The sequence below is a fragment of the Lactuca virosa genome, chromosome 1, assembly GCF_052849685.1.
Source record: "Lactuca virosa cultivar CGN04683 chromosome 1, Lactuca_virosa_CGN04683_v6, whole genome shotgun sequence".
Lineage (NCBI taxonomy): Eukaryota > Viridiplantae > Streptophyta > Magnoliopsida > Asterales > Asteraceae > Lactuca > Lactuca virosa.
This window is the reverse complement of record NC_136426.1, coordinates 106544269-106616357: the sequence shown is the minus strand read 5'-3', so window position 1 is coordinate 106616357 and position 72089 is coordinate 106544269. Positions and strand designations below refer to the sequence as shown.

The 72089-nt window shown below is 38.7% G+C and overlaps 1 protein-coding gene across 1 annotated transcript; it reads left to right on the top strand.

Annotated features, from left to right (window-relative positions):
* Positions 1 to 40569: 40569 nt before the first annotated feature.
* Positions 40570 to 42737, top strand: LOC145155436 (secoisolariciresinol dehydrogenase-like). The gene is made up of 2 exons (XM_079075598.1): positions 40570 to 40697; positions 41843 to 42737. Exons 1-2 carry the CDS (start codon positions 40672 to 40674, stop codon positions 42633 to 42635), a joined length of 819 nt encoding a protein of 272 aa, XP_078931724.1. The 5' UTR covers positions 40570 to 40671; the 3' UTR covers positions 42636 to 42737.
* Positions 42738 to 72089: the final 29352 nt, after the last annotated feature.

Below are 72089 nucleotides of genomic sequence, written 5' to 3'. Positions count from 1 at the left end.
AGTTACAGCGGCTGTAACTGCTGTCTGGAACATATCAAGATCGAACTGAGGAGGTGGTGGCATCAGATCTGTAGGGGGGTTGTTGTTCTTTTTGTTGGTTCTTTTCTTTAGAGGCAACTTGTTCTAAAAATAGTCAGGAAGAAGAGGATGGTAAGTCCCCTAGATTTTGGAATCAAGAGATACGACACAAGATATATCTCAGCTTGAAAGATAAAGTTTTCTACTAAGCAATAAACAAGAAAAGTTACCAATGCAAGTAACTATCGCTAGGAAGAGATAAGTAGCAACACTTGGAATGAATATATACACTGTATTCGGCTCTGTTCTATCGATATTTTGTTGTATATATCTTGGTAAGTTTTAGGCTTGCTGCAACACCACAGTCACTCTCAAACTCATGTTGGTCATGTCTCAAATAAATATAGTTGATCAGGCTATATTGACCCCATACATGATTTCATAACTATCCGGGTTTAACCGTAGTGTCCATCATCCAAATACTTTTGTTTTGTTCTACTTACGATACTATTTCTGGTACATATGTATACTTGCATATTTCTTATAAAATACTTATATATTTTAAAAAGTATACCTTTAGTTCAGAGCTCTTCGGCCCCTTAGTGTTTATAGTTGTATACCATGTAAGGTGCGGTATACTTAGTTCACTATAAACAATAGCTCTGATACCAATCTGTCACACCCCCAAACCGGAACGGCGGAAACGCTCGGGGTGGAGGACGTCATATGTAGTATCACAACAATTGTATCATAGTAATCAAAGTAAACACAACCATTACATTGATTAAGTAAACATTTACATCTGTTTGTTTCATATTTATATACATCAAAAGTATAACAAAAGTAAAAGACATGACTCTATACGCTCCATCTTCTCAAAATCTGTGTGAGATACCTGTCTACTGATTTCCTGAGAATACAAGCAGTTTTGAAAGAGTATCAGCATAAAGCTGGTGAGTTCATAAGCATGTTTTTGTAAGGAAAATATGTTAATGAATCAATGAAAGTGTTTGTATGTTTCCAAGAAAATCCATTATTTTATAACATGTGTATTTTGTTACTGAATCTCATCATGTATTAGTGTTGGGTTTTGAGCATTCTAACACTCCTAAGTGTACATGCAACCCTAAATACCTTGGATCTATGTTTTCTCTATTATACACGCAATTATGAACTTTCCAAGGTATTACCCTATCTAGCATACAATACTTGATACTTGGGTAATCAAATGGATAGAATACATACCTTTGTTTGATGTAGCTTGTCTCCATGAAGCTTGAGTGCCTAGTGCCCCAAGTGTGACACCTCAAATGGTTCACACAACACCAAATGCACATGGAATGACTTAAGAGAAATGAAACACTCCTTGAAATCGTCTAGCCCTCATATTCACACATTAGTGCACGATTTCTTGAGCCATGAGATTCTTTTATATGGTGGCTATTAGGGTTACACCATGTAACTCATAACTTTACCCATTCCTTATGCTCCATGGATTTTAACCTCCATGGAGTATCCATGGGTCACCCCATGGACTTAGTCCAACATAAGGAATCTTGGATCACAAGCCCACATATATAAGAATGAATGATTTACACAATCAACCCATATATTTAATTAGTCTCCTTTTGATCACTTAATTAATTCCAAATTAATTCTTGATCAATACTAATTAAATAACCTTATTAATATATTAGAACTTATAATATATTAACCAACCTTAAGTGTTATTTCTCTCATTATAGTCTATCCAAATGCATGATGCCATGCAACCCAAATGGACCATGCCGGGTCGGGTCAAGTCTTACCAATTATAGTTATGGACTTAGACATTAATCCAACAGTCTCCCACTTGGATAAGTCTAAAACTATTATTGCGTATAACTTCAGGAACCGATCAGCAATCGTAGCTCTCAAAAGCTTCTGTCGAACCCTGACCTTTGTCCATGACTTGACCATTAGATAAGGGATCATATATTCCTCCATTCTAGATATCATATGGACTGAGACATGGATTATAATCATTCTCTCTGTCCATTTGTTGTTTCCCGATTTTCGATTTATGATGACTGACTGATTGAACAAATCAAATCAGTCCTGGCTTGGCCAAGCACTCACATGTGTCATCGCTAAATCATCGAGGGGCCCACAGATATCGCTTTTATCCCGAAGGTAAAAGGAATGGATAAACTTCGACTCATATGGCTTGTTCTACTACTTGTTGAATCATACACAAAGGCACGTTTTATAACATCGAGTTATCAATGCGTTTTCATGCAATCAATGTATAACCAACTCATAGTAACAACTCATATCTCTAGGTTTGAAGAATATAAGATATTATCGTCTCATGATCACTCGTGATAAAATCCATGAAGTGATTCAAATGAGCGTGGGTTGAATCCAATACTCAGAACTTATGAGCACTCATGAGTGTTGTAGCACCACTTTGTCCAACATCTTAGACCTCTACAAGCCAACCCATGACAGTCTTGATTCATATCTACTTCCAACATATGACCGACTGTGGATAGTTTGAATAACTTAGTCATTCAGGAAGAATGACCTAATTTATTCTGGAAGTCAAAACATGCAAAATGAAACACAAGAATAAATAAATCAAATATGGTATCAAACCCTATGAATATAAATAGACCACTTTTATTTATCACCATACTGATTACTCATTATTTCATCGTTTCGGTTTTATCAACTTTATACCTGAATTAAAAACACTAGTTGTCCCATGCTCCAAGCATGTACACTATGTTTTTCTAAACAATAGCTTTGCCATACACCAAGTATGCACTCTATGTTTGTCTATGATCCTTACTTTGTGAAATAAACCAATTGAACATAATTTCAATGATTCTAATTTCACACTCCCAAATCCTTATCGAAAAATGTGAGAATTTCAAATTCCTATCATTTATCGAAATCTGTTTAGATTTTAAACTTATATGCACTGACCATCCTGTAATATGTATAAAGTCACAAAGACTTGTCAACAGTCATTATAAGGTATTCCAATGGAGATCAACTCCATGGAAAATAAGTCTCATATTCAAAGTACATTGCTTTGGACATGCTTCTTGCATTAAGTTTTCTAATCTTACACAGATAACTTCCACCTATGGAGACAACTCCATATTCTCATTTTGACTATCACTTCTGAATAAGAGATGCCTCTTTTCAGAATATGTCAATATGGTCCTTCCAAAATTAGCACTATACTTCCAACTGTCCCTGAGCAACCAATCTTTGGTAAACCTCAGATTGTCCTCGACAATTGCTTAATCATTTTAGTCATATCCAATTCTAGAGCTTTTCCCTTCTTAATGCCTCTGGGCATTTGGAAAAATTTAGAAATGACAAATATTATAGCACATGCAATCGATCCTGTACCCAAAGCAAATGGTACACGATTCATGATGTCTCACATAAAGACATGATTCTAGACCAGTCTTTTGCTACAATATTTTTATTTGCCATGTTTGCAAAATTTGACTATGAAGAGCGATGCCGTAATCATAATCGAATTTTGAGAACGCAATATATAGAATTTCCTTAAGTTGAATCAATCCAACATGAAATTCATATATATATTCTTGACTAAAGATGATTAAGGTCTCAATCTAAGCCTTTAGAACTGAAATGAAGTATATCCTCTCCCTTAATTATAGCAAAACAACTTTTTCAATCCCTGCAGCCTCACGAATTGAAACTTTTGTTTTCTATAATTAACATGCTAACTTGCAACACTAACAATAATTATCATGCTCCCACTAACATGATGATTATTAGCATAACACTTATGCTCCCACTAGCTTTGACATGTACTCAGAAATCAGCTGGACTTCTAGAAATCAATACTTTATTGACTTTCTTACCAAAGTTCAGATTTCTGATACGAGATGCTTTGATAAAACTTTATCAAAATCATACACCTTTCCTTAGATAACATGCATGTGTGTCTAAACAATTTCAGAACTATGAAAAGGGATGTCGTAATCATAGTCTCAATTGTTTAGACCTTTTGCCATCTGCTTCAAATCTACTTGGTGGAAGTGTTTCCTCACCATCATTTTCATGAATCGGAGAGAAACCTTATGACCCTTAGATTTTATGGTGTATGTGTTCTTATCCATGTGAATCGTCAAAACCATAGTCACAAGACAAGGATAATGACAAATCTAAACTCATATGGACTGAACTTATGCAATCTTAACTTCTTGCCACCTGACAGTACAGGGCCTGCCATTGCTTCCAAGTTGTTATGCAACAAATTGAGAACTTTCAGAACTCCTATGCAAAGCCAACTTTAACTGGAATGGGCACAAAATATGTCAACATGATAGGTTATAAACCTCAAGTCGTGTGCTAGTGAAGAACCTCAGGTTTTATTCTTGATTAGTTCTTGAAATTCTTTTTAGGATCTTTAAAACTCCCACTGTCCTCTTGACATATAAGACTATCTTGCCAAATATTCAAGAGATAGTGCGGATTCTTTATCAAGACAAACACTTCACACAATTGGCCTTAGTTGGTCTTTGTTTTATCCAAAACATCACAACTTACCAATTTCAAATGTACAAGAGTAGGACACTTTTACTCTTACATTTGACAAGTGTTATAAACCTTTCTTTAAGATATGTCACTCAACTTATAGTCTTGGAGTATGACTCTAAGACTTGTTTTGAAACGAAGTATGACTCATCTTCTTGATTTAACCATTTCAACAATTCATGACTCATCTTCTTAGTCATAAGAATGCACTAAGATGTCCTTAGAAGACCAATTGTGATGTGGTTCTTTAATCATTAAGATGATCAGAAAACATGATACTAAAGTACTCTCCCATCTTTTCAGATTTGAGAAACTTTTATCTGTCTGCCTAATTTGATTCTTCCCATTCGTTCTGCCATACATTGAGACTTTTCCAATGTTTCAGAATTATACTTAAACTTGTAAGTATAACCATATTTACTAAAATTTAGTAAATCATGACGAATAGTCTTAACGAGCTTTGTGGTGGATTTGACCAGTGCACAAGAATGTGTACTCGATCCCTTTAGTCCTTAACTTGACTCACACATCCATGTGAACAAGTCTTAATTTTCCAATGCTTGAAAGTTCTCATTCATCATACTATTCAACTTGCATGATTCCTAGTTTCTATCCAATTGAAGCCTTGGGAATGAGAATCTTTCCTTATTTGGTAAATTATGACACTACCACAAACGAAAGAATCAAGTCCATTTTTTTTTCAAATATTGCTATCAATGGAATCATATAAACAACCATTTTTCACAAATGCCACTTGTAAGGATATTTAAAATAAATATAAAATTAAAAACTTTTATTTTATTTCAAAACTTTGCGGAAACAACTTATCCTTATAGTGCAAATGCATACGGAAAAACTTGTTGTTATCTATTCCTAAGCAATATATCATAACTCCTAAGTAACAGCTTCAAAATTCTGATGCGATCGAAATCCACCTACGCGATCAGAATCAGCATATACTTCCTTTAAGCTTTCTCTCTATTCTTTGATTCTTAAAACATCAACATGTGACCCAGTCACATCATGTAATGAGGATCTCAGAATAGAACTTAACAGAGTTAGATAATGGGCTCTACCTGATGTAGAGTCAAACTTATTGACTTTAACATCCTTAGGTAAATTTGGCAGCTTTGCAATCAACGCCCCTTCCTTTGGCAAAATAAACATATGGACCCTTTGGTAATGGGACTATCTCAGACTTAGCCTTTCTCATTACCATTTGGTCAACTGGGTTGACTATGGCCAATCCCTTTCCATTGGGAAGAGAATGCTTTTTCTGGATTTCCAGTGTCACCATTGTCACTGTCCATAAAGTTTTTGCGAAGTTGATCTTCTAATCAAATTTGCTTTACTATCGTTCCAAATCATTGCTGATTCAGCAGCACCAAGCAAATAGATATGATCATTAAGGTTCATGTCATAGTCTGTTTCATAGTAGTCCCAAAGGAACTCACTATGTGACTTAGAAAGTGATTGAACATCCAACTTTCTCAAGACTTTGACACCTAACTCTCCCAACTTGTCAATATGTGACTTCATCTCTAAGATGTGATCACACATAGACCTTGCTTGCCATTAGGGCTTGAGTGACCTTGAACTTGTGGGTTAGGGAGAATTATTGGAGGAGGTGGAGGAAGTAAAGTTCCAAGAGATTTGGGAAGATCATAGATGTCTGAACTAGACATCTTTTGGGAGATATTCAAGATAGTTGATCTAAAGTCCTTAATATAACACCCAATATGAAATATTAAGGCTAGGATCCAACAACCTATTTATAACTGGAAGAGGGATGCCATAATCCGAGTTATAAAATAGTTGAAGGTAGGTAAATGACGATTTACCAATTTCCACCATGAAAAACGAAATAATGTAATTAGGTTTTTAATTGGATTTGAAACTCCTAGATCTTTTGAGATTCATTGAACTTTTCAATGGCATGTTTTAATCTCGAGTGTGCCCTTCAGGTTTTGTGACTGGGATGCCGAGGATCACAAAACAAGGTGTGAAGTAACCATGCAAATATACTTGGTACCCTTAATATTTACCCCTCAATCGATGTGCCGGTTAACCACACGAGCTCCACCGATACTATGATAAATATTAAGTTACCCTTTGCCTACTTTGTTAAATTCAAGTTAGTGTGCCGGTTAACCACACACGCTCCACTAACGGTTTAAACAAAGTGCAAAGTGTAATTTCATGGATTAGCACCTTATTCACATTTTCCTAAGTAACTAAGATTGGGAATTTATAAGTGTTTAGTTACTTAGTATTTATCATTAATACTTTTAATGAAGGGAGAATTATAGTCCTTGTCCTACCCGTTCGGCTAACGACCCTCCACCAGTCAAGGAAGCGGTGGGTGAGAGCGGACACCCATTAAACTGCCATTTTATAGGCAGTAACCTTATACCCTCCTTATAGACCGGCTTCGTGAATGAGGCCTACTAACGGTAAGACTGACTTGCTCTTATACATATATTTATTATTAACTTATAATACTATAAAGTATAAGGGTTGAATTTTAACTTTTAAAATTCTAAGGGCTAACTTGGAATTAAAGTATTCATGGGGAAAACTTTACAAATTCCAAAACTTGAGGGCAAGTTTTAAAAATATTCAAAACTAATTAATTCCATAACTTATGTGTTTAAAGTAGTTTTAATTAAAAAAAAACTCTTCAAGTTCCATAACTTGACTACAAGTTATGGAAGACTTTAAACTAATAAAAGAATGTAACTTTTCTTTATTTTTGTAACTTATGGAACTAATTAAGGTTACACATTTTATCATTTAATGAAGTGACTCTTGAACCTCCATAACTTGAGGACAAGTTATGGAGTCATAAAACCATTTAATGAGGACAAGACTCTTCATTTTTGTAACCATTGCCAACTTTTTATGAGTTTTATGAAACTTAAATGTGACTTTTCATATAACTTGAGGACAAGTTACAAAAACACATTTTAGAATCAACTCTTAGATTAAAATGGATTGAAAACACATAATCAATTAACTTTTCTATTAATCTAATAAACTCATATGAACAAAGATAATTCACATCAAATTTTTTTCAAGTAATTAGCATAACTTTTAAACTAATACAATTCGATTTTTCAGCTAATTTTGCAAGTATAACAAGAAAACAAGCCTTGGCTCTGATACCACTGTTGGGTTTTTGAGCATTCTAACACTCCTAAGTGTACATGCAACCCTAAATACCTTGGATCTATGTTTTCTCTATTATACATGCAATTATGAACTTTCCAAGGTATTACCCTATCTAGCATACAATACTTGATACTTGGGTAATCGGATGGATAGAATACATACCTTTGTTTGATGTAGCTTGTCTCCATGAAGCTTGAGTGCCTAGTGCCCCAAGTGTGACACCTCAAATGGTTCACACAACACCAAATGCACATGGAATGACTTGAGAGAAATGGAACACTCCTTGAAATCGTCTAGCCCTCATATTCACACATTAGTGCACGATTTCTTGAGCCATGAGATTCTTTTATATGGTGGCTATTAGGGTTACACCATGTAACTCATAACTTTACCCATTCCTTACGCTCCATGGATTTTAACCTCCATGGAGTATCCATGGGTCACCCCATGGACTTAGTCCAACATAAGGAATCTTGGATCACAAGCCCACATATATAAGAATGAATGATTTACACAATCAACCCATATATTTAATTAGTCTCCTTTTGATCACTTAATTAAATCTAAATTAATTCTTGATCAATACTAATTAAATAACCTTATTAATATATTAGAACTTATAATATATTAACCAACCTTAAGTGTTATTTCTCTCATTATAGTCTATCCAAATGCATGATGCCATGCACCCCAAATGGACCATGCCGGGTCGAGTCAAGTCTTACCAATTATAGTTATGGACTTAGACATTAATCCAACAATTAATTCATATGTCTAGTTACCATTGAATGTGTTGTGCACTGTTTGTTTTGAATGAGAAAACCCTTTTTACATGAAAAACCCTGGCTATCACCAGTATGTATAGTAAGTTCGGAAAGCTCCGAAAACTTTAATGTGTATAGTAGTTCTATTACTTTATAATAAAACCAATTGAAGTTGTTACCATTCATACATTAATCGTATATTCTTAGTACCAAATTTATGAGTTGTTATAACCATACTTGACCATTGAATTGCCTGAAAGACATTCTTCAGGCGTCGGAATCAAAATGACTTTGTCACCCAGGCCTGCCGGCCTAACTGCAACTAACAGTTATGGTGCGGGATTGTCAATCCCGTATAGATCTGTACACAAACTAATCTGCCAGGAGACTTTTGTTAGTACTCAACTAAGTACGCGAAGAATGCTCACTCATAAAATGCTACACTAACGATTACATGTAGAATAAAATGAATTCTTGAATTTAACTAGCTGGATATGTGTCTCATAAACCATACTATATATAGCTTATATGTTCGATCACCTTGAATCTTATGTTTGTACCTTGATAAAATAGTTATTCCCACAAACTGTACCTGTTATAGTTTATATGTTCGTTACTGTATTCATGTTGAACACTGAAAAAAACTTATGATTGTGTTGAAAACCTCCCTTATGCTCAGCAATATACAAAAAGGATGAAATATGTAAATATTTGATAAAAGTATGAAAACTGTATGGTTGTGTCAATTGTATCATTTCTAAGTGGATTGAAATCCTTTTTGTATATTTTCACAAGATCAATGATGTTTGGCTTGTATTCCCCCCCCCCCCCATGAAAACGTTAAAACAGTAAAGAAATAGGAGTATGAACTCACCTGTAATGAGTGATCTGGAAGGTGAGATAAATATAGGGTGCTTGAGTTCACAATTTAAGTTCTGAAGCACATTTGGATCCTATAAGGCATATATTCACATATATGTGTATTCAATTAGTGGTTATAACTACTAACAAGTATAGGAAACCACCTAAGATTGTAGGAAACACCCTAAATGAAGTGTTAGGCTCACAAATGGAAGCTTGGAAAGGGTTTACGGCCACCCATGGATGGGTTTGCGGCCTTAAGGAGTTCACGGCCTCATGAGGTGTTCACGACCCTTATGAATCTATGAAGGGTTCACGGCCCTAGTAGTCCTTCAAGTATGACAAGATTAAGGATGAAACACTTACGTTTTTTAGGTTTTAGAGTCTTCACGGTTGAAGCTTTTTGAGAGAGAATGGATGTGTTCACGGTTGGGAGGAGGAGAAATGAGAAGAAAATGAGGTCACTCTAATATATATAGGAGGTGGTTCACGGTCGTGAACATGTTTGCGGCCGTGAACACCTTGTGAGTGATTTTCTGGTTCGAACTTAACCTCCAGATCTCAAGCTACTAATCCCAGTATCCATTCATACATTACACTAGGCTCAGAAACTCTCAAACAGATCCTTAACAGTGCTAAAAGATAGCAGAAACTAATCTGACTTTTATTGAATGAATTTGATTTACAGATAAAGATTTCGGGTTTTCATAACGGGTCTCACCCAAACCATACTACGGAGCAGCCTTGTCCACAGGTCTCACCTATCTAGGGCTACACAGGTCTAACTCCACCTCGAATCCTGTCGAACTAGCCTTTCCTGATTCTTATCATGCTAACTAGGAGATACGGGCCTCGCCCACACTCCGTTGACTAGGAGATACGGGCCCCCGCCCACACTCCGCTAACTAGCTGCTAATGAATGTGGCGGCTAACCCACAGTCTTACAACATTTTTCCACGCGGTTTGGCTGCTAGTGAATGCTACGGCTATCATGTAGTCTTACAATACTTTCCTCGTCGATCATGTATACTAACTAACATTCTGACTGAACTCGCGTCCTGACGGGTATTTCCTCAACCTGGTTCCCAAAGTCAGCTATTGAACATCAAAAGACGCGAACCCTACCTTGGGAAGCTTCCCAACCTCCCAACTCACATACCCTTCATTCCAATCAGCCACTTAGGCTGCCTTCCTTCCTGATGAGAATGCAAACTCAACCTAAATCCACACTTCCTTCTGCTCCTGAACTCTTGGAGAACTCTCCCCCACTTTGGTTCAACTAACATCTTACAGCATACCTGGCTGGAAAGATTCCCAATCCTTCGTATCATCCTGTGATCAATCTTGATGGCAACCGACACTTACCACTGTTAGTATTCCCAACACTAACCAACACTAAAGCAGTAAGACCCTTGAAGACTGTCAGAACACTTCCCGGGTTCCATTCACACTTGCTACTACCCTAAGACCCATGGTATACAGATGGCATATAATCCGAACATAAGCAGGAAGTATAACTCCAAGATACTGTTGGATTAGGTGTCTAAGCCCATAACTATTTTGGTATGTACTTGACCTGATTATGAGCATGGTCCTTTTGGGTTGCCTTCACTCATGCAACTTGATAGGGTGACAAGAGGAGAGAGAGTAGAATTTATTATGTGGATAATAAATTCCTACTCAAAATGCTTTTTTTAATATATTACAAGATTAATATATTATTTGGAAATCATATTATTTAATTAGTATTGATCAGAAATTAATTTGGAATTAATTTAGTGGTCAAAAGAGACTGATTAAATAATTGGGGACTGTTACGCAAATCACTGATAGTTGCATAAATGGGCTGATGGACTCCTCAGAGTGGAGTGGACAAAATTTATGGGGAAGCCCATATGATTTCGTCCAAGGGCTCTAAGGAAGGAGTCCATGGGCTGCTTGTTTCCTAAGTTAGGTATTAGGGTTTCCACCTGAAAACCCTAGCAGCCACAGCTATATAAAGGATCCCATACAAGGGGATTTTCGTCCAAGCTTTATAAAACCCTAAGAGTGGCAAAAATCCTTCTCTCCTAAAGTCATCTTCTTGCATGAGTGTTTGTGACTCCATTAGAGGTGCAACACTTGGGGCACTAGGCTTTCAGAAGTCAAGATCACGAAGGTTTGTGATTGTTATTGCTACATAACAATCATGGTAATGTTTCTAACCCTAATCATATGTTATTTTCGAATTATATGCTAGTTCATAGGGTTTATTGCTTTGGTATTCAATGTTGTATGTTCAAATTAGAAAAACATAGATCATAGCAATTAGGGTTGCATGAACACCATAGGATTGATGTTATGCTCATAGTCCATCAGTGGTATCAGAGCCTAGGTCGTTTTTCTAGTTGAATAGTTGCAAAAGTGAACTGCCAAAGGATCAAAAAGTCGAATTTTTGATGTATGCGAAGCCGACTCGGCGAGTCCATCAGTGGACTCGACGAGTTGCATGAACTCGGCGAGTCCAGTGTGCTGTTGCCGGGATTTTCGATTTTTTGATGAGGATAATTACCAAAACTTGTTTTTCTTGCTTAAAATCGTTTTTTCATGTTTGGTATGGGTATCGTTATCAAAATTAATGGAGTTGGTTAAATATGGATAATATAGGATTATTATGATTCAAATATTTGACCTAGTAAGTTTGAAAATTTTCAATTTACACCCTTTAGGTTTTATAGTTTAAATTTGAACTTAAAAGTTTTAGTTTTTGAAATTTAAATAGTTAAACCCTAATATTTTGAAAAAGTTTCAAAATTTGTCCTCAAATTTTGGAATTTAAAATTTAATTAAAAGGTATTAATTTTGAAATATTAAATTCTAAAACCCTAGTATTTTGAAAAGTTCAAATTGCACCCTTATGGTTTTATTAAATTAATTAAGTGCTTAATTAAAAGAGAGAATTAATAAATCCATAACAATATGGTTTAAGATTAATCAAATTAAAAGTCTAATTTATTAATAGATTAAACCACCCAGTATTTTAAAAGTGTAAAATACACCATTTACTATATAAAATTAAAAGTTTAATATATTATATATGTATAAGTAAAGAGTCGGTCTTACCGTTAGTAGGCTTCATTCACGAAGTTGGTCTCTAAGGGGTGTTTAAGGAAATTGCCTATAAAATGGCGATTGAATGGGTATCCACTCTTACCCACCACACCCTTGACTAGTGGAGGGTCGTTAGCCGAACGGGTAGGATAGGACACAACCTTCCATTATAAGTATAATGAAATAAAAAGTAACTAAACACTTTTATAAATTCCCAAATCTTAGTTACTTTAGGAAAAATGTGGAGTTGGTGCTAATCCATGAAATTTCACATTGCACCTTGTTGGTTGTTAGTGGAGCGTGTGTGGTTAACCGACACACTAATATGGGACCAATGAAGGATGGCAATGGGTAGCTCGTAGATTATCATAGATCATAGGAGCGTGTGTGGTTAACCGGCACATTGATTAGGTGGTGGACATCTTCAAGAGTACCAAACTAATTTGCATGGTTATCCACACCTTGTTTGTGATCCTCGGCATCCTAGTCGCAAACATGAAGGGCATAATCGAGATTAAACATGCCATTGAAAAGTTCAATGAATCTCAAAAGATCTAGGAGTTTCAATTCATTTAAAACTTAAACTTCTTTTTCGTTTTTCATTGTGGAAATTGGTAAATCGTCATTTACCTAGCTTCAAATATTCTGCAACTAGATTACGGCATCCCTCTTCCGTTTTGTAGAATATTGTGTTGGATCCTAGCCTTGATATTTCATTTGGGTGTTATATCAAGGATTCTTATCAACTAACTTGAATTTCCCCCATTTTTTAGATGTCGAACTCTAACAACTATGGTCTTCCTGAACCTTTTGGAAAAAGCTTTCCAGAAGAAGATGATGTTCCACGATTGGATTGTGGAAATGGAAATCATGGTTCACTTCCTCCACCTCCTCCAATAATTCTCCCTGACCCACGTGATCGAAGACTTGAAAAGTTCAAGGTCACTCAAGCCCTATTGGCAAAAATACATGAGAATGGAAAGTCTGTGTGTGCACACGTCTTGGAGATGAAGTCACACATTGAAAAGTTGAGAATGTTGGGTGTCGATATCTCAAGGAAGTTGGCTGTTGACTGGGTTCTTCATTCACTTCCTGACTCATATAGTGAGTTCGTTAGAGAGTACTATATGATGGACCACGACGTGACCCTAATTGATCTTACTTATTTGCTTATTGCTGCTGAATCAGCAATGATTTGGCGCACTGGTCAAGCAAATTTGTCTGCTAGATCTACTTCTCAAACTTCCATGGACATAAGCAATGAGAACGATAGTCCAGAAAGGATTTCTTCTCCTTTGGGAAATAAATCTGCCACGGTCAAAATGATTGACCATAAGAGAAAGGCAAATTCTGAGATTGTCCCTTGTGTCGTTCCCAAAGAGTCCATTTGTTTCTATTGCTAAGAGAAGGGGCATTGGTTACAAAGCTGACCTAACTACCTGAGAGATCTAAGAGATGCGAGAGTCAAAATGTATGACTCTGCTTTAGGTAAAATCGGCTATCTAACTCTATTAAGTTCCTGTTTGCAGATTCTTAATACATAATGTGATAAGATTGCATTTTGATGTTTTGTAGGATCGAAGAAAAGAGAGGAAGCTTAAAGAAAGAAGTGAGTTGATTCTGATCACGAAGAAATGGATTTCGATTGCATGGTTCGAAGATCGGATTTTTGAGCTGCTACTTTAGAGTTAGGATAGATTGCTAAGGAATAATTACATAGTTTTCATTTGTAAATGCATTGTAAGGACAAGTTTTTCCACGTTTTTTTATGAATAAAACAAATTTTGATTTTTTTCTTATATATATATATATATATATATATATATATATATATATATATATATATATATATATATATATATATATATATATATATATATATCATTGCAATGATATTTGTGAAAATCGATGTTTGTATGTTCCTATTGTTAGCAATATTGAAAAATAGATGTGATTCTTAGTTGTGTTATTTGTGGTAGTGTTGAAAGTTTACCAAATAAGAAAAGTTTCTCATCACCCAAGTTTCAATTGGACAGAAACTTGAAATCGTGCAACTGATATTGTGTGATGGATGAGAACCTTTGTATTTGGCAAATTGAGACTAATTCTTTGACAAAGAGTCAACTGATTTATTTCACAAAATAAGGACCATAGGTAGACAAAGTGTGCATGCTTGGAGCATGGGACAACTAGTGTTTTAATTCAAGTAGTAAGTTGATTACTCGAAACATTATACAATGAATAATGTGTAATCAATATGATAATTAAATAATAAGTGTTTTATTTATACTCACAAGTTTGAGACCATATTGGATTCGATTATTCTTGTGTTTCACTTTGCATGTTTTAACTTCCAGAATAACTAGGTTATTCGAACATCTACAGTCGATCATACGTTGGAAGTAGGTATTGAGGCAAGACTGTCATGAATCCGTCTTTAGATTGTCTAAAGTGTTTAGACATAGCACAAGTCTGCTGCAGATTTCATGAGTACTTCTGTAATAAGATTAGAGTATTGGATTAAACCTATGCTCACGTGAATCACTTTATGGATTTTATCACGAGTGATTATGAGACGATAATATCTTATATTCTTTAAATGGAGAGATATGAGTTGCAGTTTACATGTCGATTGCGCATTGATAATACGTAAACGCACTAGTAACTTGGTGTTATAAAACGTATTGTTGTGTGTAATTTGAGGAGTAAATAGAACAAGCATATTTGTCGATGTCTATCCGTTCCTTTTACCAAAGTGGATAAAAGCGATATTTGTGGGGCCCTCGATGATTTTGTGATGACACCCTAAAGCGCTTGGCCAAGCCTGGACTAATTTGATGTGTTCAATTGTAGTCTGTTGTCAGTCGTCATAAATCGGAAATCGGGAAACAACAATGAACGGAGAGTATGATTTAAATCCATGTCTTAGTTCATACGATATCTATAATAAAGGAATATATGATCCCTTATCTAAAGGACGCGTTGTTGATAAGACCAGAGTTCGACAACGGCTTTTGAAAGCTATGATTGCTAATCAGGTTCTGAAGTTGTAGTTGCAAAATAGTTATTAGACTTATCCAAGTGGGAGACTGTTGGATTAGGTGTCTAAGCCCATAACTATTATGGTATGTACTTGACGCGATTATGAGCGTGGTCCTTTTGGGTTGCCTTCACTCATGCAACTTGATAGGATGACAAGAGGAGAGAGAGTAGAATTTATTATGTGGATAATAAATTCCTACTCAAAATGGTTTTATTAATATATTACAAGATTAATATATTATTTGGAAATCATATTATTTAATTAGTATTGATCATAAATTAGTTTGGAATTAATTTAGTGGTCAAAAGAGACTGATTAAATAATTGGGGACTGTTATGCAAATAATTGATAGTTGCATAAATGGGCTGATGGACTCCATAGAGTGGAGTGGAAGAAATTTATGGGGGAAGCCCATATAATTTCGTCCAAGGGCTCTAAGGAAGGAGTCCATGGGCTGCTTGTTGCCTAAGTTAGGTATTAGGGTTTCCACCTGAAAACCCTAGCAACCACAGCTATATAAAGGACCCCATACAAGGGGATTTTCGTCTAAGCTTTATGAAACCCTAAGAGTGGCGAAAATCCTTCTCTCCTAAAGTCATCTTATTGCATGAGTGTTTGTGACTCCATTAGAGGTGCAACACTTGGGGCACTAGGCTTTCAGAAGTCAAGATCAAGAAGGATTGTAAGTGTTATTGCTACATAACAATTATGGTAATCTTTCTAACCCTAATCATATGTTATTTTCGAATTATATGCTAGTTCATAGGGTTTATTGCTTTGGTATTCAATGTTGTGTTCAAATTAGAAAAACCTAGATCAAAGCAATTAGGGTTGCATGAACACCATAGGATTGATGTTATGCTCATAGTCCATCAGATACAACTACTCATATGGATGCGAGAAAATAGCAATAAAGTCATAAATAAAAATTAACAGATAGGCAAAAGTTACGCACCTGCAACATTGGAAACTGCTCGTGTCTCCTCTGTAGTCATCTGGAAAGCCCTATTCCTCGCTGCAAGTGCCTCTGCCCGGCCCTGACGGCCGTCAGTGATCCTCAATGTTGCAGGGGCAGGTGCTATCACCTGTCCTACTGTGGCCAAGCTCGGACATTGGGCCTTCTTGTGGCCAAGCTGACTGCAATGGAAACATATCAGGTCTGATCTCTGGGTGGTGGTAGCAGTACAATCCCTGCTATAATGACCGATCTGGCCGCACCTGAAGCAACCAGAATTACCATTAATACCACTCCTACACGCACCCTCGAGTGTCCTGCCGCACTTGCCACATCGGTCACTGTCCTGATGACCTCTCGATCTAAAATCTGATCTCTTGGGCCTCTTCCCGATCCCGTGGATGTATGAACCTCGTCTGGCTTCCTCTTAATATCTGCCTCCAAATGAATGTCTCTCTCTGGCTCGAGCAATCATATCCTCCAGCGTCTTGCAGCTGGACCAGCTCACAAACCGTCTGATTTCCCTCCTCAACATCTCGTGATATCGGGTCGTCTTCATCTCCTCGTCTACTACATACTGTGGAACAAGAAGGGCCCTCTCCCTGAACTTAGCGGTGATCTCAGCCACCGTCTCTGCAGTCTGCTGGAGATCCTGAAACTCCCGTGCTAACTGCTACACCTCAATCACTAGTTCAAACTCGGCCCTGAACCTAGCAGAGAAGTCACTCCATGTCATCGCGTCCAACGCGACATCATCCCCAATAGCATGTCCAACCTCCTCACACCAATCACGTGCTCTGTCCTTCAAAAGACAGGAGGCAAGTCGGACCTTGTCCCCCTCGGGACACTCGCTAGTACGAAAAGCATTGGCGACATCTGCCAACCACCGGCTGCTAGCAATGGGGTACTTAGCCCCATGATAGTCTGGAGCTCCGCAGGCTCTGAACTCCCTGAATGTCAACGTGCGCGCCCCTAACATGGCCGCAATCTCGGTGCGGAACGCACCCAACCTCTCATCCAAAATCTCCAGAATGCCCTCCTTGACCGTACCAAAGATCACAAGAGTCTGGTCCATAATATTGCGCGTAATCTCAGATGATATAAACTCTCTCATCTGCTCATCCAGTTGCCCGGCTCCAGAGCCTGATCCTGATCCATCTCCCGCGTCTGAACTGCCAAGTGGTCTGGTATGTAGCGTCATCATGTTGCAACATAACATAATAACCATCAAAATACTCATCATATATCGAGGGATTACACACACACTACAAGTTTCCTGGATTTATATCATCCCTCCTTGACTTGAGTACGGATCCTTTACTTTCAGTAGTACGGGCCCATACTACCTTCCACATCTATCCGTACTTTCCTCAAGAATTGCCTTGACTCCACCAAGTCCCTTTCACTACTACTATTGATCCCAACACTACTCTCATCCTAGGCTTGCCTTAGGGTAATTACCAACCCACTCTCTGCCATCAGCTACATAAGAAGTCCCTGCTATCTCCCCCTAACTAACTCGCTAATACCATTACATATCACTAAGACCAAATAATTCTTCGAATGAGAGGCCCTAGCCTACAACGGTTGGACTCAGACAAGACCTGCGAAATAGAGCTAAACCTAACCTTCTGAAATTATTTAGTCCTGGCAATATGTAACTTAACATATTCGTTTACTAGTTAGTTGAAGATAACTAGAACTCCTAGAAGCAAAAAGCAAGCAGCATTCGGGCATTGAGTAAACATAATCAAGCATATGCTAACCAGGCCATCGTATCACTTACTAATATGTACTAGCATGTAGTTCATAGAGCTGATACACATACAATAGGCACATAAGGCATCCTTCCTAGATCCTTAGCCCTAATCTAGCATGGAGTTCTCATAAGCATATCATAACTAAACAAACATGTATGGGTAATTTGGGAGAACTTACTTGAGCTCGGCTGATTGCATGCACCACACCCTTTTCTCTTTTCAAAGTTCTTTTCTCTTTTCAAAATTCTTTTTTTTCTCAAAGTTATTTTTATAAAAATGATTTTCTTTTGAAAATTTTCATACCAAGTCCTCAGTTTGAGTTCAGACACATCCGAGAGTGTGCCCGAATCCCTCAAACCAAGGCTCTGATACCAACTTGGAACATCCCAAAAATCATTACCAAAATTTTCCTTTTAAATCATTAAATAAAACCATAGTTATCAAATCATTTCATCAAACATAGTCAAAATATCTCAAAACATTAGTATCAGCGTATGAAAACATCAGAGTAAACATCCCAGGCTAAAACAGCTTGGTGTGTGCAATGCAGTCATCCCGAGCCCTTCTCTCTGCAACTGGAAATACCTGAAACCAAAACTGAAAACCGTAAGCACGAAGCTCAGTGTGTTCCCCATACTACCACATACCATACATATAATCGCATATACTGGGCCCCTGCCCCTACATCGGGCCCCACCCGGCATCGGACAGTGTCTGACATCAGGCCCCACCTGGCATCGAGCCCCGCTCGATATACAAATCTGTTTCTCTTAGGCCCCGCCTGTCTCTGGGCCCCGCCCGCTATACACATATAACAATAACATATAATCATACTAGCACATAAAGAAAGCATACTCTAAATGTATTCCTGTCCTAAGGCTTCGCCTATCTTAGGCCCCGCCCCTGTCCTGCTACTGATGAGTCATGGAACCCCGTCCACACTCCTGTTGATAGTGAGATACGGGCCCCCGCCCACACTCACTTCTCTCCTATCATGGGACTCGCCCCTACTCTGCTATGGATGAGATATGGAACCCCGTCCATACTCAGCTAGTGATGAGATACGGGACCTCACCCATACTCATCTCCCTACCAGGCACATACAAGTATCACACAGACAACAAGTATAATCTAACATGCAAACATTCCTCGGGTACCGCACGACATCGGACCTTGGTCCAGAATAACATACTATCATATAATGCCTAGGGCTAACCCCCGAGTCTTCCTACCATACATAAACTAAATGGGCCGGCATTGTGGTCGTAGACCCATGCAAATAGTGAGGAGACTCACCTCGCACTGCTGAAATCCTGCAGATAATCCTCTGGCTGCTAACTGGCAATTCCCCGAACTACTGCTCCTTCGGCTCCCCGAGCTATCAGTACCAAAATAACACTTAGTCCAGAAACCAATAATCCTCCTTAGGGTAAAATGATCATTTTACCCCTGATCTAATTTGGTCCATGCCTAAAGCCCAAAACTATATCATGGAAGGTCCAACACTAGATAAACTTCCCAAGCCCACTAGTGGCCCAAAAATGGCCCAATTTGCTAAATTGGGCCCAACCCTTATAATGGGCCTTACCCTAGACCCAAAATACGATATAGTCCATTAAGGCCCAAATTATGATCTACTAAGGCCCATATCAATAAATTTTAAGAAAATGGCCCAATCATAAAATCCCAAACCCCAAAACCCATTACAAGGCAAAAAGATCCGAAATCCCACTGATGCCCCAAACGCACGGCGTTCCCTGGTGAAGCGCTGGGCCTTCGTCACCGACTCAGGTCGCGAACTCAACTCTAAATGCAGGGCGTTCCTCAACCCTACGCGGCGCGTTTGGGTGCTGGCTCCAAAAAGGCTTATCAAGCACTTAATGCTTAAAGTCATGTTATCCAAACGTAGATCCAAGCCATTTAGGACCTCTAGAATAATAAAGTCATGGACTTGGTGACTTAACATGGTCCAAAAAGGACCCAAACATCCATTAAAACTTCCAATCCATAAACCAAGACCCAAAACCTTTGCCTAGTTGGTCCTTAGCCATCAAGTCACCATTTTTATGACTCTAACAACTCAGGAACGTGAGGATCTTCAATCCTAGGCTCTTGGAGCAGCTCAAACTCTCAAAGAGCATGCATATGCTTATAAGAAGAATAAAACAATCCATAATCTAGATCTTAAGCCATAAGGTGGCAAGTTAGAAACTTTATACCTTCTGAGGCTTGCAAATGGGCTGGAGAACCTGGATCCAAAAGCTCTTCCTTGATCAATAAGACTCCAAGGTGGTCACTCTTTTTCAAGAACTCCAAAATACACTCAAATATGGTCTTACAAGCTCACACACTCACAATTAGGGTTAGGTTTTCGAATAGAGGCTTAAGGTACAGTGGAGGCTAAGAGGATAAAGGTTGGAGGTGAGTTAAGGTGTTTAAATAGTGTTCAAGACCCGAAATTTAGGGTTTAGTCTGCCCAGACGAACACATCGTGTTCCCTTGGGGAACGTGGGGCATTCCCATATTCACCCGCATCCATTTTCCTTTTGAACGCCATGCGTACCCGGTTTTGGCCGAAAACCCTTCTAACTTCAAATGGCCATAACTTCTTCGTTATAACTCTGATTTTGACATTCTATATATCCACGGAAAACTAACGAGAAGCCCTACGCTTCTATCAACTTTATTTAGCCTGAAAGCTAACTGAACTTATATCCAAAATCCATAAAATGCTAGAACCAACGCCTTTACCGATACCCTTGGGATCCAAAACACAAACTGAATAATTGGATCATCCAAACTACATCATCCACCTCCAAATGAGCCCAAACTCAAATCTTCAATGGTTCTAACTAAGTCAATACCCACTCCTTGATCACCACCCCGAAATAGGAACGATTCGAAATGGGGCGTTACACTCTGTGACAGCAGCATATCGCTCATCAAATGTCTCAATCAGCGTGGTATTAATAGACCTAAACATCTCTGGTATGGCCTCCCTGATAGCTGCGGCCAACTCCTCATCAATGATCCTGTGGATCTCCTCGTTACTAGTACCACTGCCCCTGGGGTTGTTGTGGATAATCACCATAGTCTCTCTGAAACACAAACATAAAATCATCAGGTATTGGCTCAAGCGCACACTCAATTACCCACCCCTACATACTTGGGTCACATAATGATCCGGTGCTTTCAGTAGTACGGGCCCAATACTACCTTCCACACCAACCTGTAGTCGCCCCAAGTCCTCCTCCTAGGATCCTAATTAACAAGTACTCTATCCCTCACGGATATCAAACTACTCTCTCGTTAGATTCCTCAATGCTCATCTAGGTATCTATACTAGATTACTCAAAACTCTGTATAAAATATTCTTACTATGTACCCCTACTCAGCACACATATGGAGCAAATAGCAAATAATATCAATCAATAGCATCCCCCTAGGCTAAGACATCATGAATCAGGCAACTCTAGCTCTAAATTCCTAAAATACCTAGCCTATCATCTAGCATGCAGCTCTAATATCTAATAAGTATCTCATCTCATAATATAAACAAGTAATGGTATTTTGGGAAATCACCGTTTGGGCTCTGGTTGGTTGTACACACTGCTTCATCTCGTTTTCTCTTAAAAGCTCTTACTCGTTTTTTTTTTAAAAATCATTTCTTTTTAGAAAATTTTCTCAGTGAAGACCCTCCGTTCTCACAGCTCAGGTCGGACACTCCATTCCTGTATCTCATTGAAAACCTTCCGGTCTCACAACTCGGTTTGGATCCTCCGGTCCTAACTCAATAAGGCACAAAAATAATATACAACACAAATCACAAAGACAAAATGCATGATATCACATAACTCAGTATATACACATAAGACCCTCCGATCAGTAACTCAAATAAGACCCTCCGGTCACACAGTATTACCACTCAGGTAAGTATAGTGAGAAGAGTCACCTCGTAGGTAGAATAAGAATGTCTCGTACACAATGGTAGGTCTAGACTCCGCATACATATATCATAATCATCTTTACTTAACAATTTATAATAACAACTCCAAGATGTTAAGCTAACTCCTTCTCCTCGAAAAGGGTGAAAGACCATTTTACCCCTCCATGGTCTCCTAAGTCCATACTTGACCAAACCCTAAAAGTCAACGGAAGTGAACCATCAAGTCAACAGTCCATGTTGACCCAACTCGTCGAGTTCCTTCGTTTCTCTGAAGAATCGGGAAAATCCAACTCAACTCGTCGAGTTGTCTCACCAACTCGCCGAGTTCGTAACGCGTCCAGACTATCGGGGAAAACCCTAATCAACTCGTCGAGTTGGCTCACCAACTCGTCTAGTTCCTTCAAGCCATTCTCTCATTCAGACGTCTTTAAGCAATACTCAAGCCCCAAACTCTAGATCTAGCCTCCTAAAGCTGAAATACCACGTAAAGTTGCAAGCTTTACGTACATGCATGGCATCTAGGGCTACGTTTGCCAAACCAAAGCTCAACAAAGGGTATAAGGCATGGAAGTTGGCCAAAGCTTGATAAAGCTTGCATCTTTAGGCCTAAGGTACCTAATATTGTCCAGATCTGAAGCCTCATCTTCAAGGCATGCTCAAACAACTAAATGACTCAAACGAAGGTAGAAATGGCCATAAACTCCCCAATGGAGAGATCTAACAAACAGGTGGTCAAGGTAATAGCTTTTTACCCCCAAATGGCAGCTAATACTGAAAGAATGTTGGATCCATGGACTCCTTCTCGTTCCAAGCCTTTTGCTCCTCAAGCTCCTTCAAAGAATGTACTAAAACACACTCTCTTAGCCTCTCTCTCTCTCTCTCTCTCTCTCAGATGATAATAGCTCGATTAGGGTTTCTCTCAGGGTGTTAAGGTGATGAGGGAGGCGGGGTAAAGGACTTAAGGTCCTTTAAATAGGGTGGAAACCTTGAAAATTAGGGTTTTCACGCTCGGCTCCTACTCGTCGAGTTGGGTCGTCCAACTCATCGAGTTGACTCTAAAAACGACATGGCTATCTCAATCTCCACTTGGCGAGTTGGGGCCTCCAACTCGTCGAGTTTCCTTGTCAAAATGATTATAAAATGATTAAAATTTATACTTGGGAGTCGGGATGTTACACCGTAGAAGCCTTCAAAATTAGCTTAAAGAAGGACTCTCCCTTCTACGAAGACCTTGTAATGACTCCATGCAAAAGAGTGGACAAAGTTAGAAATAGAGCACTAACATTCATAAGGCTCGACAAGGAAAAGGAGATTCAAAAAAGGAGCAACCCACCAGACTCATATGATAACCCCAATAGAAAGGCCGAGTCATGGGTCCAAGGATCCTATAAATCCAAACCTTATTCCAAACCTGATCACCATAGGGTCAATGCCTTTGAAGATGAAGGGAGGAAGAAGAATTTCCTAAAATCACTGACTATTGCTTTTCTGTGGATGTTTCAGGTTTAATATTTGCTATGTAGGATCTTGGCAACAAGGCGAGATGGCCAAGAAAGGGAGAAAAGTCCACCACCTAGAGAGATAAATCCAAATGGTGTGCATACCACGAGGACTTTGGTCATGTTACGGAACATTTCATATCCCTCGGGAAGGAGATTAGTTACTTACTCAGAAAGGGATATCTCAAAGAGATACTGGGAAGGAGAAAATAAAGATCCAAAGAAAAGGATTAGGATCCTCATAAGATCCTAGAGAAATCAGGACCCCCTCTTACGGACGACAAGGTAATCAATGTTATATCTGGAGGATCTAATATTTGTGGTTCCTCTTATTCTGTAGCAAAAAGGTGTGCCAAACTGTTGAAGACAGAGAAAGAAGAAATGCCTAAGAAGAATAAGTCAATCACAAACGAGAAAGATATCACCTCCGAAGAAATAGATAGGTCAGACATCCAGGATCCCCACCACGATGGACTGGTGATCACTCTTTACATCACCAACCATTTTGTCATAAGGATCCTTGTCGACGGAGGATCCTCAGTCAACATTATACTCCTAGATGCTTTAAAAAGAGTGAACATCCCCAAGTCCAAAATAGTCAAAAGATCCTCAGTGCTAATAGGATTCAGTTGCAAAACAAAGCATACAGTCGTCAAATAAAGTTGCATATCTACATAGAGGGGTTAAACTCTATGCAACGATTTAGTGTAATTGATACATACTCTCCTATAATGTTATATTAGGAAGGACATGGATCCATGACATAAAGGCGGTCTCATTGACATACCGTCCATGTGTGAAAATGCCTACCCAATAGGGGTCAATGAAGATCACAGGTGACCAACAAGAATCCAAGGAGTTCTACAAGACCTCGATGAAGACTTCCACAATCCCACGACAAGAATAGCAATTAAAGAAAAGGGCACACGATGTACTAGAGACCGAAGAGCAAGATAAAAAAAAGTGCCCCTTGACCGTAAGGATCCCAATATGAAAGTACTCATAGGATCCTCACTACCAGATAGCAAAGAAGAATATATAATAAAGTTCCTGAAAGAAATAAGGAAAACCTTCGTATGGAAACATGAAGATATGAGAGGTATACACAAAAATATAATAACTCATAAACTTAACATCGATCGTTCTTTTGGACCCATACATCAAAACAGAAGGAAGTTCGTGAAGGGTTTTGAGCATTCTAACACTCCTAAGGTGTACATGCAACACTAGAAACCTTAGATCTATGTTTTCTCTAAGATACATGCAAATAATAAATTTCCAAGGTTTACATTCTAACTAGTATGTCATGGAGAACTTGAATCATAAAATGCTAGAAGAATTACATACCTTTTAGTAGTGGTTGATTCCCTAGAGTTTGAGAGCCTAGCACCAATAATGTGGATGCCTCAAATGGAAGTCACAAATCACCACAAACTTTGGAAACCTTTAGAAAGAGTATGAACACTTGTAGAAATCGGCCACCTTTGCTCACACACACTCTAGTCTAGTGCCATTTCAAGTGCCAAGGACTCCTTTATATAGTGTGGTGGATTAGGGTTACATTCATGTAAATCCTAATACCCATGACCTTTCATTTCCATGGGATCCATGGGTTAAAGCTCCATGGACTATCCATGGACTTTCCATGCAAGCCTAGCCCATTCTAAATAAGAAATAACCCACACTATATAAATACAAGAGTCCATATTTAATTAGTCACCTTTTTGATCACCCAATTAATTCTAAATTAATTCTAGATCAATACTAATCAAATAATATGATTTCCTATTAATATATTAGAACTTATAATATATTAATAAATCATAACTTTATTCCATTCTCAAAAGGTTATCCATATAAATTGTTCGGGTGAAGTGCAACCCAAATGGACCATGTCGGGTCGGGTCAAGTACATCCCAAATATAGTTATCGACTTAGACACCTTATCCAACAGTCTCCCAATTGGATAAGTCTAATAACTATAATTGCAAGCATGACTTCAGTAACCGACCGGAAATCGTAGCTCTTAAAAATCTGTTGAACTATGAAGCGCCATTTTAGATAAGTGATCATATAATCCTCTGTTCTAGATATCAGCCGGACAAATACATGGAACAATGTCGTACTTATTGTCCAGCAGTTTGTTTCCCGATTTCCGATTTGTTTGACATAGAACTTAATTGAACACATCAATTTAGTTCTGACCGGGCCCGGTACATAGGTCAAAACCAAATCATCGAGGGGCCCAGATATCGCTTCTAATCCAAGAAGGAACAGATAAACTTCGACTCATATGCTTGTCCTACTATTTGTTGAATTATACACAAAGGTACGTTTTATGACATCAAGTTATTGATGAGTTTTCGTACAATCAATGCATAACCGACTCATAGGCAACAACTCATATCTCTAGGTTTGAAGATTTATATGATATTACCGTCTCACGATCACTCGAGATAAATTCCATGAAGTAATACAAGTGAGCGTGGGTTGAATCCAATACTCAGAACTTATGAGCACTCATGAGTGTTGTAGTAACTCTTGCTATGTCCAACAACTTAGACATCTACAAGCCAACTTCATGACCGTCTTGATTCATATCTACTTCCGACATATGGCCGACTGTGGAGAATTTGAATAATATGATATACCATAACATAATTATTCTGGAAGTCAAAACATGCAAAATGAAATGATAGTAAACGAGTGACAAAAGATAGCAACACTTTACTCATAAATAAACAACAACTTTTATTCATCATCAGATGTCAATTACACTTTACACATTTCAAAACTATCTAATCTGTGAAACTAATATCGTCCTTTAGCCCGATGCGCCTCGCATGCTGCAAATGCCTAACCCTAGTAAGTCCCTTCGTGAGGGGATCAGTTGGGTTCTCCTCTAACGATATCCTCTTTGCTACTAGGAGTCCTTCTTCTATCTTATGTCTTATGAAGTGATATTTTCTGTCAATGTGTCTGGATATGCCATGATCTCTCGGTTCCTTGGCTAAGGCAACCGCACTATTGCTGTCACAGAAAATTTCCATAGGCTCCTTTATAGCCGGTACAACTCCAAGGTCTCCAATGAAGTTCTTTAGCCATATAGTCTCCTTTTCTGCCTCGCTTGCTGCTATATACTCTAATTCGCAAGTTTAATCAGCCAGTGTTTCATGCTTGGAACTTTTCCAAGTAATTGCTCCTCCGTTTAAGGTAAAGACCCAGCCCAACTGAGAGCGGAAATTATCCTTGTCAGTCTGGAAGCTAGCATCACTATACCCCACTACTCTCAAGTCATCACTCCCACCGAGTGTAAGGACCCAGTCCTTAGTCCTCCGCATGTGCTTGAGAATGTTCTTTACCGCAGTCCAGTGTGCTTTGCCAGGGTTCCCCTGATATCTGCTGGCCATGCTCAACGCAAAGGCCACATCAGGACGAGTACAAGTCATAGCATACATGATCGAGCCAACAGCGGAAGCATATGGAAATCAACTCATCTCAGCTATCTCATCCTCTGTACTCGGGCTCTGATCCTTGCTCAGTTTGGCATTGTGCTAGATCGGTAAGTCACCTTTCTTGGAATTTTGCATGTTGAACCTTTTCAACACTTTGTCCACATAGGTGCTTTGACTAAGTCCAATTAGTCTTTTACTCCTATCTCTCAAGATCCTTATCCCTAGGATATAGGAAGCTTCTCCAAGGTCCTTCATAGCGAAACACTTCCCAAACCAGGACTTCACTTCCTGGAGAGTTGGGATGTCATTTCCTTTGAGTAGTATGTCATCCACATACAATACCAAAAAGCTAACTATACTCCCACTAGCCTTGACATATACACAAGATTCATCTTCGCTCCTCGAAAAGCCAAACTCTTGGACTTTCTCATCGAAACAAAGATTCCATCTGCGAGGTGCTTGTTTCAAACCATAGATGGATTTCTCAAGCTTACACACTCTATTAGGATACTGTGCACTGACAAAACCCTCTGGCTGACTCATGTAAACATCTTCAGCCAACTTCCCATTAAGGAAAGTGGTTTTGACATCCATTTTCCATATTTCATAGTCATGAAATGCAGCAATGGCTAGCATAACCCTAATAGACTTAATATTCGCTACTGGTGAAAAGGTCTCATCATAATTAACTCCCGGTGTTTGAGAAAAGCTCTTTGCAACCAATCGCGCCTTATAAGTGTGTACATTACCATCCATGTCGGTCTTCTTCTTGAAGATCCATTTACACCCGACTGTCTTGCGACATGGTACATTGTCAACCAAGTTCCAAACTTGATTGTTATATATGGACTGTATCTCGCTGTCCATAGCCTCTTTCCATTTGGCAGCCTCAAGGCCTGCCATGGCTTTCGAGTAGCTGTTAGGTTCATCCAGACTTACCAGTGTGCTATCACTTATAAGTGTATCACCTCCCGCAGTAATATGGAAACCATAGTAATGCTCATGTGCATTCCTAACTCTCATGGAATGCATCAGAGGTACAGACTCGTCTGTCGGATCAACAGGAATTTCCTCCTCAGGTTGATTGCTAGGATTTAAGGTTCCTTCACCACTTGACTCTTGAATTTCTTCAAGGTCAATTTTCCTCCCACTTTTTCCTTGGCTTATGAACTCTCTCTCTCTCTCTCTCTCTCTCTCTCGAAAGACTCCTCTCCTTGCTACAAAGACCACATCATCAATGGGTCTGTAGAAGAGGTAACCAAATGATTTCTGCGGGTAGCCGATGAAAATACACCTCTCACTTCGAGGTTCGAGCTTATCGTGAGTCTCGCGCCTCATGAAAGCCTCGCAACCCCAAATCTTGATGTGATCTCGATTGGGAACTTTTCCAGTCCACATCTCGTGAGATTTTTTGGCAACCTTTTTGGTAGAGACTAGATTAAGGATATGGGCGGCAGTGTCTAAGGCATACCCCCAAAATGATATTGGTAGCGAAGCTCGACTCATCATGGAACGAACCATATCCAACAAGTTTCGATTACGCCTCTCAGCCACACCGTTAAGATGTGGTGTCCTGGGAGGTGTCAATTGTGAGACAATCCCACATTCATTAAGATAGTCAAGGAACTATGTACTAAGATACTCACCACCTCGATCGGATCGAAGCATCTTAATGTTCCTGCCCAACTGATTCTCCACTTCCTGTTTAAAGTCCTTGAACTTTTCAAAGGTTTCTGACTTATGCTTGATTAAGTAAACATATCCATATCTACTATAATCATTAGTAAAAGTCACATAGAAGTGGTTAGCATTCCTTATGGCGGTTCTGAACGGTCCACACACATTAGTATGTATGAGGTCCAACAAACCCTCACCCCTAGCACACGTACCAGTGAATGGTGACTTTGTCATTTTCCCTAGAAAATAAGATTCACAACTATCATCTGACTTTAGGTCAAATGACTCCAAGATTCCATCCTTTTGGAGTTGGCCTATGCGTTTCTTGCTCACATGTCAAAGACGACAATGCGTTGGCCTATGCGTTTCTTGCTCACATGTCCAAGACAACAATGCCATCATGATGCTTTATCCAAGCTAGTGGAAGAATCGATACACAACACACTATTTCCTAGGTTATCTACAACCGACATAGTTTCATACACACCATCACAAGGTAATGCTTTAAACTAAAGAACATTATTAAAGAAAGCATTAATACCACCACATTCATTATCAAACGAAAAGGTAAAACCTTGATTGTACAAACCATGAAAGGAAATAATATTTCTCGCCATTTCAGACGAATAACAACATTTATTCAAATCTAATGTTAACCCACTACTTAGCAACAAAGAATAAACTCCAATCTTGGTGATAGGTGTAACTTTCCTATTCCCCATGATCAGGTTTATCTTCCCATGCTCTATATTCTCACTTCTTCTTAGTCCCTGCAAATCAGAACATATGTGAATACCACAACCTGTATCAAGGACCCAAGAATTAGAATAGGTTGAGTTATTAGACAATATAGTGTAAATACCTGCATGGTTGGGTTTCACTTTCCCATCCTTAACATCTTGCAAGTACTTTGGGCAGTTTCGCTTCCAGTGCGCCTTTTCATGGAAATAGAAGCATTCAGCCTCACTAGGGTTGGCAGAAGGAGTGACAAAACCTTTCTTGGTTCCACTTAAAGAGGAGCCATCAAGGGACTTTCCCTTGGTACCCTTCGAAGGGCTCTTCCTCTTCTTCCCTTTATGTCACACCCCGAACCAGACGGCGGAATCGTCCGGGGGCTCGTGTCACTATCAATTGAATTATCATCACAATGAATATACATGAAACATAACACAATCATCACCAAACATTACATATTACAACTGGTATTTTTCACATCAAGTACATTGTCTTGGGTTACATATTCCAAAATATTAATTGCACGATGATTGATATTACACAAAAATAAATCCACACACTTGAAGGTTCTTCTGCTTAACGGTTACCTGAGAATACAAGTTATTTTGAAAACGGTCAACATATATAATGTTGGTGAGTTCATAAGCATGTTTGAATAAAAGATTTTTGTATTGTTTGTAAAACACAGAAAATCCGATATTTTCTATAAAAAATCTGAGAAATGATGTGAAAATCGAGTATAGATGCATGTGTGAATTTCATAGTAAAAACATGTATAAGTATGCACTCCAAATTTCTTTATATTTTTCTGTGGTAAGTAAAAGGTAATTGAATAATAGTGTTTCCCCAGAAAATCCGATATTTTCTGATTTATAAAAATGTTACGGTCCTTGCATTATCGTATGATTTGCTTTGTATCAATATGATTCACGAGTTTTGATTTCCGTAATGTCGCGATGGTAATGGATCTCTATGTGAGTCGTTATAACCATGCATGATAGTGACTGATTTGCCTGTCTTGGCATTTTTCCAAACGCCGGATTTTGATCAAGGTTTTGTCACCCTAGACTGGCCTAGTCTAACTGTAGCGAACAGCTCAGGTGTGGGGGAGTCATCCCCGTATAGATCTATACACAAACTCTCGCTCTCCCTCTAGTAGACTCTGATTATAACTACATGTTACAGCCATACACTCAATGGTGTCAACCGACAAGTCTCACTAGATCCCAATTGTTGCCACATGAATATGTATAACGTTATATGTATTTAGAATTATGAACACCAGATGATACATGAACGTGAAAGGATAAGGCCCAACAAACATGAAGAAAAGACAATTGTGGCCCATTAGACATGTAAGTTATTTCCAGGCTTGTTAAGTATGCAATGGACACACTAAAGTCCATTAAGCATATGATGAATTATTCCACGCTAAATTAGTATGTAAATGGGCCACTAAGGCCCAATAACATGTAAAGGGTAATTTAGGCCCATAAAGCATGTAATTGGATCGCGAAGGCCCAATCGACATGAAATGATTATATTGGGCCCAATAAACATGCGTATGGATCACGAAGGCCCAATAAGCACATATAGTGAGTACTAGGCCCAATAGTCGTATTGTTGTTGTATATCGTTTGTTTGTGATAGTATAGTTCATTTAGTCAAAACATTTATCCATAGTGTTATAAAAAGCCCAGTGTTTTGTTATAATGATATTTTTAGTTCGATACGTCAAAATTCTATACTTTGAACCCGTATTTATTACAAAATTTCATTTTAGGTCCCTTAAGAACTAATTTGAACATTCAAAGTCTTATTTTTACATAAAATGTCATTTTTGGTCTATTTTATTTAAAAATGACATTTTAGCTCATAAATTTATAAAAATCTATATTTTGCCCCAAATTGTTTAGTAATTGACGGGTTTGGCCCAAAAATACATATATTGACATTTTCAGCCCATCTTTGCAGAAAATTACATTTTCAGCCCTTATTTGAATAAAATGACATTTTCGGCCCAATTATTATAAAATTAACATTTTGGCCCAATTTTGAAATAGGTGTCATTTTCAGCCCCTAAACTTGTAAGTTTTCATTTTTTTGACTCAAGTTTTGATCAAATAACATTTTAGTCCATGAAAAGTTATATTTTCTCAATTTGGGCCCAAAAAGCCGTAAGGCCCAAACTAAGGCCCATAATGCAAAATATTACACTTTTGGTCCTTTGGAAGGTATAGTTGTTATAAAACTCATTTTTATACAAATGTGACCCTTTTGATCCTTACAAAACCGTAAGTGACAAAAATTATCCCAATCTTTTGTTTACTTGTCAAAAATGATCCTTATACAAGATTTTTGTCTTGTTTTTCACATCTTAGGCATGTATAACACTTTTATCCTTGTAGTATGATGTTTAGAGTGTTTTAGTTTATGAATCTCACCCATTTTTGTTAGAGTATTCGAGATTCATCAAGATTTATCACATAATCACAACATAAACCAAGAAAATCACACATAACATGCATAAATACATAGATCTACACATAAACACTAGTATTCTCCCCCAAAAACATGTAAAAACCGAAAACAAGGGGGTATGAACTCACCTTGTGGTGATGGATAAGTTTTGAAGAAGAAATGGAAGAAGATGGTGTGATTTTTGGCTCTAATTAGCTCCTTGAGGGGACCTTCGAATTTTTGAGGAGTTCTAGGGAGCATGATCACGAAATTAAGGTGGTAAGAAGAGTGAATGAGCTTAAAAAGAAAATATGTTACTTAGGTTTGTGAGATCTTACCACTAGAGTGTAACTTGGAGTGATTTTTGGATGAAAAACGTCCTTGGAATGCTCTAAATCTCGAAAATTCTTGATGAAAGGGGAGAGATGTTCTTGAAAGTGTATTTGGAGAGAGTTTGATATTGTGTGTGTGTGTGTGTTTCTTGCTCTCGGCCGAAGGAATAGGGAATAAGAATAGAGGGGAGAGAGGGGTGAGGATGTGATGGATACATAGATGCATGAGATTTATGGATTACTTAATGGTTAATTTGCATGGAAGACCATCATGCAAATGTGATGTGTCAATTGCAAGTTAATTATTCTCCCCTTTTTTACACACACACACACACATATATATATATATATATATATATATATATATATATATATATATATATATATATATATATATATATATATATATATATATTTGTATATGCATTGGGCCGAGATTTTTAGGTTAGGAGGAATAAGAATGAGATAGTTTGGGCCCATTCTAAGCTTGGTTCGAATTCATGGAGCCCAATAATGGTTTTCGGCCCATTGGGCCCTTGTGAACATTCACGGCCCAATAAGGTATAAGGGAAGGGGTTTATGGCCCATTAGGGCTAATTAATTTATTTATGGCCCAATAAGGCCCATTAAGGGTAAACTAATCCATTTTAGGCCCATTATGGCCCAAAATCTTAAGTTTTATGAATGTGGGTCCAATTAGAGCCCATTTAAGGGTTCAAACCCAAAGTAGTCAAATTGGAAGCTTATTGGTCCATTAGACCCAATAAGGAAGTCCTAGTTCATAGTGAGCTTAAACCGGGATTCGTAGGGTTTTCAACCCCCAATTGACTATTTGAAACGTTTTTTATAAAGTTTTGGACTTCACAATGGATTTTGATGGGAGTTTGTTGTCGTTGAGTGAGCATCATACATATTATCAAGTTAGGGTTACGATTGTTATCATAGTTAATGTTTGCAAGAGCATAGAATTTCCTAGCTAAAATTGCTAGTTGTGACACTTTACCTTTACCGATATCCAGAACAGGGGCGTTGGTAGGAGTAGAAGTAGTAACAACCGATTTACCTTTAAGACCACTTTCCGCGGTCTTCAAAAGTCCTTGAAGCTTGCTGAGTGTAACTTCCTCCTTGTTCATGTGATATGTCATCCGAAATTGATCATAGCACGAAGGTAAGGAGTGCAAAATGATGTCAATTGCCAACTCCTCGGGGAAGTTCACATTCAATTTCAGGAAACGGTCCACGAATCTTTTCATTTTCTGCATGTGGCCCGTGATGGGTTCACCATCATTCATCCGGGTTGTTATCATGGAGGAGATGATTTCATTCCGCTCTTGACGAGCACTCTGATGGTACCTGTCCATCAAGTCTGGTGCATTTCAAAAGGGTAAAAGTCCTCATAGGACTTTTGGAGCTCGGCTGTCATCGTGGCCAACATGATACATGCCACCTTAGTAGCATCTCTCTCATGTGCTTGGAATTCAGCGATCTCCTCTGGAGTAGCAGATGACTCATCAAGTTGCTTCAGCTCCTTGTCGAGGACATTTCCTTGTCCTCATACCGAGTGACCATCCTGATGTTCCTGATCCAATCCATAAAGTTGGATCCATCGAAGATGACTCTCCCACAAAGGTTCATGAGAGAGAAGGAGCCGGTAGGGTTTGAGCCAGAAGTAGCATTGTTGGAAGACATCTGAAAAAGAAGAAGGACAAGTCCTTAATAAGACACCCAAATGTAATATTAAGGCTAGGACCAAACACAATATTTTATAACTTAGAAGAGGGATGTTGTAATCCAAGCTATAAAATATTTGAAGGTAGGTGAATGACGATTCACCAATTTCCACCATGAAAAACGAAATAAATTATTAGGTTTTAATTGGTTTTGAAACTCCTAGATTCTTTTGAGATTCATTGAACTTTTCAATGACATGTTTCAATCTCGATTGTGCTCTTCAGGTTTGTGACTGGGATGCCGAGGATCACAAAACAAGGTGTGAATTAACCATGCAAATTACTTGGTACTCTTAATGTTTATCACCTAACCGATGTGCCGGTTAACCACACACGCTCCACCAATCTACGATAAACCTTAAGCCACCCTTTGCCTACCTTGTTAAGTCCAGGTTAGTATGTCGGTTAACCACACACGCTCCACTAACGACTTAAGCAAAGTGCAAAGTGTAATTTCATGGGTTAGCACCTTATTCACATTTTCCTAAAGTAACTAAGATTGGGAATTTATAAAACATTTAGTTACTTTACAATCATCATACTTTTAATGAGGATTAAAGTCATTGTCCTACCCGTTCGGCTAACGACCCTCCACCAGTCAAGGAAGCGGTGGGTGAGAGTGGACACCATTAAGCTGCCATTTTATAGGCAATAATCTTATACCCCCCTTAGAGACCGGCTTCGTGAATGAGGCCTACTAACGGTAAAACGACTTGTTCTTATACATACACACACACATACACACACACACACACACATATATATATATATATATATATATATATATATATATATATATATATTATTAACTTATAATATTATAAAGTATAAGGGTTGAATTTTAACTTTTAAAATTCTAGGGGTTGGAACTAAAGTTTTTAAAGTGACTTTACATGTTCCAAAACTTGAGGGCAGGTTTTGTAACTTTCAAAACTTTTCAACTTTCATAACTTATGAGTTAATGGTTTATTAAAATGAGAGGCTTTTCATTTTATGTAACCTATGTGTTCATTTAATGGACTTTAAAAGAAAGACTTTTGGTAATCCATAACTTGAGGAAAAATTATGGATTCCATTAAAACACATCAAGATCAAGAATTAGACTAACAAAATAATTCTTATGATCTATCAAACTCATAAGTTCATGAACATGCATATCAACAATTTCAAGAATCATAAACAACACATACAAAACTTGAAAATTTGATAATAGCCATTGTAAATGGATTAGCATAACCATTATACCATCTAAAACAAGTTTTATAAGACCAAAACAGTTTAGGGTAATGTTTCTAGTCCATTTCCAGCAGCAAAACTTGAAAATCCGCATCCAGGGGCTCCTACTCGGCGAGTGCAAGAACCTACTTGACGAGTAGGATGAATTATCACATGGACTCGTTGAGTTCCCCCATGGACTCGGCAAGTTCATGTCGCAGAATGCAGAATACTTGAGTTTTTCAACAATTTGCATCAAGTATCAAGAAAACAAGCCTAGGCTCTAATACCACTAAAGGGTTTTGAGCATTCTAACACTCCTAAGGTGTACATGCAACCCTAGAAACCTTGGATCTATGTTTTCTCTAAGATACATGCAAATAATAAATTTCCAAGGTTTACATTCTAACTAGCATGGCATGGGGAACTTGAATCATAAAATCCTAGAAGAATTACATACCTTTTAGTAGTGGTTGATTCCTTGGAGTTTGAGAGCCTAGCACCAATAATGTGGATGCCTCAAATGGAAGTCACAAATCACCACAAACTTTAGAAACCTTTAGAAAGAGTATGGACACTTGTAGAAATCAGCTACCTTTGCTCACACACACTCTAGTGCCATTTCAAGTGCCAAGGACTCCTTTATATAGTGTGGTGGATTAGGGTTACATTCATGTAAACGCTAATACCCATGACCTTTCATTTCCATGAGATCCATGGGTTAAAGCTCCATGGACTATCCATGGACTTTCCATGCAAGCCTAGCCCATTCTAAATAAGCAATAGCCCACACTATATAAATACAAGAGTCCATATTTAATTAGTCACCTTTTTGATCACCCAATTAATTCTAAATTAATTCTAGATCAATACTAATTAAATAATATGATTTTCTATTAATATATTAGAACTTATAATATATTAATAAATCATAACTTTATACCATTCTCAAAAGGTTATCCATATAAATTGTTCGGGTGAAGTGCAACCCAAATGGACCATGCCGGGTCGGGTCAAGTACATCTCAAATATAGTTATGGACTTAGACACCTTATCCAACAGTTTGTACCCAAGAGAAATCAGATTATCCAAGATGAAGTAAAAAAAACTTCTTAAAACATGGATGATTAAGGAGGTCAGGTTCCAAAGGTGGCTAGCCAACGTGGTCGTCGTACAAAAGAAGAATGGTAAATGGAGAGTATATATGGACTATACGGATCTTAACAAGGCTTGTCCTAAGGATCCTTTCCCTTACCACATATAGATTCCATGATAGATTCTACCGCTGGCCATGAACTTTTGTCATTCATGGATGCATCAACAGGGTTCCAACAAACTCAAATGGAACCATCTGACCAAAAGGATACCGCATTCATAACCCCAATAGGTATATATTGCTTTACTACTTTGCCCTTTGGTCTTAAAAACGTAGGTGCAACATACCAAAGGCTAGTTAACTGGATATTCAAGGATAAACTGGGGGACACCATGGAAGTCTAACTCAATGACATTGTGGTCAAGTCAAAGAAAGTTAAAGATCACCTTAAGGATCTTGAAGAAGCTTTCAACATACTAGACTAATATAGCATGAAGATAAAGCCCTCCAAATGCCATTTTGGAATGAGATCAGGCAAGTTCCTCAGATACATGGTGACTAAATGTGGAACAGAAGCATGTCCTGGGCAAATAAAGTCCATTATCGATCTAAGATCCCCATCCTCGACAAAGGATATTCAAACACTAACATGAAGAATAGCAGCCCAAAACATATTCATCTCAAGATCCTCAGAGAGGTGTAAACCTTTCTATTATATCTCCAAGAAAAACAAAAGGTTTGAGTTGACCAAAGAGCACGAAGATGCTTTTCAGGAACTTAAAAATTATTTATGTTCAACACCCTTGCTAGTGAAACCACTATATTGGGAGCCACTCCTTCTATACCTTTCAGTATCCTCTGACGCTATAAGTGTTGTTTTAGCCAATGATCTTAACAGGGACCAACATCTCATCTACTATGTAAGTAAAAGTCTCTTTGATCATGAGACAATGTACTCCTTTCTTGAAAAACTAATACTTGCATTAGTAACTTCCACAAACAAAATCAAGCTCGCAATTAAACAAGAACATTAAATTCGGATTTGGGGGTTTCGGGTTTGAAACCCCATGGCTCAACCTTAAAACTCAAAAATCTCACAACCATTTATTGGTTGGATTTTGGAGATAAATCAAACAGTGAAACCATAACATTAAACTCATAAAAACATCACTAATGGGGCATGAATTTTAGATTTTCAATTTAACAAAACCCCTAACTTGAATTTGGGTAAAATGGAGATAAAACCACATTTTTGATGAAAGATCTTAAGAAGATTTGATCAATGATTCATCTAGAAATTCCAAACATCAAAACACCATGAATCTTGAAGGAAAAATTGATTATAAAGGTGGAAAAAAGGTTGAAATTGAACGTAGAAGAAATGATACGAAGTGAATAAGAAAAGGAGGCAAAAATGGTGATTTAATATGTTCAGCGTCGGAAGTGTGGCATGCTTTTCTATGGGGCATGGTGCGCCTATGAAAGTTTGGCCAACTTGCCATTTTTGGTCCCCATTCCAAAAATCGTTGCAAAAATGGTCCCCAACTCAACTAAAATTTTAAGATGGATCAAATTTAGTCCTTCTACCATATAAAGTATAAAAACATGGTTCTAATCACTTAGTTATTCAACTTCCCAAGTCAAACACAAGTTTTCGTAACTTGTCACATTTGGACCCTTAACTTTAAATTTTTCATTTGACGTCCAAACTCCATCAAAATTTATTTATGATTTAGCAACAAAGTTTATTATGGTTATTAATCTAAATAATTTAAATTACTTATTATCGTATTTTATTTCAATTTATTTTATTTTAATTTAATGAAAATTTTTATTTTTACCAAAAACGCCTGAAACCTTTAGCCCCAAATAACATGATGTTTAAGCGTGAGAAAATTCAAAGAGTCTACTTGTAAAGAGGTCCTTACAACCACGTTGTCATAAGTTTTCTCCAAAATATTTGGTAAGACAAAAAGGGGATTTAATCCATGTTGGTTCAGTTTATACAAAATTTCGTTCGAATACAATTTGAAGGAAAAGGTTACGTTCTTCTTATATTTTTATTTATACGTTGATGATGTCGAAGAAGGTGATAACAAATCTTTCATAACTGAAGGATTCCAAAAATATTTGAAGTTTATATCGGTGGCCCAAAGAGTACTTATAATCAAGTCCAACAAAGCTGTGAAGACTTGATGAATTAAAATAACACATTGCATATTCGTTTGCTAAGCAATCTAATCAAAACAATGTTTTGTATGAGACCCGATTAGTTGCTTCTGTTTGATTTCTTCTACATCAAGTTTTAACATTACAAAGCCACGACGAGTCACGAAATTCAAGTAATCAAGGAAACTGTAGAGAGTTGTTGAAGTTTTTGGCAGGCCACAATGAGGAAACAAGAAAAATCTTCTTGCAAAATGAACCGGGAAATCTAATGTTATCCTCTCATAAAATCCAACTAAATATAGTATCGTCTGGTGTTATTGAAACTAGTAAGTTTATAATTGAAGATATTGGGGATGGCTACTTTTTTATTTTGGTTTATGAATGCCGTAATGTTCCTACCAAAGAACAAATAACACTTGTTCTTCGGTATGTCGATAAAAAAAGGTTATGTCATTGAATGCTTTCTTGGGATTATACACATCCCAAATACTAGATCTTTGTCCTTGAAAGCAGTCATTGATTCATTACTTGCAGTACATAAGCTTAGTGTGTCACGAATTTTTGGGCTAGGCTATGATGGAGCTAGCAATATGTGAGGTAAGTTTAATTGTCTCAAGAGTCTGATTTTAATGGATAATAGTTCAACATTTTATGCACGTTGCTTTGCACATCTAACTCTAATTGGTCCTTGTTTGGTGTAACTAAGAATCATATAGATATTGCTTTGCTTTTCACTATGATTAGTGAGTTAGTGTATGTTGCTAGAGCGTCATGTAAGCGTAAATATATGCTTGGTGAGAAACAAACTGAGAAGAGTTTGGAAGCAATAGATATTGGAATTGAAAATGGTAAAGGGAAGAATATATTATTCAAGGGAAACCGATACAAGTTTGGGATCTCATTATACAACATTAGTAAACAACAATATCTTATTCTTTTCTATAATTGGCATACTTGAATATGTTATCGATGACTGTGGGAGCTCTGAACAAAAGGCAGAAGAAATAGTATTACACAAACAAAGATTATTAGGCCAAACAGAGTGGAGTCGCCAAATAAAGTCGCTAAGCTCGCTAAGGGCATCGGAATACCGCCCCTAGCCCTCGTTAGGGGGCTCGCTAGATGAAGCTCGTCACGGGATTAGCGAGAGGAGCGAGGGAAGGGTGCTTTACCGATCAATATGCAAAATCAGTTTTAAAATCATATTCAACAATCAATCACAAAAATAAGGATGCAAAATTAGAAATCATATGCTTGGAGCTTCAATCAATCAGATGGAGAGTAAAAACAAAAATCGGTACTGTTGCAGAGAAAATCGCCTGAACAGCGGAGCATACGCACCTGATGGTGGCGATGGAAGAAAACGATTGTAGGCAATGGAAGAAAAGACAATTGCAAGGTCGGGGGTACTTGGGAGGCGACATGCTCGATGAGAAACAGAACACGATGGATGGAGGTTGTTGGGTATAACTGAAGGGTAATTTTGTCTTTAACCTATTTTGAAATTCCAAACACCCTCTAGTATATATATAGAATTAAAACTTGGAGAAAGTGGATCATCCCCAAATTGACCAATTTTGTCATTTAGCCTTTCTAAACATTCCTCTTCATAAAAATATGTATTTATTTTTTTTAGTTGAAACAATTAGGGTAAATTTTGAAATATTAGAAAAGTTTTCATTTTTAATTGTTTGAGTTTTAAAAAAATATATATAATTTAATTAAATTTGAAAAAAATATAAAATGTTAGGAGTGTTACCACTCCCTATGAAATGCTAACAATTTAGTGGTAAAATGAAAAAATGATGTGGGATTCAAAAAAAATAAGGTGACAAGATGCTAGCCTCAGTTTAACCTATATATACTTTTACTCATAAATCACTTAGAAACCAAGCGATCCTAACGTTATTATTTATCATTTTGTACGTTGGCCATAAGAACACGTGAACAAGGACATAGACGATGGTTACCCATTTTCTTTTTATATCCATTTGTTTGTCCTTTGTGTTTCCAAAGCTAATGACCACCACTAGAAAATGGTTGGTTCATTTAAATGATCCTTCCCATGTAAGAGTTGATCTTTGGTTTCCAATCGTCGAACATTACACTCCTTCGAGCTTCTTCTTCCAATGCTAATGACAACCCCTACAAGAAGGTTATATTTTCTTTGTCATATCGAGATTTTCATTTTTTTCGTACTTATACTTTTGTTAAATTAATATAGAGGTTAATTATTTTTGTGAAGTATTCAAGTAAAGAAGGTTTACTTTTTTTGAAAATACGGTTCCGGAATAAACAATTCATGATAAGTCCCTTTGGTATGCATACAACGAACAACTTTCGTTGCCACTATGGCAGCCCGCCCCTATCGTTATCGTTGCTACGAACAACTTTCGTTGCTACTATGGTCTTATCATTGTCCCCATCATGATTTATCATGCACGACCAACCAGAAAGTTTTGAATGCATTTAACCTTTGACCAAACAATGAGAAACCTTTTATTATATAATTTTTTATATTAAAAAAACAATGTGTAGTGGTGGGTATGCCGTATGCCAATCACATGTGGTGCTTGTGTGGTGATGATGTCTTAGTAACATATATCCCATTATATTTATTGCAATTGTGTGTATACGAGATGCTAGTTGTATGTATTGGAGATGGCCTAATACCATGAGTTAAGAAATCTAAATAACAGAAAAACTTAATAATTGACTCTAAGGATGGTGAGAGTCAGCCCTCCAACCCTAATGCTGTATATAAGCTTTCTTTTTTCTCTTTTGATTTTCATCCATCCCAATCCATATCAACCTAAATACAAATAAGGTAACCCTTCCATCTTAAAAGTTATAGAATTCTTTTTAAAATTATTTAGAACCATTTAAATATAAATAAAAATAACATTTCATTAATAAAGTGTTACTACAAACGACAACTAAAATTTTAAAACGTCAGTTAAATCCTAAAATGATAACTAAATAAAATGGTAAATTTTAAAACTCACAATTCCAACGACTTTTTCTACGGTTTGATTTGAACCCATATTTTTTAATTTGTGACAGTTAGATTCCGTTTGGAATAGAATAGGTTAAGATTGGAATGGAATAGATTACGATTAGAATCAAATAGATTAAGAAAGGAGAAAGTTAATTGTTTAAGTAAATGTGAATTGTGAAGAGGTTGAGACTTGAGACTTGAGAGTGTTATATATAGAAGACGAAGAGAGAGAAGAGGGAGCAACGGCTCCATATACCAGCGACAGGTTCAATATATGCATATTTTCGATTCTTTTTGTGCAGGTTAGAAGGAAAGGTGGCATTGATAACGGGAGCAGCAAGTGGTGTTGGGAAATGTACAGCAAAGCTCTTTGCAGAACATGGTGCAAAAGTCGTCATTGCCGACATCCAAGATCAACTCGGTCAAGCAGTATGTGAAGCCATAGGCTCATCAAGCTCGATATATGTCCATTGTGATGTATCAATTGAAGAAGATGTCAAAAACGCGGTAGATATTGCAGTAGCAACTTATGGGAAACTTGACATCATGTTCAATAATGCAGCAACACTTGATCCTAGCAAGTACCGGATCATTGACAATGAAAAAACAGAGTTTGAACGTGTGCTTAGTGTCAACGTCACAGGCGTCTTTCTAGGGATGAAACATGCTGCTAGGGTTATGGTTCCAGCAAGAGCTGGCTCAATAATATCAACAGGTAGTGTTGCTTCGAATATCGGTGGTGTGGCCTCACATGCTTACTGTTGTGCGAAGCATGCTGTAGTAGGTTTGACAAAAAATGTGGCAGTAGAGCTTGGACAATTTGGTATTCGAGTTAACTGTGTGTCACCTTATGCGATGGCTACACCAATAGCCACAAGTTTTGTTGGGCTTGAGGGGGAGGCTTTCGAGAACCTGGTAAACTCACTTGCGAACCTTAAGGGTGTGACATGTGTTACCGATGATGTTGCTAAAGCTGCCCTTTTTTTGGCGAGCGATGAGGCTAAGTACATTAGTGGACATAATTTGTTTATCGATGGTGGATTTACTATTGTTAATCCATCATTCAACATGTTTCAATATCCAGAGGATTCTTAAGTTGAGATATTTCATCATTATTTATGTTTTTTAGTATCACAAACATATAAGGCGTATGAATTCTAATCTTGAGGTTGTAATAAATAATCATCTGGAAATGAACATTGAAGTACCGTTGCATGCTTGATTGCACTCGAGTGACTGAGTGAGATATATATACCAAACTTTTACAAAAAAATTGAAATTTACAAGGGCCTGTTATGTCATTGCTCTAAGATGCATAGGTCATGAAAAACATACATATTAAATCATTCTCTTAAACTACTCCATTGGAGACAAAAGTTGGCGACGTTTAGGAGTTTAAAATCAATGTATTGGTGTTTTCGTTATGTGTTCTTGGTCTACTCATTTCATTTATTTATTTATTTATTTTCTTGTGAACAACTAACACATTAAATCATTCTCTTAAACTACTCCATTGTTCACCGGACTTGAACCCTCAACCCAACCTCTTAGTGAAACTTTTTGGTCCTTTGGTTCTACATATTTTATTTGATGTTAACGTACAAGTTTTAGGTTGAAACTGATGCATGGGTTGATAGTCGAAGAGTTTTCTGCTTTTCTTCCAACACCTTCACATAGGGTTGTAAACGAATTGAACGTTCAACGAACTGTTTGTGAACCGTTCGGCGGGAAGTTTGTTTAAGTTCGTTTATTTAATAAACGAACGAACATGAATACAAATTCTCATTCGTTTAGTTAAACGAACGAATATGAACAATGGTTTCGTTCGTTCAATTATGTTCATGAACGTTCATTCATGTTCTTCGTTTACGTTTGTTCATGTTCGTTCATTAAGTTCCTTTTATCTTCATATATGTTTAATTGTGGTTGATTACATTACTATATTATATGTTTATTTATGTTCATATATGTTTGTTTATCTTCGTTTGTTTATGTTCGTTTGTTTATATTTGTTTAGCATGTTCACGAACATAAACGAACGAACATGAACAATGTAATTTGTTAAACGAACGAACATGAACAAAAAAAACTTGTTCGTTTAACCGCTCGTGTTCGTTCATTTGTTCGGTTAACTTAAACGAACGAACATGAACAAGCCCCGTTCGTGTTCGTTTGGTTCGTTTACAGCCCTACCTTCACACACTAAATTAATTGCACGAAAAGCACAAAAAGGCCCCCTGTCTAGCTTCGGTCAATGCCCAGAAAACACAGCCCATCCAAGCTATGTTAGGCCTGTACCGTTTTTAACTGGAAAGTAAGTCTGTTAGAGTGCACAAGCTCACGGGCTTTTGCTTGGCCCTATGCCTAAAAGGCTCACACTTTTTTTTCAAAAAAGTTTTTCTAACATTTATTTTTAATATTAGTTTATAATATGTGGGAACTACGGTTATAAAAATTAATTAAACTTTCATATTAAAACTCAAAATTATTAATCAATTATTTTAAATAAATTATTAATTAAGAAATATTTTTTTAGTTATATAAAATTATAATTATTAATTTAAATAAATACGTGAAATTATATGACTTTATAATCTGTATTAACATTATTTTATTTTTTATTCTAATGTTATTAATTTAATGTAATTAGAGTGGAATTTAAAATTTGAACTTTAAAATGGAGAATTAATAAGTTGACAAGTGACGTGACATTAATTAGGAAGCCTAATAAGATAACACATGACAAAAGGATAATAAGTCTATTCTTTTATTAGAGTACAAAAATACTAGCTAGCTATTAAAGACATCATTATTAAGAGTAGTTTATCGTTTAATGTTGTCTTGCATTTATTTATGGGAAACAGAGTAATCTAACCACATTTTAGTTAACTATCAATAAAAAATAATATTTTTTAACTAATCATTCTCTCCGGAATAACTATTCCGGGCCAAACCAAAATTGACCAAGCACATTAGTATGGCCTAATGCTACATATATGGGGTCCACACCGAGAAAATTGGAATACACATTTTGAAAATTGGGAATCCGAAACTCTTCTTACTACAATTTCGGACTTAGTTTTTAAGGTTATAAGGCATAGATTAGACAAACCAGTTGGACTTCAACTCTTCTACTTACTTGTATTTTACTTTAAAAATAAATTTTTGTATTCCAAAGTGTGTAGATCATGTTGGAAATTCAGAGAACAAGTCCGAAATTTGTAGTATTTTTATTATTTTTAGTTAACATGTGAGAACCGTATGAGAACCTTAAAATGTGTGGAGCACCATTTTTACTGACGGAAAAACTCTACATTAGTCATTACAAGTCATTCTAGAATGGTATATTCGCTCCGGAATACGAAGAACCCAGTACCTGGAATGTTGTTGTTCTGGAATGACACTCCGGAATAGCATTTCAATATATGCTTACTTTTGTATATTATAATTAATTTTGATATTTATTTGCATTAAATCAATAGTCGTATTATGTAACGCCCGTAGATCCGGGCTAGTCAATTTAGAGACGATAAGCATCAAAAATGACTTTTTGATGGAAGATTATTTAGAAGGAGTAATTTTAACTAAGTTGTAGTATATGTTAGAAGGATTCCGTACATATAAAGAACGCCGAAATCCGAGTTATAACGAAGAAGTTATGACCTGTCGAAGTTTCGCGACAGAACCGGCACGACACAGCGCGACGTAAATAGTGAATTTACGTTAGAGCGATATTTGGCCTTAGCGATCTAAATGAAAGTCGTAGAATACGTTAAACCGAGAGGGTGCATAAAAAGAACGTCTAAATCTGACTTCGTATGAGGAAGATGATTTTTCGAAGTTTCAGCATTAACAATATGCAGCTCGAAACTCGAGATTGAGGTCGAGTGATATTTAGCCAAAACTTTCTAAATGAGAATTAAAGATCTCATCAATAGTAGTCCAACGATAAAAAGACAGACGAAAACGGAGTTCAGATGAATGAGTTATGAATTTCGAACGGAGTTTTCCTGTCCCGGCCTACTAAAAATAATATATTAATAATATATTAAAATTAAAATCAAAATTAGCCAACGGAGTCTAAACGAGAGTTGTAGAGCATAATCTCACCTACGCGTGGATATAAAGAACGTCGAAAACGGAGTTCGTATGCGAAAGTTATGAATTTCTGAAGTTCGGGGCGCGAAACCCCAAAACTGTCAGAATTCACGACGTGAATACAGTGTTCACGACGTGAACTCAGTATTTATGACTTCTGGAGCCTGACAGACGCAAGTGGCGATGACGCACCTGATGACTATTGAATTCACGACGTGAAAACTTAAAATTCACGACGTGAGAGCTGAAAAATGACCCTATAAATAGAAATCGAGGGTCAGCCGATTTTGGTTGCTCCTTCTCATATCTCTCACTTCCGATACCCTCTCTAAGCCCTATTTTAACCCCCCGAAGCCCCGGTATCATCCCGAGACCCAAAGCGAGTCCCGAAGCCCGAAGATCCCGAGAAGAAAAGAGTTTCCGAGCCGAAGCTCTGCCCGCGAGAAGTCCGGTGTGTGAAGAGATCACAGTTTCACCGAAGGATACTACTTCTACGAGTCGTAGTGTTGCCCGATCATCTTCTGATCAAGTGAGTGTGTAGTCACTTTCTTCTAACACATAAATATTAAGTATTTGCTATGAAATACGTGCAATGTGTATAATATATTGTTGTTTATTTGAGATGATTGTGGAATGGATGAATTATATAAGTTTTAATGAGTTAAACTATATATGTATTTTGTATCTAAAAATATGTTGGGTAGAACATGGGTAGATGAGATTGTTGGTAGGTGATAAAAGATGGGTTGGACCATGAGATAAAAGGATAAAGAGATACAGTTGTTTTAGATCTGGATGTATGGATCAGATCAGGAGGTTAGTTTTAGATCCGAGAGTATGGATCAGATCAAGAGGTTAGTTTTAGATCCGAGAGTATGGATCAGATCAAGAGGTTAGTTTTAGATCCGGGAATATGGATTAGGTAATGAGGTAAATTTTAGATCCGGGAGTACGAATTATGTATTTTTGAACTATGTGTTCATTCGATAAGGTATCATGTGTATAGTCCCTTTTAGGAACGTGATTTTAATACGAGCATTGATTAAAGTATGGAATATATATATGTGTCTGAAATATTTGCTATTGCTCAAAACGTGTGTTATATATATAATTGATGATATACAACGTGCGAACCAGTTATGGTCCAATATGTGTTAAGATGTGTATATATGATATTATTATTTAAAACTTTGTGTTAAGTATACACTAGTTAGCGTTTCCTAAACGGAGATAGTATCGGAAATTGATTATAAGTATTGTAGGTTTGCCTAGTGATGGGTTAAGACTTAAATGGGATGTTTAGTTCAATTAAGTTTGGACATTGGGTAGTCTCTATTTAAGAGTACGTGCGTTGTGAGATTGATGATCGGTGGAGTACGTCCTACGTACAGAAGTACATTTTATGTACGAAGTCCTTTTCAAAGCTCTGTGTCTTGGGTGCTGCTTGTGCCAGGGTACTATTATGTTCTCGGGTACGAGACTTTCGCATACCAGAGTACTATAATGTGCCAGAAGTACTATCATGTACAAAGTCTTTTTGACAATTTTGTGTGTCGGTTACGGGAGCGTACGGGAGTACTCTAGTAGTATTTCCCCATACTTTTATTTTGAGAGAGCTTTGGAGTCAGCGTTTCTTTTATGAAGTGATCGACCGAGCTTCATATGTCAACGTTTTCTTTCACGAAGTAATTAAGGGAACTTCGTAGACTGCCTACTAAAGTGTGTCGGTAATAGACCACTGCTAGGTATGTCTGGTGTTATATTGCTGGATAGGGTGCGTCTGGGGGTGAAATACCTCATGTATTCAGGGCACTGCTAGGCAAAGTTCGATGCTGGGATAGGTAGAGTCTGGGGGTATAATACCTCATGATAGTCGGACCACGCCTAGGCATTGTTATCTAGATAACTACCCGTGACTTAATTGTCTTGTGGTTCTTTCTTTTACGAACGAAGGTTCGTGGTGAAACTTATTCCATTCCCCTCATTTGATGTCTTTATTGATCCTCGTTTGCTTCCAGGGAATTTCCGAAGCATCTTTGTCAGTTGTTGTTCATATCGATTCCTTACGCTAGATCTCGTAAGATCATTGTATAGGGTCAGTGTGTGGGGATCGACGGGATGGGATAGATTGTTTTAGAAATATGATTTATATGTGTTAATAATATTAGTGGTTTTGCAGGATCGAGATATACATTATTATCACGTGGTTTGAACTAAGAGCTTTCGTACTCTGTGCTCCTTAGGTGATTGAGTTCACCAGGGATATTTGAACTAAGTGTTCCCTAGATATTTTCGAACTAAGTGTTCATTAGGTGTTTTTGAACTAAGTGTTCATTAGGTGTTTTTAAACTAGGTGTTCATTAGGTATTATTGAACGGAGTGTGTTCAATGGGTGTTCTTGAACTAGGTGTTCATTAATTATTTTGAACTGCGTGTTCACCAGAGGTGATCTAAGAACCATGGCAGCACTAGACTTTGTGCCAATTCCATAGGGCAATTCTTAGGAATGAATGGGAGAAGGGTAATCGGTTCTTAGGGTCTTTATGAAATAAAGGAAGATAATGGGGGTGGGTAATTGGATTGATTGTTTGATAATTAAATATAATAATTATATTATTGTGGGTTGAAAACCCTATATGCTCACCAGGCTCCCAAGCCTGACCCTCTCAGTTTTCTTTATATTACAGGTTATGGCACGAGAGCATAAGTTGGCTGACATAACGAGAGATTTTGGATTATAGGCCAGTAGTTATGAATAACTGTTGTAAGGTCTATTTTGTTCTGTTTATGCTTTTGGTCTGTATTGAACATGACATCCCGAGATTTTGTTATATAATGAAAATACATTTCTTTAAATGAATGCTTTGATAAATTCTTATCATATTTTCGTTTTGGGAACAAATTCTGCAACTGTTTTCTTTAAAAGATTACTCTGATTTTAAAAACAAATCATAAACAAATCGGTCTTTTCTGGCCGTGAAATTGGGGATGTCACATATTAGTTTAGAGATCAATTTGTGTGGATGTTATTAAAAAAATGGGTTTTACAGACGAACAAATTACATTCCATTTAGAGGAGCTTTCAAAATTGTGGTCGATAAAGGTAAACTAAATTCAAAACTTTTGTTATAAATATAAGAGATATTTATATGGTAATATATTAAAAAGTAATTGAATTTGTTTTTTTGCAGTTAAAAAAACCAAATGTGGAAAAAAACAGTAAACCACCAAGGGCACCTATAAAATTAAGAAATAAATCAGACAGTGTGTTAGATCTTAAAATGAAAGCAAATAAAACTCTGAAAGATGTGACCAAAATAAGTTTAGAAAAACCTGTTATTTTTGATTGGTTGTGACTTTATAATATTTTTATGGCTACTGTTATGCAAGTTGGTCTTAATTTTGGAAAATCGCCTTTATTTAATGCGTATTTTAAGATTTTTATATTTCAGTCTCCATCATCCAGTGACTCGATTGATGAGGATATGTTCCCAATTGAAATTTGAAATACTACGTCTAGAAGGCAGCAACGACATCTTGTTTATACGAGTGCGTTAGAAATGATTTGTGATTATCAACGTGCGAAACAACAAATTGTAATACTAAAAATCTCAATGTCGTCTTCTGCGGTCGAGGAGCATAGAAAACTAGCATTGTATAACATGTAAATGTTCCTCGTTGCGATGTCTGAAGATATACGACAATTTGTGAACATAACGGACATCATCGAAGAAGCACGTAGGACAAGTGCAACAATAAAAGAACGAATGGAAGTGACTGATAATGGGTTCACCCTAATTGAGACTGTGACAACCTGAAATTTTCTTTTGTACGAACTCTACAGTCAAACACTTAAATTAAAAGTCAAATTCATTTCGGCTAATTTTTAGCTCGGTTTAAAGTCCTTTTGGGTATTTTTAAATATTTATTCTTCGAGAGAATAAACGAAAGGAAGTATTTTCTAGGATTATTGGGGAACAAATAAAACAATTAACACCTTAATAAGGTGTTACGGCCAAACATGAGGGGTAGGGCCGAAAACCCCTTTGACCGAGAACTCATGCTTAAGGCATGAGTTTACTCCTTCCTTCCTCATTTCTTACTTCCAAACTCAAGAACACCCACATTCTCTCTCAAGTATCATAAGAGCATCTTCCAAATCTTCCAAAAATGTAAGTGTTTCTTCTCTTGATTTGTTGATACAACACTTCATCTAGTAGTTATACATGATTTCATCCATGAAATCTCCACTTTTTCTTAGATCTTCAACTGTTCTTCAAGAACACCAAGAACACCAAGAACACACACTAGTGTTTTGGGCCGAAAACGCCCTCCTTTGCTTCCATATTGTAAGTATCTATCTCCTATACTTGTTATCTAGTAAGGATACTTGATTTAGGGCCTTGAAATCGTCATTTTCCAAGAACAAAAGGAGTTTTCGGTGTAGTGCATCTCCTTAAACCGAAAACCCTAAAGAAAGGTGCCTTTAAGACCTTAAAACGCACTTAAGGCTGTGGATAAAACTTAGAACCCCTATGCATGTTTGAAAGCCCTTGAAAATCACCACATGCACCAAATATCTTGAGTTTTCGGTCTTAACCTCATGGACCGAGAACCATTTGGACCGAAAACCTCATATAGACCGAAAACCATATGGACCGAAAACTCCTAGGAACATACCACTTGGACCGAAAGCTCCATTTGGTGACAATACACTCCTTTTATGCAATCATTTGTGATTGTAACACTTCAATATAAGTGTTTCCTAGACTATAAGGGTGTTATCCTTCTTAATTAGTTGAATATACACTAATTGTATACATATATGTGTCTTTATATGTTAATAGGATCCGTGTGTGTGTTCAAGTCTTCACTTGACACTTAGCATCCTTTTTTCCCGATCTTACATTCGCATCACTCATTTCAGGTGAGTTCATATCCCTTAATCAACCTTTGAAATGATTTTAAATGCTTTTATGGGGGGAATACAAGTTGAAACATTCTAGTTATTGCTTTAATCACATGTGATTAATGACTAGAACAAACAGAACGATTTTATTATTACTTTCAAATTGCTATCAAACTTATGGATTTCAAGCACTTCAAAACCTTTTATTAAACTCTTTTAGATGCTAAAACTGTTTCCAAACTCTTTTAAACTTACATTATTTTCAAACCCATATCTACACTAATATATTTATATAAGTAAGACTTGAAGGACTTAGGACTGATAGCTCACCTTATTTCTTGTTCCTTGTTTGGTTGTGGACTTAGGGTATCCTGTTATTTGTCCGAATGTCGTTGAAATCTTAGTTATATATCATATATATATATATATATATATATATATATATATATATATATATATATATATGTGTGTGTGTGTGTGTGTGTGTGTGTGTGTTGGATATAAAAGCTTTCACTTCAGTTCAGTACCTTTGTGTAACGAAGGCATATAAACAACATTACTATTTAACTATAATAGGTATAGTTAAGGGTTTACTACTCACTACTACTATTACATCGACACATACAAGAGTCAGTACAGTTATGAGTCAATACACACTATATACCATACAAGAGAACACACTATATACTATACAAGAGAATATACTATATACTAGTACAGAGAAAACATCACTACACTATGACACACTATACAAACATTTGAATACGATAAACTGAATGTGACATACTACTTCTCGATACGACACTTCATTGTGGTATCACTTTGTAACCAGAGTCTCCTGGAGGGAGAGCGGGCATTGTGTGTATAGATCTATACGGGACAGACACTCCCACATCCCGACTGCTAGCTACAGTCCCAGCCGATAAGGCCAAGGGGTGACAGAATGTTACCTCACTACATATGACACCGGAGGGTCATCAGTTATTCAGCCGTCGATCAGCATGGTTACATACGAGTTCACATTCAAACCTTTAATTAACCAATTAAGAATTAAAGGCAAAATAGACTCTCTGAGGCGTATTGTTCGTTTAATACCACCTGGGGTCTACATTTTTATTACTTTAGACTCCCTGAGGTGTACTGTACATTTAGTACTACCTGGAGTCTGTATTTCATCACTTTATGACCAGCAGTGTCACTGCTGAGGAAAAACATTATTTTCCTATGACATTTACTTTGTAATTCGGTCACATACACATTTAAGTAAACTATATTTTTCATAATGATAATTTTATTGGGGAAAATTCTTACATTTACAAAAGAGCAAACATACAAACAGTCGGGTCTTGGTAGAAGACTACATTTCAGTAGAAAATATAGGATTTTCTAGAGTGTTCAACTATTTACAAACATTTACAAACAATTATGAACATTTACACTACGTTGTTACAAACATTTTTATACAAGCAATGACAGAAATTACTTATGAACTCACCAGCGTTATGCTGATAAACTCTTTCAAAATAACTTGTATTCTCAGGTCATCAGTAGACAGGTGCCGATGAAGCTTTTGAGAAGATGGAGCACATACAAGACTCATCTTTTATTTTGATCATTCATTTTGGTGTCTTACATACTATACAGAACACGCTTGTATTAAAATTATTATATTAATGCAATGGATGTTGTTGCTTGTCTTTACTATTATGCATTGTTATGATACTGTACATGACGTCCTCCACCCCAGAACGTTTCCGCCGTTCCGGTTTTGGGGTGTGACAGATTGGTATCAGAGCATTGTTTATAGTGAATCGAGTACATCAACCCATAAAAGATATACAAACTATAAACGCAACGGGATTAAAACACTCTGACCAAGAATATATACTTTTAAATAATAAAATATTTAACTAAGTATATACATACATCTATTCATACCAGGGTCAGTATCATACTAGAACAGAACAAAAGTATTACGATTGTTGGACATCACAATTAGACTTAGAGACATATAGTCAAGTCTGGGAAGATATAGCCTGATCAACTATATTATCCGAGAAGTGACTAACATGTGCCTAAGAGTAGTTGTGGTGTTGCAACAAGTTTAAAAACTTACCAACACTACTACAACAAGAACATTAGAACAGAACTTAAACCCAAAATACTATGGGAGTATTTTGTGTTACTATAATTACTTTGTGCAAACTAACAAGGATCTCCATTAGTACGTCTATTAACTATTCTTTTCCCCTATTCTCACGTAGATAGCATGGCTGGCTTCCATCTTCCCGGCGATCCGTATTATCCCAACCAAGGCATTGGTGGATGGCTTGATGATGAGCCAGAAGATGATCACCCAATCCCTTTGGATGATCACCTCGCAGAAGGCTTTTCGGATGGCTCCGACTCCGAACCAAAGGTCAACAACCTACCCCAAGAAGGTCAAGTCCCAAACCTCAACCCCCGTCCGACATTTCAAGGTCCCACTCCCTTGTACGCCACAACCTAAGCTAGGGAGGATCAGCGAGGGAGGGAGGATCAGTTGACCGGGTCCTACCCATTATGGTCCGAAGGATTGCCCGGAATGACGAGCAAGGTCGTGCAGCCATCGACCGAGTGATGGAAGTGGACGCCAACTCTGGCATTAATACAGTCCGCATTCGCCAACTTGAAGAGGCTATGGAAAGGACTAGGAGGGCCAACGAGGCTCTGCAGCAACAGCTAGCTGCATCCCGAGCCGAAGTCATGGAACTCCGAGTACGCCAGAGGGCACAAGAGCGACATCTTCAAGAGGTTGTACGTCAACTAGCAGATCTGAGGGTTCGCCCGAGGGATACCCGTCGCCGGTAAAAGATGTCGACTCATCTTTACTTTTGGGATAAGGAATAGCCTTTCTTTTCTGTGCTCTATGGAGCACTTATCTGTAAAACATTCCTAACTTTTAAAGTAGTCTAACTAGACTTCTAAGCTGCCAACATTCTCCCTTATGCTTTGATGTAAGACCTACTGTTAGGTCACTTTTCCCGAACTCATTTTACATCATTAATACCAGTAATATTAGCATTTATCTAATCTATTGGAAAGTCCTTACTCTTGTGTTTCCCTACTCTATTGTTATACCTCTATCTAATAGTTGGACTATGGCGATTTAGTCCATGAAACACTCTCATCATACTTGCAATTGATTCTTACTATTATCATCATCCTTATAAACTTTCAGTAAAAGATGCCGCCTCGAAAGTGTCCGACCAGAAACACGCCTGTGAATCAAACTCCACCACCACCACCCCCTCCGCAGTTCGATGCGGTGATGTTTCAAGCAGCGGTGACCGCAACTGTGACCGCAGCCATGGCCCAAGTAAACTCTGGTGGTGCAAGTGGAGCTGGAACGGGCACAAACTCTAGCCATGGTGAAATCCACCCACGTATACGGGAGTGTACCTATAAAGATTTCATCAGCTGCAAACCAACATACTTCAACGGAACCGGAGGGATCATTGCACTGTCCTAATGGATCGAGAGAACAGAAGCAATCTTCGAGATGTGCTCATGCCCTGAAGGAAGCAAGATAAAGTTCGCTGCTTGCACTTTCACCGACAGGGCCCTGACGTGGTGGAATGGCCATGTCAAATCACTCTCACTGGTAGCAGCTAACGTCATGGGCTGGGATACACTGAAGGACCTAATGACAAGGGAGTACTGCCCGATGGGCGAAATTCAGAAGCTCGAGGAGGAACTGTGGAACCTCAAAATGAAGGGTTCCGACATAGTGGCTTATACAGCCAGGTTCTACGACCTGGTGACTCTATGTCCCAACATGGTCCCCACCGAAAGCAAGAAAATCGAAAGATACATCTGGGGTCTGGTACCCCTATATCGAGGGAACGTTCTAGCATCACACCCTGCGACCTTTGATAGTGCCAAGGAATTGGCCCAAAGGCTCATCAATCATGAGGTTCCTTCTACTCCAACAACAACTACAACAACTGCCCCCGCACCAACCAAAACAGCTGACAACAAGAGGAAGCGTTGGGATCGAAAGAAGGGCAAATCAGCTCAATCATCTTCCAAGAACCAACAGACGGTGGCTGTCCATGCTGCCACTACTCCTGCTACCCATGTACCAGCCAAACCATATACAGGGAGCCTACCCAAATGCACCAAGTGCTCCTTCCATCATAACGGCCCCTGCCGGGAAATGCACTGCACTAATTGCGACCGGAAGGGCCATACCGCCCGATTTTGCAGACCACCACCCAAACCCATCACCCAGCTTCCCGGTGCAGGAGTGAGCCAGGCCTGCTACGGGTGTGGCGAGATAGGGCATTTCAAAAGAAACTGTCTGAAAGCTGGGAATGCAGGAGGAGCAGGAAGACTACTTGCTATTGGCCACAATGAAGCTGTGGCAGACCCCACGGTAGTCACAGGTACGTTCCTTCTCGATAACTCTTATGCTTGTATCCTATTTGATAGTGGGGCAGAGAGGAGCTTCGTAAACCAAAAATTTAAACACTTACTTAATCCAGCACCGCAAGCACTAAAAGAACCCTTCGTCGTAGAAATGGCCAACGGAAAGACAGAGAGTTCTAGCGAGATTTACATAGGTTGTACCCTCACACTAGATAATCATTCATTTCCAATCGACCTCATACCAGTAGCAATCAAGAGTTTCGATGTCATTGTAGGCGTGGACTGGTTGAGTCTGCATCGTGCCGATATTCTATGCTTCGAAAAGGCAGTCCGCCTGAACCTACCGAATAACGAAACCTTGTTGATTTACGGAGACAAACCCAGTACGAGTCTTCGTATCATCTTGAGTATTCAAGCCCAGAAGTACTTGCGTAAGGAATATCGTGCATTCCTGGCGCACATTGTCGATACGAGCCGGAAAACAAAAGACCTAAAAGACCTTCCAGTAGTACGCGACTTTCCCGACGTCTTTCCGGAAGAACTCCCAGGATTACCCCCGCAACGTCAAGTCGAGTTCCGAATCGACTTAATTCCAGGGGCGACCCCCGTAGCCAAATCGCCCTATCGTCTAGCACCTGCTGAGATGCAAGAACTGTCCGGTCAACTTAACGAACTGCTCAGCAAGGGCTTTATAAGACCAAGCTTCTCACCCTGGGGAGCACCAGTCTTATTCGTGAAGAAGAAAGACGGATCGTTCCGTATGTGCATCGATTACAGGGAACTCAACAAACTTACGATCAAAAATCGTTACCCTCTTCCTCGCATTGACGATTTATTTGACCAGCTGCAAGGGGCGAGCTACTTTTCCAAGATTGATCTGAGGTCCGGGTATCACCAGTTACGAGTGCTAGAGGAGGATGTTCCGAAGACAGCCTTTCGAACTCGTTACGGACACTACGAGTTCGTGGTGATGCCATTCGGATTGACCAATGCGCCCGCAGTATTCATGGACTTAATCAATAGGGTATACCGTCCTTACTTGGATCAGTTCGTTATCGTTTTCATCGATGACATACTTATCTACTCTCGAAGTAAGGAGGAACATAGCGATCATTTACGACAAGTCCTAGGAACCTTGCGATCAGAGAAGCTCTATGTGAAGTTCTCTAAATGCGAATTTTGGATCCGAAGAGTCGAATTCTTAGGACACGTGGTTAGCGAAGAAGGAATCCACGTGGACCCTTCCAAAATTAAAGCCATCGAGAACTGGTCAGCACCAAAGACGCCTACAAAAATTCGTCAATTTCTAGGCCTCGCTGGCTACTACCGCAAATTCATACAGAAGTTCTCTCGAATTATGAAACCCCTTACGACATTGACCCATAAATGCGTGGCCTTCGACTGGGAAGAGAAACAAGAGAAGGCGTTCCAAACGCTGAAGCGAGCCTTATGCACCGCACCGATACTATCCCTCCCCGAAGGGATAGACGACTTCGTGGTATACTACGATGCATCCAATCAGGGACTCGACTGTGTTCTGATGCAACGAGGTAAGGTCATCGCCTACGCCTCAAGACAGCTGAAGACACACGAGGTCAACTACACCACTCATGATCTCGAATTAGGAGCGGTTGTGGTCGCCCTGAAGATCTGGAGACACTACCTGTATGGTACGAAGAGCACTATCTTTACAGACCACAAAAGCCTACAACACATTTTCAACCAGAAGGAGCTTAATATGAGACAATGACGGTGGGTCGAACTACTCAATGACTACGAATGCGAAATTTGTTATCATCCGGGTAAAGCCAACGTAGTAGCAGACGCCCTAAGTCGGAAAGAATATTCTGGTCGAAGAGTCAAGTCATTAACTATGACTATCCATTCGCATCTATCCGCACAAATTAAGGAGGCTCAGTTCGAAGCCTTAAAACCTGAAAATGTGGCGGGAGAATCTCTACATGGAATGGATAAGAACTTGGAAGTCAAGGGTGACGGAGCCTTATATCTCATGGACCGGATCTGGACACTGAGACACGGTGGCTTCAGAGACTTGGTCATGAAGGAAGCGCACAACACTCGATATTCCGTCCACCCGGGTTCAGATAAGATGTATCTGGATCTTAAAAAGCTATACTGGTGGCCTAACATGAAAGTAGAGATTGCTACCTTCGTGAGTAAATGCCTTACTTGCGCAAAGGTTAAGGTCGAATACCAGAAACCATCAGGTTTACTTCAGCAACCAGAGATACCTGAATGGAAGTGGGAGCGGATCACTATGGACTTCATAACCAAGCTACCCAAGACAACGGGTGGGCTTGATACCATTTGGGTCATCGTCGATAGATTGACCAAGTCCGCGCACTTCCTACCCATCAAAGAGACCGACAAAATGGAGAAGCTCACAAGAACATACATTAGGGAGATCGTACGACTGCATGGTGTTCCTATATCTATTATCTCCGATATAGATAGTAGATTCACTTAGAGGTTCTGGCAGTCATTACAAAGCTCCCTAGGAACGAGGCTGGACATGAGTACGGCCTACCATCCACAGACCGACGGACAAAGTGAGAGAACTATCCAAACCTTGGAGGATATGTTGAGAGCCTGTGTGATCGACTTTGGGAAGACATGGGATACTCACTTACCCCTTGTTGAATTCTCCTACAACAAAAGTTATCACACGAGCATCAAGGCTGCTCCATTTGAAGCCCTCTATGGCCGGAAGTGCAGATCCCCTCTGTGCTGGGCTGAGGTGGGTGACACTCAGTTAGCTAAAGAACGAGTTCCTGACAGCACTCTCACGGGTCCGGAGATCATTCGGGAAACGACAGAGAAGATCGTTCAGATTTGTGAACGATTGAAAGCCTCTAGAGACCGACAGAAAAGCTACGCAGACAAACGGAGGAAACCTTTGGAATTCCAGGTGGGAGACCGAGTCCTTTTGAAGGTCTCACCCTGGAAGGGCTCGATATGCTTCAGAAAGCGTGGAATGCTGAATCCAAGATACATAGGGCCTTTCGAGATTCTCGCTAGAATCGGCCCTGTAGCATACAAACTCAATCTACCCCACGAGCTTAGTAACGCACATCCTACCTTCCACGTCTCGAACTTGAAAAAGTGCCTATCCGACGAGACTCTTGTAATCCCACTCGACGAGATCGAGATCAACAAGAGCCTCAACTTCGTGGAAGAACCTGTAGAGATCGTGGAACGAGATGTCAAGCGAACGAAACAAAGCCGCATCCCAATCGTGAAGGTTTGCTGGAACGCCAAGCGAGGACCGGAGTTCACTTGGGAGCGCGAGGATCAAATGAAACTTAAATATCCTCATCTTTTCACTTAGTTATTTGTAATAACTTAGTTTCTTGAGCTCTAATTTCAGGACGAAATTCCCTCTAACGGGGGGATGATGTGACAACCCGAAATTTTCTTTTGTACGAACTCTACAGTCAAACACTTCAATTAAAAGTGAAATTCATTTATGCTAATTTTTGGCTCGGTTTAAAGTCCGTTTGGGTATTTTTAAATATTTATTCTTCGAGAGAATAAACGGAAGGATGTATTTTCTAGGATTATTGGGGAACAAATAAAACAATTAACACCTTAATAAGGTGTTACGACCAAACATGAGGGGTAGGGCCGAAAACCCCTTTGACCGAGAACTCATGCTTAAGGCATGAGTTTACTCCTTCCTTCCTCATTTCTTACTTCCAAACTCAAGAACACCCACATTCTCTCTCAAGTATCATAAGAGCTTCTTCCAAATCTTCCAAAAATGTAAGTGTTTCTTCTCTTGATTTGTTGATACAACACTTCATCTAGTAGTTATACATGATTTCATCCATGAAATCTCCTCGTTTTCTTAGATCTTCAAGTATCCGAAAACACCCTCCTTTGCTTCCATATTGTAAGTATCTATCTCCTATACTTGTTATCTAGTAAGGATACTTGATTTAGGGCCTTGAAATCGTCATTTTCCAAGAACAAAAGGAGTTTTCGGTATAGTGCATCTCCTTAAACCGAAAACCCTAAAGAAAGGTGCCTTTAAGACCTTAAAACGCACTTAAGGCTGTGGATAAAACTTAGAACCCCTATGCATGTTTGAAAGCCCTTGAAAATCACCACATGCACCAAATATCTTGAGTTTTCGGTCTTAACCTCATGGACCGAGAACCATTTGGACCGAAAACCTCATATGGACCGAAAACCATATGGACCGAAAACTCCTAGGAACATACCACTTGGACCGAAAGCTCCATTTGGTGACCATACACTCCTTTTATGCAATCATTTGTGATTGTAACACTTCAATATAAGTGTTTCCTAGACTATAAGGGTGTTATCCTTCTTAATTAGTTGAATATACACTAATTGTATACATATATGTGTCTTTATATGTTAATAGGATCCGTGTGTGTGTTCAAGTCTTCACTTGACACTTAGCATCCTTTTTTCCCGATCTTACATTCGCATCACTCATTTCAGGTGAGTTCATATCCCTTAATCAACCTTTGAAATGATTTTAAATGCTTTTATGGGGGGAATACAAGTTGAAACATTCTAGTTATTGCTTTAATCACATGTGATTAATGACTAGAACAAACAGAAAGATTTTATTATTACTTTCAAATTGCTATCAAACTTATGGATTTCAAGCACTTCAAAACCTTTTATTAAACTCTTTTAGATGCTAAAACTGTTTCCAAACTCTTTTAAACTTACATTATTTTCAAACCCATATCTACACTAATATATTTATAAGTAAGACTTGAAGAACTTAGGACGGATAGCTCACCTTATTTCCTGTTCCTTGTTTGGTTGTGGACTTAGGGTATCCTGTTATTTGTCCGAATGTCGTTGAAATCTTAGTTATATATCATATATATATATATATATATATATATATATATATATATATGTGTGTGTGTGTGTGTGTGTGTTGGATATAAAAGCTTTCACTTCAGTTCAGTACCTTTGTGTAACGAAGGCATATAAACAACATTACTATTTAACTATAATAGGTATAGTTAAGGGTTTACTACTCACTACTACTATTACATCGACACATACAAGAGTCAGTACAGTTATGAGTCAATACACACTATATACCATACAAGAGAACACACTATATACTATACAAGAGAATATACTATATACTAGTACAGAGAAAACATCACTACACTATGACACACTATACAAACATTTGAATACGATAAACTAAATGTGACATACTACTTCTCGATACGACACTTCATTGTGGTATCACTTTGTAACCAGAGTCTCCTGGAGGGAGAGCGGGCATTGTGTGTATAGATCTATACGGGCCAGACACTCCCACATCCCGACTGCTAGCTACAGTCCCAGCCGATAAGGCCAAGGGGTGACAGAATGTTACCTCACTACATATGACACCGGAGGGTCATCAGTTATTCAGCCGTCGATCAGCATGGTTACATACGAGTTCACATTCAAACTTTAATTAACCAATTAAGAATTAAAGGCAAAATAGACTCTCCGATGCGTATTGTTCATTTAATACCACCTGGGGTCTACATTTTTATTACTTTAGACTCCCCGAGGTGTACTGTACATTTAGTACTACCTGGAGTCTGTATTTCATCACTTTATGACCAGCAGTGTCACTGCTGAGGAAAAACATTATTTTCCTATGACATTTACTTTGTAATTCGGTCACATACACATTTAAGTAAACTATATTTTTCATAATGATAGTTTTATTGGGGAAAATTCTTACATTTACAAAAGAGCAAACATACAAACAGTTGGGTCTTGGTAGAAGACTACATTTGAGTAGAAAATATAGGATTTTCTAGAGTGTTCAGCAATTTACAAACATTTACAAACAATTATGAACATTTACACTACGTTGTTACAAACATTTTTATACAAGCAATGACACTAATTACTTATGAACTCACCAGCGTTATGCTGATAAACTCTTTCAAAATAACTTGTATTCTCAGGTCATCAGTAGACAGGTACCGATGAAGCTTTTGAGAAGATGGTGCACATACAAGACTCATCTTTTATTTTGATCATTCATTTTGGTGTCTTACATACTATACAAAACACGCTTGTATTAAAATTATTATATTAATGCAATGGATGTTGTTGCTTGTCTTTACTATTATGCATTGTTATGATACTGTACATGACGTCCTACACCCCAGAATGTTTCCGCCGTTCCGGTTTTGGGGTGTGACAGATTGGTATCAGAGCATTGTTTATAGTGAATCGAGTATATCAACCCATAAAAGATATACAAACTATAAACGCAACGGGATTAAAACACTCTGACCAACATTAGGGCAAACCCTAATGTTCTAAATCGTGGATTTGTGTCAATTGTCTTTGGGACAAACTCGTCTTCTTGGTGAAGACAAAACCTCTTTTCTTGGTGAAAGGAACATTTAGAGAACTCTTGTGTTATTTACTTTTTGTTGATTATTTCGCTTAGATTATTTTTGCTTTTCTTATTCATATTTGAAGTGTATCCGATCAAATACTAACCTTCAATTGGTATCAGAGCATGTTTGTGATACACTTAAGTTATCATGTTGATTTCAAGCAATTTCAAATCCTTTGGTCTCAACAAAATTCCTCCCTTTGATGAACACAACTTCGCCATATGGAAAAGCAAGGCCATGGTGGTTCTTGAAACCATTGACTATGAGATGAAAAATATTGTTGAAAAAGGTCCCCATGTTCCTATGTACCAACTCATGGAAAACAATGATCTCCTTGGCCCCCTAAAGTAAAAGCCAGCATCGAGTTATGATGACGACGACAAGAGACTACTCAGTCTTGATCTTAAAGCCAGAGCCGCTATTGGAAACTCTCTTCCATACCGCGTGTATCATCTCGTACAGAATTGTGAATCAGCCCAACAGATGATGGACACGCTGACGGTGGCTTATGAAGGCACTATGGAAGTCCAGGTTACGACCATCAACAATCTTAATCGAAGATACGAGCGTTTCTTTGCTCAAAAAGGGATCATCATGTCTTTCCCTGAATGCATCACTCTCCTTGTGAAGCTAGTTGACGTTGACTCTGCACATTTTCTTTAGCAACAACTGCCCTCTCACTGATGCTGATGCACACACCGATTGACATGTTGTTTTATGCTGATGAGACCAGATGGGGGATAACTGGGCCAAAGGATATTCTTCTGGACACATATCTCCTCTATCTTGAACAGCCTATTTATGTTTCAATGAGATGAGATGAAGTTAGGTGACCTAGCACGACTAATTTCCAGAGACGTTGTCACTACAAATTCATCATCTCAAAGATCCAAAGGCATATTCAAGGAGACAGCCATCCCACTTTATTTTCCTTTAGGGATCACAATGAATGGAACCTTCGAGTGTTGTCTTGGTGACTCTCATAACTCGAAGGTAGGTCGAGCACCCAGATATGCCTGACAGGGGTAGGTTGGGCACTCCAGTATGCCCAACAGGGGTAGGTTGAGCACCACGGTATGCTCAGCATGGTAGGTCGGGCACCCAGATATGCCTGACATGGGGTAGGTCGGGCACCCCGGTATGCCTGACAGTATGTTATTTGCATGGTATGTATTATGATGGGCGAACTTACTCAGCTTCGTGCTTACGGTTTTCAGTTTTGGTTTCAGGTACTACATTTTCAAAGGAAAGGAGCCAGCTCGATCGCAGCGCATCACACTATGTTTTCCGCACAAGAGATCTTTGGGATTACACTCTGATATTGTTTTATGATAACATGTTTTGATTATTAACACTTTGGTTTTGACATGGGATGTTATTATGGATGTTTTCTTATACTGTTGGTTTTACAATAACTTAATTAAAAATGAAATTTTTGGTCTTAAATTTTGGGATGTTACAAATTGGTATCAGAGCCCTGGTTTAAGGGATTCAGACATACTCTCGATGTGTCCGGACTCAAATCTGGGGTTTGAAATATTTTTACAAGAAAATAATTTTTCTAGAAATTAAAATAAAGAGTTTTGATAAAGAACAAGGAGTGTGATGTGTGCAATCAGCGGTCTCAAATAAGTTTTCCCCAAGATACCCATACATGTTCTGTTATGTCATGTTATGATATGAATTGAGAATATGTGGACTGCATGCTTGATTAGGGCTAAGGATCTAGGAAGGATTCCTTATATGCCTATTGTATGTGCTTGTTGACCTGCATGCTAGTACTAATCAGTCAGTTATAGGATGGCATGTTTAGGTTAAGCCTGATTGCATGCGTCTTAGAATCTCATGCCAGTATAGATTCCTGATAAGAGGATAGAATGGTTTGATTGGAGTATGTTGGTTAGATTTTCCATTGTCTGAATGTTGCTTGCTTTGTGCTTTGTAGGACTCTTAGCAATGTGAGCCGGCTACTAAGTGAATATGGTAAGTCCCATGTGGCAAAGGTTGGATAATCTCAGAGTGATAGACTAGGTCATATTGCGCAGCTCTTGTTTGAGTCTAACCGTTCTAGGATTGAGTCTGTTACTCAAAATATCATCTGATCTCTGATGCGTGTGGCTATATTCATGAGGTAGCTAGTTGACATTGCTAGCAATCTTTCAGCAGCTAAGGACTAGGTGGGTTCGGGAACCTAGGAAAGCCTAGGATATGCTTCAGTGGGTTAGTAGTGAGGTTTAGTGAGACGTGGGTGCATCAGTTTGAGGAAGTGACTTGGAGGATTCAGGAGGATTGCATAGGAAAGTATGGATAGGTGTGGAAGGTAGTATTGGGCTCGTACTACTGAAAGCACAAGATCCATACTCGAATCGGTGAGAGTCTTGGAGAATCTGAGAAGCTTTGGGGAGGAGAATCCTTGAGTATGCTTTCATCAGTGGTTTTGTGGTTTTTTAGTTTGGAGATGAGCACTCGGGGAGGCGGTTCTGGTTGAGGATTAGGTCTCGACTCAGATGGTGAGCCAGTCAAGGGAAGGACTGCCATGATTTTGAGTTCGCGTTGGGTTGAGGAGATGGAACGTGTTTTCCGCACTAGTCCCTACCCCATAGGAGCCAAGGTCCGGTTCGCCTTGGATCTCCTGTATCGGGCGGTAAGGAGCTGCTGGGAATTGATTGAGCGATCTATTGCACTTTCTGAATTGGAGACTATGTCTTGGGAGAAGTTTGTGACCCGGTTTGGGGCAGAGGATGTTCTAGCTGTTGCAGTTCAATCGTTGACAAGTGGGCTAGTGAGCGTGACAGGGTGTCAGACCCTGAAGGATATGACCTCCAAAGTCCGAGGATGTGATATCGATTTGGAGCACCTTGGGAAGAGAAGGTCGTGCCAGGTGCATATAGTAGAGGGTCCCAGAAAGAGATCCAAGACTTCTGATCATCGGGTGAAAGGCCAGCAGGGCCGGAGTCAGTGCAGCACGTGCGGAAAAGTGCACAAGGGAGTTTGTCTTTCCAAGGGTTTAGGATGCTACAAGTGTGGTGGGGTTGGTCATGTCAGCAAAGATTGTTCTCACGGGGTAGACCCACTATGTTTTCATTGCGATCAGGTGGGCGACAAGAAGGCCGACTGTCCGAGGAGGAGAGGAGGAGCAGTGATGGCGCCTCCTCTGGCTATTTTGCAAATCTCTGATGGTCGAGAGGGTGGGGCAGGAGCCCCAGCAGATAGAAGTCAGGCCCGGAAGTGTCATACAGGAGAAGTCAGAACTCAGGTAGGCGATGTTGCGGGTATGTAACTTTGTCTTCAGTTGTATCTGTACATTATTGTGTGAATTTTGATTTAGTTTGGAATATTGTAGCGGGTTGGGTAATTATATCCCTGGTTTATTTCTTTGCTCCTGTTGGTTTAGATCATCAAGTATCGTCATATGCCAATTGCATACCGTGTGTTACTGAATAGCTAGTAGAAGGCCGTCCCCCTTTTTGCTGGATCGGGGTGTTCAGTGTTCTCTCGGTTCGTAGTAGAGATCGGTCAGGGGTATTATGGAGAAGGTCTGGGGTTAGCTTCATCAGAGCCAGTCCCCCTGTATCGATGGGGCATTGTGGTTTCATCATCTGTTCCGATATGATCGTCGGTAGCCTCTGGGAGAACTTGGGGGTTCTAACACTATCGTCGCTAGGAGAGGAGTGGTAGCAGAAAGATATGGGCGTTAGTCGCATGGGTTGTTGGACCATTGGATGTTCCAAGGGAATTGTATTTTCGCATGGGTCGTGTTCGATTAGGGTTTAGTGGTTCTGCGAGGATTCGTCAGTCAGAGTAAAGGTTAAGGTTTCTAGTCTCCAGCATGGGAGGTGGATCGAGGTACCGGACTGGACCAGATTTCAAGAGTACTCTTCAAGATTTTAGAGGATGGGTGATCCTAAGGTTTGACTGGTAGTGGAACGCTAGCATTAGTAAGCACAAGTTGTCGACAGTGGACTATTAGGAAGTAACAAGGATTGGGAATCCTTCAATTCTCACATGTCGTGAAGACTTAGTAGAATCTAAGTGGGGGAGAATCGATCAGGTATCCGGGAGCAGAAATGGGTGTGAAACTTGGATAAGTTTCGCATCCCCACTAGGGAGAAATACGGTTGAGTGGCCGTCTAGCTTAAGGATTGTGGGAGTTGGGAGTTCGGGAAACGTTCCAACATTTGGTCCATGTTTTCCCTTGGCATCGAATAGTAGGCCTCGGGAAACAGGTCTGGGATTTCATTCAGGACATGAGTTCAGCTTGGGATATTAAATCAGGTATATATGCTCGACTTTAGGTGTGTTCGGATTAGTAGTCAGCGGAAAGACCATGGTTAGCGGTTGAGTTAGCATGAAAAGTGTTATAAGACGGCGGGATAGCTGTAGCATTCACTAGAAGTCAGTCAGCGTGGAAAGTGTTGTAAGACTACGGGAAAGCTGTAGCATTCACAAGGTTTTCAGATAGTGATAGAAGTGTTGTAAGTCTGCGGGTGTAGCCATAGCGTTCACAAGGTTGTCAGATAGTGATAAAAGTGTTGTAAGTCTGCAGGCGTAGCCGTAGCATTCACGAGGTTGGCAGATAGTGTTAGAGTGATGTAAGCCTGCGGGTGTAGCCGTAATATTCACAAGGCTGGCAGATAGTGCTAGAAGTGTTGTAAGAGTACGGGTGTAGCCATAGCATTCACGAGGTTGGGAGATAGTGCTAGAGTGTTGTAAGTCTACGGGTGTAGTCGTAACATTCGCTAGGTTGGTAGATAGCATGAGAGTGTTGTTAGACCGCAGAAGGAACAGTAATACCCATCATTCGGGAGCAGCAGTGAGGACGTGGCAAATCCACAGATTGGGTTACGGAATTACCTAGATGGATTAGACCTGGTTGAGCCAGTGGAAGACAGTAGGATCACCACAGTAGTCATGGGGTCAAGGAAACAATGGACCGCATAAGGTCGTTTGTGATAAAATGCTATCCTTAGTCATGTAGCAATCACCCTTAGCCTTGGATTGGGTGACGTCACGACTTAACATATGGAGCCGATCAGTTAGATCAGAAGGTCGTTAGAGCCACAGTGGAAAGATAACTAGTGGAAACTGTTGTCAGACAAGGATTTTGATTGGAAGCCGTGTGAGGCGACTGTGTGGGAGTCTTTTGGCTCAGCAATCGGTTCGGAACTCGGTACTTCAGATGACGGGCGGACGAGTCGAGTCCAGGGATGTCTCATTGGATTTTGGAAAGCAGCGGGGAGGCAATTCAATGTTTCGGGCAGTTCCATTGTATCGGGCAATATTGTTGTTTTTAGGATTTCATGTACGGACGGAGTAACTGAATGATTGAGAAGTGATAAATCACTTGCAGTGGGATTAAATAATCTCATAGTAGTTGATTTGACTCTGTTGTGCAGCTCGCGTATGAGTCTAACTGTTGCAGGGATGAGTCTTCTACTCGAAGGATTATCTGATCCTTCTGTCATGTGTAAGTGTTCTGTAGCCGTTTATGGATAGTGACATGTTCCCTTTTCAGCAGCAGCGTGAGGGGTGACAGTTCGGTCTGAGAGGACGGACAGGGAACCAGACCACTAAGACCTTAGGGTTCAGACTCCAGTGAAAGTAGGATTGGTTCTACTTCAGAGATCGAGGAGTCATTCTTCACTGAGTTTGAAGAATTACTCTAAGAATGGTTTTAGTAGTTCAGAATAGGCCTATATATGAACAGAGTTGGAAGGGTCGTGATTGTTTTGCTAGCAGTTTGGGGAATTGACTGAGATTTGTTTCAAGTCGTTCCAGCACGGGCGATCCGTCAGGAAGCCAGGTTACGATAAGTTTCAGGTCTCAGAAGGTAGAAGTAGCCTTCAAGGTTTGAAGGTTCGGGTGATATATCATGGATAGGAGTTTCGGTGGCCTTGGTAAGGCTTTTGATCGCGCGGGGTGATGGGTGTACCCTCAGGATGGCAAGTGTCAGTGCTCGTAAGAAACGTCGGTTGGTTCACAACAAATCTAGGGATCCACGGGCTTATAGCGTGAGTCATTTTTTGGGGATACGTGATTGCGGTAGACTTCGAGGACGAAGTCCAAGATAAGTGGGGGAGAGTTGTAACGCCCGGTTTCTGGTAGGTATTTTAAATAAGAATTCTCATTTTTTGCAAAGGGACTCGACGAGTTGGAGGCCCCAAACTCGTCGAGTAGAAATGGGAATTTGGACGCGGGTTAAGAAACCTACTCGACGAGTTGGGAGCCCCAACTCGACGAGTAGGACTCCCAGAGTGAAACCCTAATTTTCAGCGTTTGCAACCTATTTAAGGACCTTAACACCTCATTATGGCCTCCCTCATCGCCCCCCTCGGTCCAGCAAAACCTAATTCGTGATCTTGAGCCCTCTTGAGTGTGTAAGAGTGAAAAGAGAGTGATTCTTTGGTATTTCCTTGAAGGAGTGGGAGCTAGAAGTGCTTGGTTGAAGGAAGAAGCTTTCGATCCAGAGGTTTCTCTGTCAAGGCAGCCTTATTGAGGTATAAAGTCTATACCTTGACTATTCATTTACTAGATCTCTTCATGGAGTAGTTTACGGCTTTAAGGAGCACATTTCGGAACCATTCATGGATGCAAACATGTTTGGGGTCATGACTTCAGATATGGAGCCTTTGAGGGACTCCACGGCATAAAGGTACCAACTTTATGGCCATGGGAGTCCCAAGCAAATTGTGAGCCACTTTGTAGGGCCTTTTGAGCTAAATAACCCATGCATGGACGTAAAGTTTGAAACTTTACGTGATATATCGACCCTAGGGAACCAGATCTATGGTTTGGAAGCTTAGAAGCCTACTGGAATCGACTGAATAGATTTAGACTATGGGGGACTCGACGAGTTGTTCATACAACTCAGCGAGTTGGGTCGTGGCCCCCCTACCTTTTCTGTTACTGAGAAAAATCGTTGAGTCTAGAAGATGAGTCAGCGAGTTAGCCATGGTTGGCTTATGAAAATCGAGGAACTCGACGAGTTCAACGAGGGACTCGGCGAGTTGTGAGTGAAATGTCCCGACTCTATTTGAAGGGGAACTCGACGAGTAGAATCGAGATTTCCAGAGTTTCATGCATCAAGAACTCGACGAGTTGATCGACCAACTCGGTAAGTTGAGTCAACCAGGATGTTGACATTGACCAGAATGTTGACTTTGACCAAGGTTGACCCTTAGAGGGTTATGAAGTACGGAATGAGTGCTAGAGGGTAGTTTCATGTAAGGTTATAGGCCCAATTGGAAATTGGGCCATATCTTGGACTTTTATGGACCTTATTAGTTATGGGTCCTGTTGGGCCAGGGGTAAAATGGTCGTTTTACCCCAAGCTTGGATTATGGTTCATGGTTTAGAACTTAGTTGCTAATTGGATATTGTGTTGGAACTTGTTAGTTTGGGAAGCCGTCAGAGCAGCAACTAGGGAGTTCGGGCAGCGAGCTTCAGCATTCGAGGTGAGTTACCTTCCAGTAGAAGTGGGTCTAAGGCCACAATGCCGGCCCACTAGTAGGAGTTTTTTGTTAGATGATTGTCTTTGTGATAATTGTCTGGTATGCCACTATCTGATATGCTTTATGTTCTAGGATGCTAAGATATATATGTTAGTAGTAGTAGGGGTGAAATAGTACCCGGATACCGGTTGAAAGATACTGAAGGGGTAGACAGTACACATGCATGCCAAGCAGTATATTCATGATATGTTATTATGTGATAGTGGTAGGGGTGAAATAGTCCCCGAAACCGGTTGAGATAAACCGGAGGGTAGGTTGGGCACCCAGATATGCCTGACAGGGGTAGTTTGGGCACCCCGGTATCCCCAACAGGGGTAGGTTGAGCACCACGGTATGCTCAGCAGGGTAGGTCGGGCAGCCAGATATGCCTGACATGGGGTAGGTCGGACACCCCGGTATGCCTGATAGTATGTTATTTGTATGGTGTGTGGTATGCTGGGGAAACTCACTAAGCTTCGTGTTTATAGTTTTCAGTTTTGGTTTCAGGTACTACATTTTCAAAGAAAATGAGTCGGCTCGATCGCAACGCATCACACTATGTTTTCTGCACATGATATCTTTGGGATTACACTCTCTATTGTTTTATGATAACATGTTTTGATTATTGACACTTTGGTTTTGACATGGGATGTTATTATGGATGTTTTCTTGTACTATTGGTTTTATAATAACTTAATCAAAAATGAAATTTTTGGTCTTAAATTTTGGGATGTTACATTGTGAGAGAAATTAGAGTGTTTTTCAACACGTAAGTTTTTTGTATCTATTTAAAAAAAATTGTTTTCCTAAATGATAATATGTTTTTTTCTTATTTTAGTTACTTTCATAATTTTTCTTACTTTAATTATTTTCATTCTTGTAGCTTCATATGAGGAAAAGAAATTGATTGGCACAGTCTAGATTAAATGACATGGTGTTTGTCAAATTCAATTGTGAATTAGACTGTCGAGTTAAAGATAAGGAGAAGGATCCTATACTTTTACAAGAGATTGATGAAAGTAACGAGTGGTTGATGGGAAGACTTGAAGAGGAGAATGAGGATGATATAGTATTTGTTGGTGAAGATCTTACTTGGAGAGATGTGGCTCACGTATTAGGTGCTTATGAGCCTAGTTATCTAACTAGATCGAGAGTGCAAAATGATGGAGCCGGGCCATCGGGTATTGATAAGGTAAAAGCTCCAGAAGCTAGTCAGCGATCTGGATTTTGTTTGGTGGATGAAGAGGTGGAAGAGGATATCGGAAGTGATTGTGGAGGAGATGATGTTGTCCAAGCTGACGATGATGATGACCGTTTCGCGTATTTTTAGTTTTTATGATTAAGGATTAGGAATTTAGGACTAAAGTTCTGCCTTCTTGTATCACCATGTCTGATGCTACTTTTAACTTTTGAAATTGACTTTTGACTTTTGAAATTCACGCCTTATGCAATATGCAGGATATGGTTTTTTTAAGTATATATATATATATATATATATATATATATATATATATATATATATATATATATATATATAATTTCTATATTTTAATTTTTTTAATAACGGGCGCTTCGTGTGCTCTAAACGGGCACTTTCGCTTAGCGCTTAGCGCTTTTACTCCCAAATCCCAAAGCGCTTTGAGACACTTTACGCTATTTAAAACCAAGCTTTCAAGTGAAAAACGTAGATCTGAAGGATACAATTCGATTTCTTTTCATTGTTTAGTAAGATTTATCGTTTGGATTCCGTTTCTACTACTTGTTTGGTTAATTTAGTAAACAGTTAGGTTTAATTCAAAGAGCTTATTTTGATTAAATGATTTTTGTAATAGAGGTCATTAGAGATTGTTAATGAACTTCAGTATCAGTTTAAACAACTGCACAATTCAATTATCATGTTGAAAGATAATTGCATAATTAGGGGAGTGACCGCGGAACTGAAATTGCTTTCCCTCTATTGAATTTTCCTAATCTTTCATCCCCAAATTCACGGCCAGAAAAGACTTGTTTAATTTATGTTTTTTAAAATAATTTCAGAGTAAATCCATTGATTTAAAAGAGTTGCGGAATTTGTTCCCAAAACAAAATATGATAAAACAAAATTTATCAAAGCATTTCATAAAAAAATGTATTTTCATTATATAATCAAAACTCGGGATGTCATGTTTCGATACAGACACAAAAGCATAAACAACATATTATAAGCCTTACAACAGTTATATACAACTACAGGCCTATAAACAAAATAACTTGATGATTCATCCATCTTATGCTCTCGCACCACTACCTGTAATACAAATAAAACTGAGTGGGTCAGGCTTGTGAGCCTGGTGATCATATAGGGTTTTCAACCCACAATAAATAATTATATTTAATTTCACCCACCAACAATAACCCGATTACTCATTCCCGTTATCCTCACTTTACATCCCTAAAACAACACTATCTCAAGGGACCTAATCTAGGATTTTCATCGGGATGGACATTACTGCAAAGGGGTTTCCTCAACAATAGATGTCCTAAAGGGAACCATGAGGGGGATAGAGTACACCGGTGAACACATCGTTTACAACACCTACAGGTTATGAACCTGTCAGCGTTTCACTGGACAGTCTAGAAAGAGTCTGTGGTCGTCATCCATACTCCGCTAGATGACTAGATCAACAACAAAATCAAGGCCTCTCATCATTTTTATTTCATCACACATCACTATCTACCTATGTTCTACCCAACATATTTGTAGATAAAATATACTTGTTTATATACAGCTTAAAAACCTGTATAACATATTCATTCAATACTCATATCACATAACAAATAGTATATAATCACATAGCACGTATCTCATAGAGTATAATTCATATATGTGTATTGTAGAAAGCAACTACACACTTACTCATATCATATATCTAATACATTCATCAATACTTGTATTAAAATCGTGTATATGAAAGGGACTATGCACTCACTTGATAAGATGATTATCAGACAGCACTACGGCTCTAAAAGCAGTATTCTTCGGTGAAACTGGGAGATCTTCACACACCGGGCTTCTCGCGGGCAGAGCTTCGGCTCGGAAACTCTTTTCTTCTCGGGATCTTCGGAGCTTCGAGACTCGCTTCGGGTCTCGGGATGATACCGGGGCTTCGGGGGTACTTCAAGACGGCTAAGAGTATCTGGAGTGAGAGAGTGAAAAAGGAACAACCAA

What these genes read in the sequence shown, in the direction of transcription:
- LOC145155436 (XM_079075598.1), top strand. Translation starts at nt 40,672, where the DNA reads ATGCTAATGACAACCCCTACAAGAAG. An exon ending in ATGACAACCCCTACAAGAAG is followed by an intron (nt 40,698 to 41,842) that starts GTTATATTTTCT and finishes CTTTTTGTGCAG; the next exon opens with GTTAGAAGGAAAGGTGGCAT.